General features: G+C 37.1%; 3 protein-coding genes across 8 annotated transcripts; 2 read left to right on the plus strand and 1 right to left on the minus strand.

Annotated features, from left to right (window-relative positions):
• Positions 1-1,230: 1,230 nt before the first annotated feature.
• Positions 1,231-4,119, plus strand: LOC124306519 (coiled-coil domain-containing protein 25). 6 transcript variants are annotated; one of them, XM_046767359.1, is made up of 5 exons: positions 1,231-1,562; positions 1,734-1,781; positions 2,323-2,424; positions 3,289-3,671; positions 3,901-4,119. In XM_046767359.1, the coding sequence occupies exons 3-5, from the start codon at positions 2,353-2,355 to the stop codon at positions 3,980-3,982; spliced, it is 537 nt and encodes a 178-aa protein (XP_046623315.1). In that variant the 5' UTR covers positions 1,231-1,562; positions 1,734-1,781; positions 2,323-2,352; the 3' UTR covers positions 3,983-4,119. The 6 variants fall into 6 exon arrangements, with proteins under 6 accessions (XP_046623315.1, XP_046623314.1, XP_046623313.1 ...); XM_046767357.1 differs by having other exon boundaries at positions 1,233-1,562; positions 2,337-2,424; XM_046767354.1 differs by having other exon boundaries at positions 1,254-1,584; positions 2,337-2,428.
• Positions 3,834-11,575, minus strand: LOC124306518 (queuine tRNA-ribosyltransferase catalytic subunit). The gene is made up of 7 exons (XM_046767353.1): positions 11,396-11,575; positions 10,049-10,138; positions 9,773-9,926; positions 8,192-8,324; positions 7,497-7,658; positions 7,214-7,382; positions 3,834-5,571 (listed from the first exon to the last, which is right to left on the minus strand). Exons 1-7 carry the CDS (start codon positions 11,534-11,536, stop codon positions 5,224-5,226), a joined length of 1,197 nt encoding a protein of 398 aa, XP_046623309.1. The 5' UTR covers positions 11,537-11,575; the 3' UTR covers positions 3,834-5,223.
• A 2,138-nt stretch (positions 11,576-13,713) lies between these two features.
• LOC124304979 (DNA polymerase alpha catalytic subunit) lies at positions 13,714-43,163 on the plus strand. Its single transcript, XM_046763849.1, has 22 exons — positions 13,714-14,018; positions 16,766-16,966; positions 17,116-17,425; positions 20,102-20,450; positions 23,000-23,392; positions 27,101-27,469; positions 29,310-29,520; positions 29,687-29,955; positions 30,890-31,006; positions 31,714-31,897; positions 32,142-32,279; positions 32,349-32,530; positions 32,829-33,069; positions 33,201-33,340; positions 33,439-33,644; positions 33,751-34,012; positions 34,460-34,634; positions 34,704-34,864; positions 37,318-37,566; positions 38,763-38,838; positions 40,530-40,672; positions 42,810-43,163. Exons 1-22 carry the CDS (start codon positions 14,003-14,005, stop codon positions 42,864-42,866), a joined length of 4,449 nt encoding a protein of 1,482 aa, XP_046619805.1. The 5' UTR covers positions 13,714-14,002; the 3' UTR covers positions 42,867-43,163.
• Positions 43,164-72,089: the final 28,926 nt, after the last annotated feature.

Consider the following 72,089-nt stretch of genomic DNA (forward strand, 5'->3'; position numbering starts at 1 on the left):
TTGTGTACTGCCGCAATATTATTAAAAATATTTATTTGTAGGCACTTCTTTTTTTCTTAGCATCACGGAAGATTGCTAAATATCGGTCCCATATTACCGGATTATTTTGTAATTTCTCGATAATTAATTGGTATATATCATGCATATTTTACGTTAATTGTATGTAAATATTTGAGGCAAATTTTCAAAGCATCTATTTTAATTGGTCGTGCGGTGGTTTGATTCGTGGTGCAATGGAGAAGCTTGGAGATTGCAAGGTTCTGGGGTCTTATTACAATTATTCACCTTTAACATTTCCCACCATCCAAGCATTTTGATTGGTTGATTAAACTTTGTAAACCAATCAAAATACTTGGGTGGTGGGAATTGTGAAAAATGAAAAACCATAATAAGCCCCTTGTACTGTTCCCACTCCCACTACTGTCTACACAAATCGATTGCGAACGCTCACATGGTATACGTATTTCCAAGCTTCCGCACTGCCGCACTGCACTATCACTGCACCAAGTCAATTGTGAATGATACTTTACTGTCCATAAATAGTATAGTTCTAAGATTGGCCACATGGTTAGCGATATGCAAGGATCCCGGGCACTGATATACCAGAGAATATCTTGAAAGTTCGCAGTCGGTCATCGCCGACTCGGCACCACTCAAGTTCTTCGTCTGTTTCTCGCAGGCTGGCCATCCCATCTTTAATTTTAAGCTGTGAAAGGCCGTAAAACGATTGCATCGACGACGACGACCGGTATGCTTTGACAGGGAATGCCCCATAAATAAAACGAAAACAATCGTCGTCGTCGTCGATGCAATCATTTTACGGCCTTTCAGAGTAAAATTAAAGATGTTATGACCAGCTTGCGAGAAACAGAGGAAGAACTTGAGTGGTTCCGAGTCGGCGGTGACAGATTGCGAACTTTCAAGATATTATCTCGGTATGTAGGTGTATAGTTTTGCAATGTTTCGTCAACCAATCAGAAAGCTTAGATGGTGGGAAATGTGAAATTGCATATTCGAATCCGCATGTAGGTATACGCCGTTGACTGAGGATATGCCTATATCCTCAATCACGTGTACGCCGTACACCAGCACACAAATTTATTGCAAGCCGGATTAGAGATCGGCTATATCGGTAGGAGGTGTTTGCACGTCATATACCTACAAATAAAAACTATGTCCTTAGTGAACAGAGTCAGGAGTACGGAACTCAAGTCCGTGCCAGACTACATCTATTACAATATTTATTCAACTACTAGTAAATATAAAAGTGTATTGTGTGACAGATTATCATTAACGTCGTTAAGCGAGAGTCTTTCACTCGCGCTCTTTGTGAGAAAGAAAAGGCACGGCTATACTGCGAACAGTGCATGCGCGAGCATGTAGCTATTCCATTCTGCGGACTTGGCCATTTTCATGCAATAAAATGAACCAACTTTTACATGCGGTGTTCGGTCTTCTTTCGTCGTATACCTATCTCTACTTGAGTGGTTGCAATGCAACAGTAACCAAGGAGTGAACTGTCATGAAAACATACATGAAAAAGTAACGACCGCTGTAAAATGGTATTTTATTTCATGAGTGACGGTAAGATTATTTACCATCTCATCATTTTAATAAACTAAGTAAAATTATTAAATATATATGTACGGAAAAATACTATGCATTATTAACTTATTCCTTCGTAGATTTTAAGGTTAGGTTAAGTTCGATTATTAACTGTTATATTATTTTAGTGGTTCAGCCTCCCGTAACGCTTTTTATGGGTCTCGACAAGTATGAAAGTAAGATACCTTTTAACCTATTCTTTGTTTTAATCAATTTATTTTTTTTATATACTTTACTACCAACATGTTTTGGTAGTTTACCAATCACTAGGATTACCTTAAAATTGAAGTAATGTGTAAACGCTTTGAAGCATTCATATTTAATTTCCTGTCAACGCATTCGTCAGCAAAGATTTGAGAAATTATCGTTGGATAATATTTTCCACCATTTTTTTTTTCTAAATCACGAACTATCTCTGTTTGATAGAACTTTTTTTACTTAGTAATATCCAGCTGTCAGATATGATGTTCAGCACGGTTCAAAAACTTTGTTAATCATATAGTAAAATTCAATGAAATTATCACAAAACTTATTTGAAACCCAACACTAGTGGGTAAAATTTTTGTCCAATTTGTATTTGGTGATCCAAATTTTTGAATGGGTCTTGACCCGTAACATTCCCAATTTGGTTGACTTTTTTTTAATACTATTTAACACACCAAAAGTTTCCATCTGCTGGAACTTGATTCCAAGATGATTATTCTATGCATATTCAAGATCTCTGTTTTTAGATGAAGATCTCATAAAATGGGGTTGGCCGGAAGATGTCTGGTTCCATGTCGACAAATTCTCATCAGCTCATGTTTACTTGAGGTTAAAGCAAGTATGTTTTCGCTATATGAGCAAATGAAAACTGCTGAAAACAATGACATTCTTGTTCATATAGAACTGGACTATGATCATTTTTCTTCTATTTGCGACACTAACAATAAGGTTTCCTCAACAGTCTTCAGATTTTGAAAGCTGTCTTGGTTGAATTCAAGAATTAACATTCGCAAATTAACAGTAAAATTCTTTTTTTTAAGGCGGTACATATGAGTAAATGACTGAAAATCTGGGTGGATTCTGGGAATACTTATCTACAACCAATTATTCAATTTGATGTAGGTTTGTTTTATTTAAAAGTGTGTGAATCGAGTTTCATTAGGACTTTTGTTTTTAGAATCAATTATTCAGAAGCATAATTCTTATTATATTACCAATAACGTCAACCATTTCACTTGGTGACATGATTTCTGTACTTCAAATTTGAAGATAGTATTTTTCCTTTTACTCTTCAGCATGATCTGATTTTTTTTTAAATGTAGTGACTGCTTGATGTTGAAAATCGATATTTTGCTCGAAGTTTAGAGATATTTTATTTATTTGAGAAATTACAATGTACAATCTCATTACGATAAGCTATCTAAGAATATTACGAAATGGCTAAGCCGTTTGTGATATCGCAAGCACTCGTGTTATCAAGCGAAATGGTTGGGATTGCCATCAATAACATTGCTTTTTGTTAATCGATGGTGGTGAAAAGAAAAAATATGTAAATAAATCTTGATTTACACACTTTCGAATAAAATCAGCTCTTGCTAAATTAAATAATTGGATGTCAATAAATAAATTCTTCAAATTCATCCACTTTTTCAATTGACTATTTATAAATACCCCTCAATGTCGTTATATACTTGGCAGGGTCAAACAATAGATGATATTCCTGGGACTGTTCTGGAGGATGCAGCTCAATTGGTAAAAGCTAACAGTATAGAGGGTAATAAAATGAACGACATCGATGTTGTTTACACAATGTGGTCAAACCTGAAGAAAACGCAAGGAATGGAGGTTGGTCAAGTTGGTTTCCATAAAGAGAAGGAAGTGCGTAAAATGCGAGTTGCGAAACGCTTAAATACAGTCGTTAACCGATTGAACAAAACAAAGAGAGAAGAACATCCGAATTTCATGGCAGAGAGGGAAAACAGGGACCGAAGTGAACGTGATGATAAAAAGAAACTTCTCAGGGAACAGAAGGAGAACGAAAAAGCAGAAGAAAAGAGAAGGCAGGAAGAAGCAGAAATGAGGTAACAAATGAGCATTTCAAAAAACCTAATTAAAATCCTAAATGCCATTTGGCAATCATATGCTCTAAAATTTAATTTAGTTTATCAGTCAAGTGAAATTTCACTTTTATTATCATAACTACCTTGCATACAGAGTTAATTATTTCACGATTCAATGTACAATTCATTCATTCGTCGATTTACTTTTTTGCACTGCTGAAGTTTTTTTTTTTTTGCATCTGGTTTCCAGAAGCTACAATTCGCTGTTCAGCCCAAACAACATGACAACGAATACCGAGAACACTGGCTATGATTCGGACGACTTTATGTGATGCATTTATTCTCAATGCTAACTAATATTACAAAATTGATTTATTGGTCGACTATGTCAACATTTACCCATCTTTTATTCAGCCTGCTGTATTACTTTACAACATGCAATATTTAAAAAAAAAAAAAAAAAAACTCATTAGTTGTCTGGCCATGTTTCGTACCTTACCATTTATCGTATTATAATGCTAGTTTTGTAGCTTCAAGTAGATATGTTAGCACAGCAGAATTCAGCATCAATCCAGATCTTTTCTGTGCAAGAAATTTCTCATAAAATGTAACTGATGAAACATAGTTTTATGATGAAGTTCACGCAAGCTGTGATTCACTGAAACACTGACTTGTAATCAATATTAAACATTCTTATTTCCATCTTTTTTTACTACCAATAGATATATTTTCACAACGGACCAACTTGCCTATGGATGAATGCTGTCAATCGCGCGTTTCCATAGTATAACTACAGAGTTTAAATTGAATTATTTTATAATCAAATTAGCAACAATGATAGCATATATATTTTTTTTCGGCAGAATGAAAGTTTAAATATTAGTTTCTCCATACAGAAGTGTACCTGAAATATAGGATTGTTGCGATAGGATTTTTCATGTGACTTTTCCCATTTAAATACGTAATTTATGAAAATATACCTATTCGTTTATTTACCGAATTTTTCACCATAACGGTGAGTACGGTAATTCTTATATGAATATAAGAAAATAATTGTATTGATAATCCAATTACTTTGAAAACTGATATTAGCTTTTATAGGTTGGAGCCAGAGTAAAATCAGGGCTTTTTGTATCTTGTTCGAAATGTTATACTAAAGACGACTTTTTAAGTTCAACGAAAACAAATATTATGTATTATATTAATATTATTATGTATACAAAATTGAATCCAGTCCAGCTGTTGAGTTACATGGAATGAGGCACCTCTAGTTATTAGACTTGAGCTAAAAATCCTGTAGGTTGGGTAGATTTTTAGTTCAGTAAAAACGCATGTTAAGCTTTTGCTTCAGTAAAATAAAAAATAAAAAAAAGCTGTTTCAATAACATGGGTTAGTGAACAGAAAAAGAAAAAATGTCACTAATTACAAAGTGTAATTACAAATTCAAGCTGCAGGAAAAGTATGCAGTGAGTTCAGAATTCAGATGACTGTTTTCAACCAATGAAACGACAAGAAAGCCAAACCTTGTCTATTTAGTTTTAATTAAATTTATTTTCTAGTGTATTGAAGTAATCATTTCGATAATTTAATATCAACAGCTTCCAGCGCCTCTGTTATCCACGTTGGATATTCTCCATCCGGGTATAACTCTAACATAAATTTTCGAACAAACTGGGGAAATGTCTGCTCTTTGATACTGTCCCTGATATCTCTCATCAGCCTCAATTGGAAGTTGATGTTATGCACGCTCAGCAAGTGACAAGCCACGGTTTCCTGTGTCACTATTTGGTGTAAATAGGCACGAGTATAGTTCTTACAGGTTGAACAATCACAGGAATCGTCTATTGGTGCCGTGTCGTATTTGTACTGCTTTTGTCTCAAATTTAACTGACCTGTCCGTATCAGCGCACAGCCAAATCTCTGTAATGTTGTAATAGATGCACTGTTAATACTTAATATTAAGGCTTTGCGATGAATCGATTAATTATAGACGCTGATGAATTGGCTCTTTCACTTAATCGATTTTCGATTAGGCGATTTATGAATGATTTTATTTTTTATTTTATTATATTCACAAACAGGTAATAATAATAATAACCTTTATTTATTACAATTTTATTTCTAAACAAGGAAGAAAGGAGAATAGTAAAGCAGGTTGACAGTCGCAATAGAAACATCTGCATTGGCATGAAGGATAAGGGAAACTCCCGAAAATTTTGTCCAGGTGTAGCCGGACCCGAGTTCAAATCACCAACCAGCAACTCAGCGCCTGAATGGCGACCCGTCTTAAATTTTTGCAAGTTGCCATTCAGAGCCTTATTGGCAGGCCGGAGACTTGAACCCATGTCTTCCCACTCCGTAGACTCTGGTGCTAGCACCTAAGCTACTACGGTCAGTGGTACATAGTGTTTCGCTGAAATGATAGATGCAGCAATTCAAAGGGAACCCACAGGATGTAACAAGATAACGTGCACGTGGGCCCGATACTAAAAACTAACGTATGATCTAATTCACTTATAGATGAAATTGATGTTCGTGACCGTGTAGATAGTCTACAGAGTCAATTTAGTTGGGTGACAGCCAGGGATAAAATGATGCAATTATAACAATCAGCTATGTTTTTTCAAAATGAAGTTCCGGCAGGACCCCACCTACCACCATCAGGTTTCTTTAATGTAAAATCAATCACAATTTTTACATGAGAATTTTTAGTGTTTAGAAATTTACTAATGTACATAAATGCCACTGTTTATTGTTTAACCTTATTATTGAAACTAATGTGAAAAACTGAATTGTTCAAATCTTACATATATCGACATTCCTAAACGTTTGCGATGTTTGTTGCATGATATTCGAGAAGGAAGTGACTACCCACCTACCTATACCGATAGGACTGTTATCTTAATATTTATTTCAACAACTATGTTTGAACAGTAAGAAACCTGATGATGGTAGGTGGGGTCCTGCCGAAACGTCGTTTTGAAAAAAACATAACTGATTGCTATAATTGCATCATTTCATCTCTGACCGTCACCTAACTAAATTGAATCTGTAGAATTCACTGATACTAAGTCACTCGATATTGCTAGTGTGGAGAAAGAAAAACGTTAGACCAACATGTATTTCTATTCATTCTTGTGGGCTCAAGTTTTAATTTATCTTTAATAACGTTATGGCTGCACCTTAACATTTCCAGCAAATTCAGACGTTGGTTGAAAGTCGTGATAGCGGTGGAAACATGGTTTTTTTCATTGATCGCTTTGCTAATTGTTCTATTGATTAATTTTCCAAAGAATGGACTGATCAAGAATTTTGTTTCACTGTTCTTTCAATTAATCAAATAACTGGTCTCTTCCACTAGTATTTTTACGATTAATCCATTGATCTGTTCTTTCAATTAATTGTTTTTCGGATGGAACAATAGATGGAAGTCTACGATTAATCGCACAGCCCTACTTCATAAAAAAAAAAGATGTTTTTGTGATTTTATTCCACAACCTTTCATGAAAATAACGTCTGCGGTAAAAATTCACCTAATTTGAAACATAAAAATTTCAATTACCGCTGTTCTGGTTGGAAAGACACAGTCGAACATATCCACTCCCAAAGCGCAGCATACGACTAAATCAACAGCAAATCCAACCCCCATTAAATACCTTGGTTTATCGACCGGTAGAACATTGGTTGACAAATGTACCATTCTCCAAAAATCATTCTTGCTTTCTCCACCACTGAAAATAACCATCAAATCAGACAAATGGTTACACATCACAACTACTAAACATCGCATATCTTATTTAGTAGTGTTGATAATTATCGACAATAAGCAATATATCCAAAATCACCTCAAACCTCCTATGGCAAAACCATTGACTTGCCGCTGTGTCAACAATTTAGCACTCTCTGTTCTGAGCTGTGGATCCAGTCCGCCTTGAACAATAGGAAAAATATTTTGCTCATCAGATTTTTGATGAGCCAAAAGGCACCTGTCTACCCATCTTGTGGTTCTAATGAGTGCAGAGAGAAAAAAGAATTTTATTATTCAGTGGCAGTATTGAAAGTCGATTGCATTATGGTGGAATAATTTTTATTCCCAACTCAACTGTGATGGGCACTTTATTGACCTAAAAATTGAGACAAAAGTAGAATTTGACATACTTTTTTCCCGCATCTGCGGAAGAAAAGTTCTTATTACCCACATTTGTAGAAACAAAGTTTTTATTTTCCGCTCATTTGCGGGAAAAAAGTAGCACTTTTGTTTAATGGGGACCACTTTTTAAGTGAATAAAGTGGCCACAGTTATCGAGAATAAAATCCTCTATGCAACACCGGAATAAAACCGATTATTTCCTTGGGTGATTATTGTCTGCGCTTTGCTCAGGCAGGACACCCAGCCTCAGGAATAATCTTTGACTTTATTCCCTTATCACCTAATGTTACTATCTCTCAAACAGATTCTAGTCCAGCATCTGCAACTGTTCTTTCTCCAATTATCGTGGACAGCAGGAAACAATAGTTTTTTTTTGCTCAATTGAATTACCTATGCATTGCCTCTTCAACTCGAGGCCCGGTTACTTTTGCATGGACCACATCATCCAGCTGCATTATGATATCTGCACCAATTGTGTTTTGTATCTCAATTGAGTGTTCCGGTGTCAACACACATTCAGATCCTGAAAACAACTTACACAACAAAGAATTAAGGAATATCGCACCAATTCTAAATACTAGAAAATGTGGAGTACTTGATTCACAGAAAATAATTTCTTTCAGCTCTAGGCAATATACTGTCTAAGCAAATGTTCCGAATGAGCGATGATATATTTGTAGCTAATAGAATTTTTTTTCTTTTCATTAATTTATTAGATCGTGTGTGAAAATTGAAAATTGTTCAGGTTAACAACTCACTCTTTGCAAGGAATTTGAAAAGGTGATTTATAGTAACAAAAATGAGAAGTTCTTCATCGCGAACTTCATTGAGTTTTATTATATTTTTAATCAGTGATAATAGTACACTTGGCCAAGTGGATTTCACTCTAAAATGTTAAACCAATTTCAAATTAAATTTGCAATGTACATCTGCATATGACACTTTGTCAGAAAAACCAGGAAAAAGTAAAAACATGTTAATAATCAGAGGATTAACTCCGCATTTACTACTTATATGTGAACGTTTCTGTTAACTTCAGTATATTACCGAATTCAGAGAGTAAAATTTGAGAAAGTTTCAAAAGTGGAAGCGAGCAAGCATACTGCAAGAACGTAACATTTAAGAATTCAATACTAATATTTGTTTTAGTGCTTATTATTAGCTTGTGAAATTTTAAAGAATATTATTCTCATTTTATTCTGATCCAATAAATGCTACGTCATTTTTTCATGCAAATTAGTTGCATAATAATAACAATAATAATTATCATTCCAGTCTTGCCATGCCCTTTCGGATATGTATTCATAAATGAATAGCTTTTGTGGGGTGTAGTAAGGATGGACTAGTGACAATCATTATGCGTCCGCAGCTGTCTTAAGATGTTTAATAGGAACACCTGCATTCGCACAGGGGTCAAAGAAAACTGCAGAAAACCTCACCTGGGTATAGCCAGACCGAGTTCAAACCTCAGCTTACCGATTTGGCACCTGAACGACGCGACATATGTCACATTTTTTGTGAGCTGCCGCTCAGATCCTCCTCGACATGCCAGGGATTTGAACTCAGGTCCGCCAGTTTCACAGTCTCGCATGCTACGCTACTACGGTTGGTTCTACATTGGCTACTACATTGGCGTAAACAGGAATGATAATAACAAATGCACAAATTTTGATTATTTCTAGAATATTTTCATGCTGGGATTAATATTTGGCAGAAATAGCTGTTTTAAATTTAAGAAAAAGCTACAGCTGTGGCTGATCGGACATTTTTTGGTGGAGATAGCCTTTAGCAAAATTTTTCAGAACTTTACTGTTACCTTAAGAATCTTCCAATTTCTCCTGATTATGTCGTATTTTAGAGCTTGACACAACATTGATAATCTAAAAATTTAACTACTGGACAATTGATTGGTGTGATAATTGATCAACTTAAATCGGCAAGAGATTTTAGCGATGATTAGGTATATATTACCGTCATAGGGAGAACGGAACGTTACACCCTCTTCAGTGATATGTGCGAGTTGAAGTAAAGAGACCATTTGAAATCCACCTGAATCAGTGAGAAGAGCTCTTTTCCAATTCATAAATTGGTGCAAGCCACCTGCCATTTGCAAAATAGTTGTACCCTTAAACATTTAAATATGTAATTAACAGGTGACCAGAATTAATGGAATCATAAATCACGAAATTATCATTTCAAATCATGTAGAAATGATTTAAGAAAATTCTTGTACAAAGTTCAACTGACTGGTCTTGTTCCGAGGTGATACGTATTTCCGAGAATTATTTGACAGTCCAATTTTTCCAACTGCTGAGGCAGCAGCCCCTTCAGGGTTCCCTGTAAAAAAGATTGCTAAAAATATTGTAAACTATGCATTTATATTTCAAGGGCACAATCTTATTTTCTACATGTTTCGTAGGTTCGTTACGCCCGATCAAATTAGCTAATGATGGAATGTTACTTCTAAACATTTGAGGAACTGAAATGTCCTTTTAGTTTGCGATATGCTGATTAGTAATAATGATACAAACAAGAAACGTTAAACATTTTGTGTTACATATGCAATCATGATATTATTAATGTAGCTATGACATCCAAAATGCTTCAATAGTTTGAGATCGGTTGGCAAAAAATCAAAACTTTTTATTAGATTTATTATGAAATGCTCGTACACTACGTGTTTATCAAATTATATTAAATGGAAACTATAGAGATATTGTCAAAAATACAAAAATAGTAAATACCAGAATTATGCATAAAAGCTTAAATATCCATGCCTCGTTTCAAATCTCTTCATAATAGTTAAAAAACGTAGAACAACTATTTAATTTTATACTACATTGCCAGATTTTTACTATAAAGCCTCTGAAACAAATTTACTTCTTCTCAGTAATTAATTCAATATTGGCATTTGTTGATCATAGGGTGTGTTCGTGTTATCTACATTTTTTATACTTTTTATGTATGTCATTTTATTGACATATTTCGCATTTATACTCGTCAGGCAAAGTCGCATGGACGTATATTGCTTGGAAAGAATGGGTTACCAACACGAAGCATGGTTTTTACATAGCATACTGCGGCCTATTACACGAGTTTTTAATAACGAATTTTCTAGACTTTTTATATTTTCGTGTGAAGATACTATCACTGTATATTTCAAAAGTGTAGAAAGTGTAGCTAACACGACAAGTCAATAATCAATATCGATGCTTTCAATGTAAAATCAATGCAAAAAGTGTCACAGTAAATCGGAGAAAGTGTTCTCAATAACATGCAACATCGTGAAGTGAAATCGAACAAATACACTAGATTTTTAACGACTTTGAAGCAGTTTGAAATGAAGCATCCAGATCTGAGCTTTCATTTATATTAATTCCAGTATTTTTTCTTTGTGTATTTTTAACGAGGGATCTCTACAGCCTGCTAATATAATAATTTCACGAATACACAACGTACGATCATCCCGTAATATAGTTCTTCAAGATACGAACCTCCTTAACCAAATCTGTCAGAATTGTGTATCTGTCAAAAACTAGCTAACCTAACTACTTGCATTGTACCAGTACATGGCGTGACTTTTGTAGCCTCTACCTGAGTGCCAACCGGCATAAATACCGGAGTGTCAACATCGTGATGCGGTAGAATCATTAATCCAGTTCGAGCTTTCGAAGTTGAACATGTTTCTGCAATTTTAAAAGTCAAAGGGACTCGGCATGGCTGTTTGCGATCCATGGCGTAATACTGTGCACAGGAGGTTCGTAAAGTTAGCAACCGAAGTCAAGATAATCAACTGAAAGTAGTTTAGATCGTTTGCGCGTGCCTTGAATATGAGGAATATCACTCGCTCTCGTTTGGGCGGTCATTCGTTTTTGGGAAAAATTTAAGTAAAGTTAGGATATTGAATTTCAGCACCCGGATTTTGAAAATGATATCATGCGAAAGACTAATAGAATTTCAGATACATTGTGGTGCCAATCGTTTGCGCGTCGTTTGCGCAACCAGCAGCACGAAATAATTTAGCAGAAAATATGAAAAATGACCAGTAAAAGAATTATTTTCTCTAATATACCCGGAAATGAACACGGGTAACTAACAAAATAATGAAGTAGATATAAATATTGCGAGAGGTATTGCACTAGGTCTTGAATTAATTCAAGCAATATGTTTATTCTCACTTTCAGACGCTACCGATTTAGCAGTTTTTTGCTCTTCGGTTATACATCCGGATTTTTCCTTCAGAATTGCTGACATTTTTCACACAGTTAATTAAAATTTGATTTTTCATTGGGCTCGCTAGATGATGCTTATGATGCTTAGGATGTTTTACGCATCCTCTCGATGCATTGTTGGGAAGAACCGAAGAATCGTATTGTTATGATGCTTTCTGAATTTCTCTGGTAAGCTGAGCAATGATTGGCTGTTGCAAGTTTCTCTTACGCGGCAGCACTGGCAGCACTGCTGGCTTATCCTGTACAAAGTCCCTAGATTAGACAGGTCAAGACACGTGTGTTCCAGTTTTTCTCACTATAACGTGGGCAAAAATGTTCTATGCGCGTTCGCCCAAAAAATATCAAATTTACATTACCGCATTAACCAGTTTTGACCAATCTTGCTCAATTTTTTGAGGTTCAGCATTAACGAGTTGCGCCCTTCGTGTCCTGACGTTCACGAAATAAATAGAAGCACGTATATATTTTGAGGTTAATCATTGTGACAGGACAGGAATCAGAAACACACCGGGTGCTTTCCATTTAGAGCACAGTGTGACACAGTGTACAAATTTCTATTGTAAGCGGCCAATCCGGGCAAAGGAATAGACCAGAAATGTTTACACCGTGTCATATTGTGCTCTAAATGGAAACCATCCATTGTCATACGAAACCTTTGGCGCATTCTCACTAATTATTTTGACCATGCGTGTCTTGACCTGTCTAATCTAGGGACCTTGATCCTGTACATATAGGCCGTGTTCGAAAATTGACTGACAGTACTGTCGGCAATCTTTTATCTCTTTTGCCCTTCCAAGTTCGTGAATAGCTCTGGTTCTGTCCTAGGGAATTTTCAGTACTGTCAGTCAATTTACGAACACGGCCATAGGGTGCTATTTCGGCCGCGTTCGAAAATTGACTGACAGTACTGTCAGCCATCTTTCACCTATTTTGCGCTGCCGAGTTCATGAACAGCTCTGTCTCTATCCTAGGGAATTTTTAGTACTGGCAGTCAATTTACGAACACGGCCTTCATGAGCAGTAAAAAGCAGCAGTGGTTTAGTAACTTAGTAGTTTTCACTAGCATCAGTCTGGTAATTTTACGCAGCAGCAGCGCTGCTCATGAAATAGGTCGACTGTTCTTGTGATCTTGTGGCTTGTCGCTCGAAAAACTAAACTGCGAGCAGCAGAAACTTGCGCCGGAAGTGGTAGGGGAAAACTGCTGCTGCTGCCGCTTTTTACTGCTCATGAAATAGCACCCATATACGTTGGGTACTTTCCATTTACTGACTCAAGTCGACTTGTGTCGCTATTTCTGGTGTATTCCTTTGCCCAGATTGGCCGGTTACACCAGAAATAGCGACACAAGTCGATTTGAGTCAGTAAATGGAAGGCACCCATACATGTTCTAACCAGAGAGAAACCTTTCTAAGGTCCTCCGTCAACGACTAGAATTCTCTAGCTAAATTTGTTTTAGTAATAACGACTAAACCATTGACTATCAGACATGGGAATACATCATCAAACATCAACAAACGACCAACACAGAATTAAAAAGAAATCAATTTATTTGGGTGTCAATGACGGCCTAAGTATAGGTATAATATTGACCTGTTTTCTACCTGCTTCTCTTATTAGTTTTAACTTGACCCGTCAGGAGGCAGATCTTTCTTTTTCCATCTTAACAGTGTAATGAGTGTTGGTAGTATTCTTACCATCTTTTCTAGTGGTTGGCACCTTGCGGCAATTTTCCCGCTAATTTTACTGTAGTAGGTTGTGAAATTTTGTTTACATGTCGGTGCAGTTGCTCGGCTCTTAGCAGCTACGTGTTTTATAAATCATATTTTCTGCTTCCCTCCTGATCTGTGGTGTAGATTATGATTTTATGATCTTCTTATTCGCTCCATAGAACGCAGAGTGTTCCGTTGTGGAGTGTTAGTGTTAGCTTTATGACGTTTGGATTGTTCGTTTGTTTCGCTCTTACATCAGCATGGATGAACCTGCATGTAAGTCTTTCTAATTTAACGTGCATTTTTCAATGTCAAGTCGTATTCCCTCGACAAATAATCCATTTTAAAATTATTGGCTTGACGAAGATCTATAGATATCCTAAAACCTTATTATTGTCAATCTGGATATCGTCACATATCCATTGCATTCTTTGTCACGATTAATGTCACCGGTGTCACCTGTTATAACTCGCCCCATACTAGCTTAGAGACCACTGCGATACCATCGGATTATGTGAGATTGAAACTTGTAACGTCAATGTGACCATGCGATTTTGATAATTGCTATTTCGCAATTTGAGAATGGTCTGAAATCCGGTAAACTGTAATGGAGCATCAATTCACTCATGTTTTGCCCATTCAAGTCCTTCAAAGATATACCGAAGCTATAGAATGGTAATTTTTCTTTCGACATTATTTGGTTATCCAAATGTTACAAATTTCGGTCTCATATGCAAGTTATGGTCAGCTTTTGTGAAGATCTGCAGTTTGATAACTGTGGAAATACGTAACCTTATATACATAGTAAAGGGGATGCATTACTGATCCTACAAACTTTTTCTAAAAATACAATATTTTGACCACTAATAAATTTCTAACGAAATGAGTTTTTACCATGCTGTTTGAATCGACTGTATTCCGTATCTTGTATCTACCAATTATTAGTCCTACTAATATCGAGATTTTTTTTTCATAACCTGCATTATACAACTGCTCTACTAAATACAAATTTCAAAATTATTATAATAGCATAAGGGCACGAGGTCGAAGTTAGTCATGTTATCGTGATGAAACATTGAGACAAAAGTTAATATTTTACTATTTCAAAATAACTTCTGAAGGAATTAAGTTTCCAAAATATGAAAAAGTTTTGCTTCAATGCGGCTTATGAATTCCTGGGAAATGCTCAGGTTATGAAATAATAGTTTTTCTTTAAAATGCTTCGTTAAGTTAGGAATTTAATCCCATGATGAAAAAGTACAGAACAATTGATTTGTCATCACAGACCAAGTATCGGGTAATATGATTTTAAAAAAACTATTGGCCATAGAACGACAAAAGAAACTCCAATTCATTAAAATGTAATCCACTTTCGCTGGTTTACAAATTGTTGAACCAATTATTTCACAAACAAATACTCAAGCTGTGTTACTCCAAGTTGCAACTCGAAACACCACCTTGGATTAATTATTTTCAAGGTTTCTGTGACACTTTAAATTTTACTTAAAGGAATGCCGGACACATGTAATGTATTTGCATTGCTGAAGAACGTTAGCAATTATTTTCGTTTTTTTCAGTAGGGTAGATGCGCCGATAGTTGGTCATCTTTGCATACCGTAATTTTCAACACACAATTTATGTATTGGGGGCACAAATTAATTCGGTCCGTTCTCAAAAGATGGATCTATAAACGTGGCTCTAAAAACATTCAATTTTTAAGTAGTAACAGCTGATTGCCCTGGTTTTAGACAAATTGGACACCTGCCGATAACATCCAGTTTGTATTGTTGTGAGTTTCATATAAAACGTTTTTTGTTACGCTGTTGAAAATGTCAGTTTTTTTGATAACTAAACACCATTTGCGGGAAGTTTTAATTTTTTGTTTTAATTGGAAAAAAAGTTCAGCTAAAGCTCATCGTATGCTTGTGAAAGTTTACGGTGATAATGCTCCAACTGACAAGTCACGTAGAGAATGGTTTCGGCGCTTCAAAAGTGGTGATTTCAGAGTTGAAGATAGACCTCGCTCGGGACAGCTAAAAAAATTCGTAGACGATGAATTACAGGCATTACTCAATGAAGATCCGAGTCAAACGCAAAACGAGACTATAATTACTTCGTTTGAACCGTGCATTACGAGAAAAACGACCGGAATATAAGGAAAGACATGATAAAGTTTTTTGCATGACAACGCTCGGCCTCATGTCGCAAAAGTTGTCAAAAAATATTTAGAAACGATCAAATGGGATTTCTTACCGCACGCGCCACATTCTCCGGACATTACTCCTTCTGACTACGGGCTGTTTCGACGGATGCAACACGATTTGGCAGGTCACCGCTTCACTTGTTTCGAAGAAATCGAAAATTGGCTTCAAAATTGGGATTGCCTCAAAAGACGAGAAGTTTTTCTTACACGGGATTCGGAAATTGCCTGAGAGGTGGGGAAAAGTTGTAAGCAGTGATGGACAATATTTTGATTAATTTGTTAATTCATTATCTTTTGAAATAAATGCATTTTTTGAGCAAAAAGAACGGACCAAAATAATTTGTACCCCCAATATAACTATACAATATGAATTTAAATAATGATGAATGGAATGATCAGGCGGTTTTCTTCAAGTTCAAGGCTTTCGATGTGCAATCAAACAAGTTTTTTTTTTCCACCCGAACTACTGCGTATGACACAACCTGCTACGCAATGTTCTTCTCCCACCCTTAATGCTTAATGTATTATTTTTTGCAGTACAGATTGTTGTACAAAATATAAGTCACATCTATCTTAGCAAAGATTACAAATCACAAAAGCATACAAATTTTGTTTAAATTAAGCATAGTATCGATATTATTTCGGACTAAATTTGTAAGTGGCTGACAACTGGAGGTGGCTGGCTTACCTGTGTATCTGTCTTATGATATCCGTGAAAACAAACTCTGAAAATAACAAAATATACGTAATTCATACAAAATTTGAAAGAGTAAAAGCGAACAAATAATCATAATGAACCTTTATTTTGAAAACTTTTCAGCTCTACAGACAGGACGATCAAGGCGTCAGAAGATTGATAAAAAGGGGCGCTATTCTGCTTTGGAGAAGCTGAAACAGTTGAAAGGGAGCAAGAACAAGTATCACGTTGACGAGCTGGCCAACGTGTACGAAGAAGTCGATGAGAGCGAGTACAGTAAAAAGGTTCAAGAACGTCAAATCGATGATTGGATTGTTGATGATGGTGAATGGCACTTTCAAAAATTACGGTTTCAATATTTTCTTGGCAATGATCAAAAACTTTGCAAATTTTTAGTCAATAAACAATGTTTTTCTTTGCAACTATGTTGTTGGTTTTTGTAGTGAAAAACTGATTTTATTCGTGAAATTCAGATGGTAATGGATATGTCGAGGATGGTAGAGAGATATTTGATGATGATTTGGACAGTGAGAGTATTCAGCAAGCGTCACAGACGAAGGAATCTGGACCTCGGAAAAAGAAGAGTAATTCAAACAAAGGGAAAGGAAATATTAGGAACATGCTCGTAGGAATGCCCTCTAAGAAAGAGACCCAAGTGAAGCTGGATGATGATGATATATTGAACGACCTTATGGCAGAGTTGAAAAGTGGTAAACAAGATGTGCAGCCAAAGAAAACTCGTGAACCAAATAAATTTTTAGTCAGGCCTCACACCAAGTTACGGTGAGTTCAATTAAAGCAAATTCTTTCAATCTATTCAATTTCTGAGTATCGGTACGTAATTCATCCGATGATATTCATTAACATGTAATCGCGCTTTTATCTTGCATGTCCGATTTCATCGAGAGGTAAATCGCTTTTGAAATTGTGTACGCTTCATTTCCTTACTCTAAAGTTTCCACGCATCTCCTTCTAATGTCTCGCCCAACAATAACTTCAAGCTCATTCCAAAATTTTTCAAATCTCTTCAACAGTTGTAAAGTCCTTGAATATCTACAGAAATGTCCAAAAATTCTTCAAAATCTTTCTACAATATCTCCCATCATTTCATGCGTTTCATAATACCAACTCTCTCAAATTACCAGCGCATTCTGGTCTTTTTTATGGCAAAACACCGTTCAAAGACAATGGTAGAAGTATGGTCATGTGAGAAGCTAACTTGACTGTGTATAAGAAATGAATATGTAGAAGCAACACAAAAAACTGCCTTCTTTCTGGAGAACTCCATTTAAAAATTCTTTGTCGGAATGATTTAATTACAGAGTAAGTCTGGATATTTACTGCTCCGACTTTAAGAGACAGGGTGGCGACAGGCCGGGAAAACCGGAGATAGGTAATTATAATGGGCCATAGAGAAAAATATATTTTTTTTCTATTAATCTTTTTCAAACTTTAGTTATGCTTTGTAAATTCAGTTAAGCTAACTGATGGAAATGGTATTGTTCAAGTTCCAATTATTTGTGTGAAACGAAGCAATAATACGTATTTTTTAGATCCAAATTTATATAATCAAGGTGCACAACTTTTGGAGCTTTTGGTCATAAAAACTGCCCAACATTATCTAAGTTTCATGGGAAAACGTGAGGGAATTTTCTTCACGCAAAATTGTCGCTACCCTGACAGGGTATTTCAGTATGGACGAATTTTTTTTTTTTTTGCTTGTTTTTAGGTATTATGCAGAAATTACTAAATATTTTGATGTCAGCCTTATTTTTAGTTATTTAGTAATATTTGAGAATATTCTGTGAATCTTAGGAAGTAAATATAGTGAAAATTATACGCACTACAATACTTATAGCACAGATTGCTGGTCAGTTTAACACACAAATTTACTTAACTTTATTCGTTAATCATATAGAGATATTTGTACTAAAGATACATATCTTGCTCAAAGTTAAACTATCAGTTCGTGAGGTGTTATGAACGCCAGATTGATGAATGCAGTTTCGAGAAAAATGCGATATAAGTTTTTATATCGTTTCGATGAGGTTTAAACTAAACACTACCTAATGTAAACAAAATTGTTGACACTTACTGGTCAATCTATCAGCCCAGATCATAATTACATATGAGTTTTCGAACAGTCCCTGTTTTTATCGAGGCAGTAGCTTCTATACTGCACGAAGCATTCTTAAAATTGCTACATCATTACCACTTTTGCGAATTTCACCAAAACATTTTACATACATATATATTAGGGTGTCCCATTTCTACGGGTTTGACGCATTTTCTTAACGCATACCCTTCAAATATTGTTCAAATAATTCAAAAACAATGACCTAATTTTTTCAGATTTTCATCTTAACTGTAACCTGTGCCGACAACAGGACGGATTTACCCATTTAAAATAAACGCGTTTATACAAATACATGCAATTTTGGGGAATTGCGTGGTGTGATGATGTGAATTGTTGGTCAGACTTATAGCACTAATGACTATTAAAACCTCGCAGTTGCCGATTTTTTTTGAATCCTATTACTTTTGTAATAAAATATATACCTACTCAGAATGTGTCCGAAACACGTGTATTAAAATATTCCCTCATTTATTATATAATAATATATATACAATAATTTCCCATTTAAAAACGGGGAAATCCACTCTGTTGTTGGCACGGGTTAGAGATTATATAAAGATCTGAAAAAATTGGGTAATTTTTTTTGAATTATTTGAAAAAGATTTGGCGGGTATGTGTTGAAAAACACCCTAAATATAAGACATCATAATATACATACCATTATTTATGGGTGTTCCAAGAGAATTTTTATTCAGAGAGTTTGAAATAATTAGAAGAATCTTCGATAGTCTTGGAAGTTTCGGGGGTGCTTTATCTTATAACCTTAAATATTCTAAAACTCTACTTTTGTCTAGAAATGCATTAGATTTTCCTCAGTTACCCATTGGATAAAAGTTCTAATTGTTTCCGACTACCCTGTAACGCCATTTATTCACGTTGACGATATTTATTAAAGACAACGCTGTTAGCACAAGGAATTTGAAGATGATCATAAAATTATGCCACTAAACATGAATTTCTTGATTCAGAGTTGAACGACGTAACAAGTTTACTTTTTTTCGTTCAAAAACAAATTGGCTCAAACGGATTTTTTTGTACATTATATTTTTCTTCAATTGGATTTGAATTTGATGCGAATATAGAGTTGATAAGCTGAACGATTTAGGTTTCAGTAACTTACTGGAACTGGCAAAATGTCAGGGTCAACTAGGTCTTAGGTCCTGGAAATTTTGGAAATGTAATGGAATTTTTTTCCCAAAATTTGGTGGCCACCCTGATTAAACATCAGCCAAATTGCAGTTAATATGAACTCTCAGTTTTTTTTTGAGTGAACTCAAATGTATAGAAGTGAACGGTTTAAAAAATTTTTTATGTTAAATTAGGACAAATGAAAAAATAACGGTGCCACCCAAGTTGCAGAAGCCATTGCTTAATGTGGGATCCGCCAGTCAGCAAATAGATGATAACAGTGAAGACGAACAGCTGTTTGATATAGCTACCAGAAGTGAGAAGAGCATGAAAAAGGAAACGGATCTTAAAACTACATCACAGTTCTGCCCATCATCCGTCAGTATAAGTCAAGCGATTGATGATGACAGTGATATCGAAACGCAAAATTATAGTTGTAAAAGTTCAGAAGCTCCTTTTCGAACTCTGGAAAAGGCAAAACCTAGTCACACAAATCACATAGTCGATAGCATGGAAGAGGACATCAACCATTATACTGATGATGTAAGCCCAATCAATTTTACCTCTCAACCATGTTTCAGACGACTGAGATATATATTATTATATATATATATATAAGGTTGAAGTTAGTAACGTTAGTAATTCTTAAGGGGCCATTCTAGAAAGGAAAATATATGCCAATTTTTGGATTTTGTTTTTATTGACATTTTTTTAATGATAAAATGATTCAAAATTCTGTCAAGGAGTTTTTATCATACTACCATAAAATGTAAAAAATATAATTTTTTTGTAGTGATTGATAACAAAGTGTCGGCTGTACAATATTTCTTCGCTGAGGTCGTTTTTTTTTTATAAGGGTGTTCAGGCGGGTCAGTATCGCCAGCAATTCTTGAGCTAAAACAAAAAACCAAATCTTCTCCGATTATGCATGAAAACAGCAAGAGAACTTATGTAGTATCTTTTTGAAATATTGATTTTTGCGAAAATGGCGCATTATTAAACAAAAGTTCAAGATTTTAGGAAAAAAGTTTGTAACAAAAGAACTACGCAATATATCGACAATATCCTATGTACTTCTCCAGAGAATCTAGTTTTGAATGTACAGTTGAATTTTGAAGTCGATTGATAAAGATTTATTCAGCTTATGAATTTACCCAGTTTGAAAAACATGGTTTCGAGAGAAACGCCTTTATAGTTTTATCTTCGGTTTTGATACTAATTTTGTATTAGATGAAGTTTCAATTTTTCATACCCTTATTTGGTGATTTCTGGGGTATATGAGAGGCCTTCTGCCGCATTCGCAGCTTTCTCACGGACTGATTGCTACAGCCTTGAGCTTGATTCTATTGAAGCGCTCACCGTTACGTTGTTTCACTCAATTACTCATAACTTTTTCAATTTTTGGAAATTCGACATCTCTTTTGGGCCAAAATATTCTTGAAAAGTGTAATAATGTGGAGAAAAGAAAAAAAAAACCGATTTCTTGCAAATTCTAGAGTGGCCTATTCCCTTAATGGGATATATATGAGTAGATGGTTGGAGAATGGGTAAATTTTAGATATTTACAGCTCGAAAACCGATTATTTAATTCACTTGACGTTTGTTCTATTCAAAAATATGCTGATCGAGCTTTAATTTGTAATTTGTTTTTAACAGAATCAATCAAGAGGAAGCATCGTTATTAATAATAACCTCACCATTTTTGCTCAGTGACATGTTTTATAGTACGCGAGATATCATGTGTGTGAATTTGGTTCAGCACTTTTTTAAAGTAATAGTTATGAAAGTTATGTTAAATTGTGCCATCGCCGTTTTCCAAAAAATTGAAATGGTTTCCAAAAAATGTCTCCTAAGTCGGCGTCTATCCGGAAAATCGTAAAAATCGAAAACCTGATAAGCCCAGCAAAAATTGTGTTGGGTTGTGCTAGATTTGTGCTAACTTGTACCATACCAGAGATCGTACGCACAGAGAATATCTGGAAAATTGGGAACACTCAGGGAATTTCTTACAGCAGGGAAAAGTCATTCAAAAGTCACGGAATATCAAAAATAAAACTGGAATGTTGAGTCGGAATGTTTTTTCAGTTCTTTCAAAGTTTTTGGCTGTACAGAATACAAAACAAGTTGGTACAAGTTCGGTACAAACCAACTCAATGGAAGAAATTTCAAAATCTTGGAAGTGCTTGCTGGTTGTCTGTTTTTTTCAAAGTTGGCACAAGCTTGGCACAAAACCTATTACAATTTGTTTTTGACGTATGTATTTTTTTCCGTGATAAACGGACGTTCTCAAAAAACGTAGTACGGCACAAGTTGGCACTAATTTAGCACAACCTAGCACATCTTTTTTTCTTCAGATACCTCAAGAGTGCTGGGCTTATCAAATTTCCAATTTCTGTGAATTTTAGGAAAACCGTGGACTTAGAAGATGCGAGTACAACTCAGCTATTATTTTCAAAAAGTGCCGGGCCAACTTCACACACATCTCAAAAAGGGTTGAATCGATTTACTTCAAATTTAGAGACCGTTTTCTTGGACAGTTCAACCTCCTTGCGCCAATTCGAATTTTCTTTTGCCGGTAGAAAATGGCCACAGTTTGAAGTTGAAATACGATTTCTCGTCCAAAATTAATGACTTTATTGTTTAATCAGCAACAAAATTTAATAATTCACAAAAGTGTGGGATCGTGGCAAAAAGAATAAACTATCGAAGAATACTATCTCGAATTTTAAAGTAAATCAATCAAGCCACTTTTCAGATGTTGAGGGTAGCACAAAATATGTCAACAAGTGAGATGGTTGAGGATTTCGTCAGTAATAATGTTTTCTATTATTGGTTTCAATTAGAAAAAAATATGTTAATGAAGCTTGTTACACATACTTTTCAGTAAAACAAATCCGAATAGACCCTCCAATTACCAATAACATGTTCATGTCTAACTTTCCAGAATCTTAAATTATATGTGCTAATTCAGACGCGTAATTAAAATAGAATCCTGATGATGGTACTATTGCTCTTTTTTATCAAAACATACGTAATTTGGGTACTTCACTGTCTTTAATTACGATGAAATAAGGAATTCATCTTTTATTTAGTTATCAAGTTTCGACTTTGAAGATTCAAATCAAGCATTTACGGACACGTCGAAGACAACCAAAGCCTTGCAGCCAGAATTAAAGGGAAAAACCGTAAAGCCATCAGTTACGAACGAGGATATGCTGAGTGATTTATGGGATGATGATTTTGGAGAACAAATAACGGAGATGGAAATATCGGTTGATAATTCAAACCTTCCTTTACACGTCAATGAAACAGGTGAAAAAATATTTAGATTCTACTGGTGGGATGCCTTCGAAGATCCTTACAAACAACCTGGCGTGGTCTACTTGTTTGGCAAAGTTTATATTGAGACAGCTAAGGCCTATGTTTCCTGTTGCATTGTGGTCAAGAATATTGACAGGAAGATCTACCTCCTACCGAGAGAACATGTGAGTATTTCTACCTCATCCAGTTTTAACAATTAAGTGGGGCCAATACACTTGAGACTATCCTTATGAAACAATAATGTTGAACCTTGATAATCCAAACATCTGTCATCCGAATCACGATCGCTTTACTTCACGTTCACCAAACCCTCTATAATTCGAACTTCAACTTGCTGGTTTTTTATCGTTTTATTTTTTTTTTTATTACGCCCGCGTTTTTGATGTTTTATTACGTAGTATGTATCTATTTGAAAAACGGCGCGAATTTTTTAATTTATATGCATGTCGAAAGACTGCGCGCAATTAAAATGTTGCAAACAAAGTGTTCGATCAAACATGTTCAAGCTTGATTGCCCTGTCAGCGTATTAGTGGCCTCGCATATTCATTCTTATCAGTAGTTTTTAGTAAACTCCAAAAAAAATTTAGCTGAATAGATAGTCCGTATTATAACAAATATGTGTATGACATATTTTTTGAATATTTCTTGAGCGCTGAACATCGTGTCACCTAACATTAGTGTTCGATTATCTGAACTAGGCCCAGTCCCAATTGGTTTGAACAATCGCGGTTCTACTGTATTATTTCCATCAGATTAACCTCACAACACCTTTGGGTCATTTCTTCATTGTTTTCAAAAATGCGAATTAGGATAAAATGATGATATCGGACATCCAATATTATTCGGTATTCAGTGACATTAAATTTGGAAATTAGAGGTCATGCATTTGCATAAGTTTCTGAGTGCAATATAACAGCAGTTTATACCAACGTCGACATACGTTCGCAGTCACATTAGTTCATGTGTATAAAAGGTCAGACCAATAACTTACGGCAATGATTCACGTCGAAAACTGCGATTCCTAAAATATTAGTACCTTTAAATCGTATTTTCTTCCATAATTTTCAACATGAAGAGCTGCTAATTTTTTCACGTGTTACAGAAACTAACCCAAACCATTAATCGGATTGGATTGTCAATATTATCATTTTATCATAATTCAGTAGTAATCTTTGATGAAAATAATACTCTAACAAAATTCAGTGAACATACAATATTATTAACCTTTAGAGGACGGAGATTTGGGATTCTTGGTCTCCTTCAGAAAATGCATAAACAAGGTATCTAATATGTTAAAACTATCATGATTAAAATGTCGATTATGCGTCGCCCGAATATACGGGTGTTCCCGTCCTCTAAAGGTTAATTCATAAGGCCTAGTCTCAGGGATATCAACCTCCTCAGACCTCCCTTAAACTAGAGTGGCAAATATTTTTTGAGACTGTATGTGCATGGTGTAGGTGAATTCAGGTCGGTAATAACGATCCCATGGCCATCCCTGGTGAAAAAATCTCAGTCATTTTTCTGTAAATCTCTGCAAATTAACTCTACGAATTTTTCTACGAATTAAAATTTCGTGATCTGCAGAGGAAATTCGAAGTCTTTCCTCTGTAAATCTCTTCACCGTAAGCAGTCCGGAAGCACATAATTTCTGCATGTTTCTGAAAATATCTAATGAACTGTGCAAATCTCTGAAAATTTTTCTGAGAATCTCTGCAAATTAATTCCGCCATTTTTCTGTAAATGCGGACACTTGTAAGAGAAGAATCAGACTTTATTTCTGATAATCGAAAATTTATCCGCCATCTCCGGCACAAATGTTTTGCTTAGAAATCTGGCAAAATTTTTCTGATAAATGCGGGATTTCTTTGCAATTCTCATACTCACGGAACACAGACATACACCGCACACAACAATATCACGCAATAATAATGCACGTAAAAATTCAACTTAGTACAATACATTATACACATCTATTATATAACTCAAACGTAGAAATACATAACGGAATTTTTTTGGTAAATCTAAGTATTTGAAATATTACACTACCCAGGAGAAAGTACATCATGGTCAAGACTGAATAGCCAATTTAAAAATAGTTTTTCTGTAAGACTGCATTTGGAAGATGGATTTGATTTTTGAAAGTTGAAATTGTTATGGGATAGAATGAGTAGACTTCGATGAGTGGCTACTCAAACCTACTCAATGCCCAGCCAAGGTGTTGGAAGGCTATTTTAGGGTTTGTACACGTCGATTATGCACTTACGTGCCACTACTTCCAATGCAGGGAATGACAGAAAAAGGAAGAGATCAGTTTTAATGAAGACACACGATTTAAATGGTATAGTTAGTTTATTGTTAATGATGAAATTATTGAATTATGACAGTGGTCAATGTAAAGTAGTCGGCTTGGGTAAAGGGTTTGGATTGGGATGGGAAGATATAATTAGAAGTGACTCGCACGAAAGCTAGGATGGGAGCAATGAGTTTAGAGAATGTTTTAGACTCGCTAGTTGGGGTATAGAGATGAACCTGTTGACCCAGTGAAGATAAGACGAGGATGCAGGGTGAAAAGTGACTAAGACTGTGGGAATGGAATATGAGGACTGGAGAATGTAACAAAATTATAGGGAATGGATAGTTTTTGTCAGTTAAAATTTTTTGTATTCTTCATTAATTTGAATATGAAAAATTGGAATATTTTAATTCAAGAAATGTTCTCTGCAAAACGTTGAAAAAGATTGCGTCGCTTCACCTGTAAGCAGAGGTATTTCTGAATGTATCTGTGTAATGAGAAATGCAGAGTATTCCCTGAACAACTCTGCCGCAGGTAATTTTTGTGCACTTTTCTGAAACTACGTTATTCTCGTAAAATTTACCAGCCGCTATTTTCAGTCTTTTCAAATATTCACAGATTCTCACAGAATTTTACAGATTTTCTTTAGATTTCTTCAGTTCTTTTTTACGATTTTACTTTCTGAAAAACTTGACTTTTCTCTTTCTTCTCGTTTTGAGTTTTTCAGAGAAACAATAGAGAAATGACAAAGTTTATTTTCACCAGGGATCCTATTCTGTAAATCTAGGCTCGTTATAGAAAAGTTCTCAAGTGTTCGATGGAATCATTAAAATAATTTTTTGTGCTTGCAAAACCATGAAAAAAAAAATCGAATTTTCACAGAACACTGTTTTTCTGTCATTGAAGATATATAAAAGAAAAAATGGACTTCATTTTCCGAAAATTAGACTTTTCTATACAAAAAATATGTTAGTACATTTTTTTTCAACAGCTAGAAGTGTCAAAAATTTGAAGACTAATATTCAATGAGAAGGCATGTTAAAATCAATGTGTTTCTGATAAACGATCAGGTTCAAAGGCATAAACATCGAAAGATTCATATCTTATCTTAGTACCCATAATCACATAACAAAGTTAGCCGAATGGGCCATACAATATATTTGATTTCGCTGATACTGGAGTTTTTTTTTTTAATTTACTTTCAACAACATGAGAAAAAATAGATATAAAGCAAAAAAATTCCTTCAGTCGGGAAAGTTTAACACGTTCGCTGCCGATGAAAATGTAAACACCATCCCCTGAAGTTGATCTTTAGTTTCAGTGTAATAATTTGACACACTATTCGAGTCATCGGCATCTGGTGGAAAGCTGTTGTGACTCAATAGTTTAGTCATTGGCAGTGAACGTGTTGATATCCTAGCCATAATTTTAAAATCTTCGTTTTTCCATCTTTGCTGCTTCTCTTCTCTTCTCGGTATATAATATTTGACTGTTTAATTCGAGATGAAATATTCTAATCATTAATATAAAAGCATTAAAGCGGAGAACAATGAAAAATCTCATGTTTCTTCTTAGGTAAAACCTACAGACACTGCCGAGGAATCGGAAACAAAAGCGATTTCGATGATGGACGTTTATAAAGAATTTAACGAATACGCAAACAAGAATGGCATCAAGAGTTTCCGCTCTTGTACAGTTACAAAGAGTTATGCATTTGAGAAAAAGGGTGTACCTAAAACATCGGAATACTTGGAAGTTAAATACCCAGCCAAAGATCCCGCTATTGCTTCCAATTATAGTGGACCTACGATTGAACAAGTGTTCGGAACATCTGTCAATGCTCTGGAGCTACTGCTGATTGAGCGAAAAATTAAAGGTCCTTGCTGGTTGGATGTCAAATGCCCATTGCCTACCAATAGTCCAGTCAGCTGGTGTAAAGTGGAGGTAAATTAAGGTGTTTTGTTTTTTTTGTGCATATACTTGAAGTGATTGGAAATAATATTTGCATCGTACACACGGAGATAGTGATTTAGACATAGCTAATGTTTCGGCTAAGTCGATTACGTTGGCAATGCAGAATCAGGATTACGGCGCTACCACCGACCAGTAGCGAAACCAGTTCAATCTTTGTAAAGATAACAGAACCCAATAATACAAACTTCTAATTTTTATAAATCGTTTTCAAACTTTAGCTATACTTCGTAAATTCAGTTAAGCCAACTTTCAGAAATGGTATTGTTGAATTTCTAATTATTTATGTGAAACGAAGCAGTAATATGTATTTTTTAGATCATAATTTATGTATTCAATGAACACAACTTTTGGAGCTTTTGGTCATAAAAGTTGCATAACATTACCTAAGCTTCGTGGGAAAAGGTCGGGAAATTCTTAATTTTTTTTACAAGAAAAGTCATGGAAAAGTCGACAAATTTTATTTGAGCAAAATTGTCGCCACCCTAACTGGTTTTGGCCGATGGTCACCGAATTTGAGGTCTGGCCAGAATCTCGTTCCTTACTATCTTATGAACAGTGCTATAATTTTGGGTCCCAAATAGTTCTTGACTGCCCGGAATTCGCGATCGAAAGAATTACCCTTAGGATCTACTCGATTTACTTAAAAATTTTACTGAATATAGTTCAAGTTGTGAAAAAAGAGTGGTACACAATTATCAGCTGGAGGTTTTTTTTTGTTCACTGGCAATAAATTGTTATAAATTTATTGTTACCAAATTTTTTTTTCAATAATTTATTGTCAGCAATCAAAAAAATACTTCCAGCTAAAAATTATACCACAGTGCCTAAGTAATAGGAATCTATTTGAAAAATTGAACCCGTTTCTTGAAAAAGCCTGGAACAAAAAATATTTATTTACCAATTCTCTAATCCATACAAATACTTTCTCGATGAATCAAAAAACAGCTCTTCTGATGAGAGAGTACAAAAAGTATCATTGAACTAACCAGAAATAGAAAAAAAAAATCTGAAAAAAGTACGGAAAGTTTTTAAAACTTGAATAAACAACAAACAACTCTACCTGTGACGGTTCCAAACCTGGTTGCAAAAAGAGAAAGATTTCATTTCGAAGCACTAACTGCGTTTTTTTGTAGGCTTCTCGTATGTCTCTAATATATGATGAACGAGAATGGAATGAATTACGTTGCATTTCAGAATATCTTAATTTGATGTAGAAAAAGTGAACATAATGATCGTGCATACATGTATAAGTACGGAAAAAGCATTAATTTTCGAATGATCGATAAAACCGCAACGTTGAAGTTTTTCCGGAGTTGAAGATCTCAACTTTTAGGGTGTGGCAAAAAATTTTCTGTACTTATATGTGTACCCACAAGTTTTCCATGCCCGGCCATATCGATTTTCAAAACTTGCATATTGCTTCACCCTATTGGCAGGAACGCAGTATAATAGGTGTGGACCACGTGCTCCGAAATTGGATAAATACATTTTCCGAAATACATAAATTTTTAATCACTTTACTGTCATTAAATGTTCACTTCGAATATTTGTAGTCACTTTTTTCCCTTTTTCTGACCGAGGAGACTGCTATGAGTCATGTAATTTCGATAGTTGATTTCTTTTGAAGCTCACATCGTTTACAATAAAACCATACAAATGTCTGATCAATGAATAAATGTTTTGATTTTGATATTGTGAATTTACAATCACATTGGGCCCTTGTGATTTCAACTGTCATCTTCGAACTAAACCAAAGAGCCGAATTGTGCATTTCCTATTATACGAAGTAGCCAATATCTCTCTTTCACAGGTCAATTGTTTGAAGGCGGAAAACATATCGGTATCAATAAGCAAATATAGCACTCCACCACCTCCATTGATTGTGGCAACACTTAATGTGCGAATATCCTTTAATACAAAATCGCAGCAGAACGAAATTGCCATGATAGGAGTTCTTCTGCATAATAAATATCATATTGACCAGCCATCACCGAAGCCCCCGTTTGTACAGCATTTTTGTTGTAAGTCTCCTGCTCTCTTCTGTTAACGTTCTTTTTTTTTTTTTGATATTCGCATAAGTTTTTGTCATTGTGAATATAGTGAAACTTAAATATTTCTCAAACATTCTTGTTCGAAAATTACTGCTCAAATATTCTAATGAGAAAATTTGTTTGTTCCAAATCGAAGTGATTACTAGACCAGAAGATGCGGGCTGGGTAATGTATTCGAAAGATTCTCTAATCAGAAGAACCCAAACGGAATTAATTCACTGCGACAAAGAGCGAAACTTGCTTGAAGAACTATTGAATAGACTGCAAAAAGCAGATCCAGACTTGTTAGTCGGATGTGACTGCGGATTTCAGTTTGATGTTCTCATGCACAGAATGTTCAACTTGAGAATACCAAACTGGAGCAGAGTTGGAAGGTTGAAGCGCACTCTACCTCCTATGTACAAGGTAAAGAAATTTACATCCGCTACGAGATCTCTACTAGAAATATTCACTTTCTGTATGTAATTGGATGTTTTCTATTCGAATTTGATATTAATAAAATGAATTGTTCTGCAGTTTGATATAATCTCAAGATGGCACACGGACTGTCGAAGTTGTGTAATATTTATTGAAATCCTGGAATTTCAAGATTCCTTTGCCCCTGTAAAATCTGTTGCAATCGCGTAAAATCTTTTGAAATTCTCAAATTGTAAGAAATCCTTCGAATCGCGTGAAATCAGTTGAAATCTCGCAAAATCTTTTCAAATATACCTTTGAAATCTTAGAATAGAGGAAATCTCTGAATCCCCCATAAAGTCTTTAAAAGTCCTTTGAAATATTATAAAAACCTGTGAAATCTCTGGAAGATTATGAAATCTTGTGAAATCTTTTAAATTATGGGAAATCTCACAGACCTAAAGTCCAGTGTACACACAAACTGATGAGTGACGAACCCCTTGCCTTGCACCTTTTTTCTGTCTCAATCGGAAGTTAGAACAGTGATCCCGGACTTTTGGACAGTACTACAATTGTTCGTTATACAGAGAGTCGAAGAGTCGCATAAAAGTGGCAAAGTCACTATGCCACACATCTTAGAGTTATTTGGAAATTCACACCATGCTAAAACAGAATCAAAAACGTTAATCTAATATAAAAATACCTCTGCTGATTTCAATGTCTTGAAAATTGATGATTTCTGCCTTCACCGATCACTTTGCATTAGAATTTGATGTAATACAGAGACGGTAATGTAGACAAACTAAAATCACCGCGTAGTCGCCAATTTTTAGGGAATCCAAATTGTGAGACACGATTTTATATATTTTATAGAAAAAACTTAGTAACGATAAAAACAAATTATAAACTTGAAAGCAACACAACGCGAATTTCTTTTTTACAGGGCAAAGTTTTGATAGGGCAAGTACTGAGTGGTCGGTTGCTTTGCGACATCCAGACGTCAGCGAAAGAATTAAACCTTAAAGTCAGGAGTTATGATTTGCAGTCACTTTGTACAAATGTAAGTAATTTTATCTTGTTTCATATCGTGGCTAAAATGGGATTAAGAAACAATTACATACAACTAAAAAAATTTGGGGTCAAAACAACAATCAAAAAAGGATACAGTAACAGCTTAGTTACAGAATAACTTGTAACAACAAAGCTGGACTCTTGTCTTTTATGTTAAACCTGCACCACAATACATTCACTTGTCACTCTAGCTGAAATTGTTTAACACTTACTCATATTTCAGCACAGTAAGGACTTTTGTCCGGTGATCACTACCTATATCTTGAAGTAATTATCTAAGTGTATGCAGACAAAATAAATGAATCCTGCAATGTCTAATGAATTGATCAAACTAGTTCGTAACTTTTGCGCTAACTTTTTTACAAAAATGCTTTTTTTCCTTAGTCATTCATTATACGTTATGTTGAGCAAGGTTCCATACATTTGTGATGCTAAGAATGTAGCAGACTTTAGAATTATAACTGTCAGTTGAAATACTTTTGCCTTTTTCGTGAATATTAGCCACTCTTTGATGTTCAAATCACATTTTCGCTAAAATTAGGTATCGTTATAGTGTAATATTTCTGGGTTAGCAGATGCGTTACTTCTGATGATGGTGTGAGAATATCGTTAATTTTTGGGTAATAAAAACGAATTGTAATTGTGCCATATTTTATCTAAGAACATTCATTGAAGAAAACCTTTTTTTACATGCAGGTCTTGAAGGGGAAAGAAAAAGATTGCAGAGAAATTAAGCCAGAGGATACCGCAAAGTATTATGCTAATATTGATAAACTAGTGGAACTGGTGAGACTTACAATGCTTGACGCATCACGCATTATCATGATAATGTTCGAACTCAACGTCATGCCTCTAGCACTACAGATCACTTGCATTGCTGGTATGGAAATCGAGAAATACTTCTTACCTTTAATGAACTTACATAGATTTAATACTTGTGAACATCTCGACATTCAATGATGTGCCGCCAAAAATTTGATGATTCTGTTTTTTGTGAAATGGTGCACAACATTTCGATGTCACAAAAACTGGACGGAATATTCTTGTGTTGAAGTAAATTGAATCGAGAAGTGTGCTTCTTGAGACTTAATAATCAACTCGCATATATCATGACGTTTATGCAGGAAATATTCTTTCGAGAACTCTGACCGCTGGCCGAGCCGAGAGAAACGAGTATCTTTTGCTACACGCTTTTAATGATAAAGGCTATATTACACCTGATAAACGAAACACTAAGGCAGATAAGAACAACATTGAAAAGGGTAAGTAATCATGCACTTGTAGTAAAATATTCTGTCAGACATGTATGAAATTTGTATTCTTATCTTCAGATGAAAGTAATTCTCGTAAAAAGAAAGCAGCCTATGCAGGTGGTTTGGTTTTGGAACCTAAAAAAGGATTTTACGACACTTTGATTTTACTCATGGACTTCAATTCTTTGTATCCAAGTATCATACAAGAGTATAATATATGCTTTACCACCGTTCCTGGAGCTGCCTACAGCGACAGTACAGTAAGTATTGTTACGCAGCTTAACTTGAAAGTTGAAATACAAGGAAGAGATCAAATCTCAGGAAGATAGATTGAACAATTATATGAAAAGGCCAATAGGTAATGTTATCAAAAGCCCTTAAAAGGGTTGTTTTACCATCTAAAAATAAAATTAGCCAAGTATAAAACAATAAGCATCGAGTATCTTGGTCCACCTAACATTCCTGTAGAATTTGATCAAAATGTTCTTTGTTAGTTGACCAAGTTTTTGCTAACACGGTGATGTTCTTCTTTATAATGTTTATTTATTCTGGATATAGGAACTTTGTATTCCTGAAACATGTTTGGAGCCAGGAGTCATTCCAACAGAAATCCGTAAACTAGTCGAGAGCCGTGTCCAAGTTAAGAATCTTATGAAGGCATCCAATATTTCTCCCGAATTGCGAATGCAGTACAACATTAGGCAGTTGGCCCTTAAACTGACTGCCAATTCTATGTATGGATGTTTAGGAGCGACACATTGCCGATTTTACGCCAAGGGATTGGCAGCATTGGTCACAGGTACATACATACAAATGCATTGTGATATAACGCATTACATTTAAAAACAAGTATCACAATACTGGTTAAAAAAAACAAACTAAATGCGCGCATATATATAGATACATATTGTCGTGATTTGTTGATTTCAGCAAAAGGGCGAGAAATCTTAATTAATACAAAAGATTTAGTGGAGAGATTGAACTATCAAGTTATCTATGGTGACACTGATTCGATTATGATCAATACAAATGTTCTAGATTATGAACAAGTGTTTGCAATTGGTAAACAAGTGAGTTGACAAAAATATAAAGGTTTCTTTACCTTATTTGGTATATCTCTGAGTGTGAAGTTGCATAATAATGAACTTGCCCTAAATCGTTTTCCCAGATCAAACAGGAAGTGAACAAGCTTTACAAAAAAGTAGAATTGGACATTGATGGTGTGTTCAAGTATCTCTTGCTTTTGCAAAAGAAAAAATACGCTGCAGTTACAATGACTAAACTACCCAATGGTCAGATAGAAACGACGCAGGAACACAAGGGTTTAGATATAGTCAGGAGAGATTGGTGCCAATTAGCCTGTGAAGTAGGAAGGTTTGTTTTCTTTTAGAATATGTAGTCATGTCTCACAATCAGTGCTACTTTTCCGTGAGGGAATAGTTGTCTTGTTACAGCTAAAAATCTATAAGACGTTATTTAGGAATGTACTGGACCAATTGCTGTGTGAACAGCCATTTGATGCAAGGTTAGAAAATATATTTGAAATCTTGCGGGTTGTTTCAAAATCGCTGAAGGAAGGTAATGTTCCACTTTCGTCGCTTGTTATAACAAAACAGTTATCAAAGAATCCAAGTGATTATCCAGACAAAAAACAAGCTCATGTCAATGTTGCTTTACGCTTAAATGAGAAAGGCGGACGTATGTGGAAGGCTGGCGATACAGTACCGTACATTATTTGCGAGGTGATTAATTATCAGCTGCATAATATCTGTGTTAAGGGGATCAGAAAGGTTTGAACGGGTGTCGGGTAAAAATAGAATAAAATTTGAATTGCATTTTTAAATAAATGAATAGATTTGCATCAATTTGTTCGTTCAGATGTTTTTAAATAAATTTCTGATTATGCAAATCACTGATTATCTTTGAAAAAATGTAAAAATTAAGGATGATATTGATGGTACAAGATGATCATGCATTTCCCGTACCGTTTCATTCTTGTCATGATTCCAGATGAATGAATTGAAGTATTTTAATTGGCCTTGCGCTAAAATGTTTGTGAACGATTGTACAAATAGAATATGTGAGTAACAAAAAATTTAACTTCTTTGGAAGCTTCAAACCTTTTTGCTCACCTTGATACTTCGCATAAATGAGAGATATTTTTTTCACATTTATCTATTTCCCAAAAGGACGGTACAGATAAATCTGCAACTGAAAGAGCGTACCATGTTGACGAGTTGAAGAACAGCGAGACTTTGAAAATAGATGTCAACTACTATTTACTTAGCCAGTTATTCCCAGTCATAATGCGGATTTGCGACCCCATTGATGGCATTGACGACGTTTTGCTGTCAGAGCATTTAGGTTTGTTTTATGTGTAATGATGGAGCACTTTTTTACATAACATTACATGAATAAAGATCATTTTCACAGGTTTGGAGGGGATCTATAAACCAAAGCAGCACTTTGAGCATGAGGAGGCATTACCATTGCTGGATGATGACAAATTCAAATATTGTGACCACTTGAAATTCACATGCCAAAATGAAATGTGTCGAACAGAAATAACTATGGATGGGGCTTTTACAAATACTGTAATGTCTGCTTATTCGTAGATGAATTCTTAAAGATATGTGGAGTGTACAGTTAGCCTAAAAATATGTTGAAACAAAAATTTATGACTAAAAAAAAAGATTACACAAAGCGTAAATTCTCATCCATTACTTAAGGGGGTCCTCTAGTTTCTCGGGTCGAAAAAATCGATTTTTTTTTTTTTTCATAAATCACATCTACAACATGTGTAGAAAATGTGTGCCAAAGGATTTTTCGATATTCGAAGTGGTTCACAAGTTACAGCCCTGGAACGGAGCAGGAGCGCGCGCCGGGCTGCTCCGAAAGCCGAGCGGCGCTGACCATTGTATTGATATCCCTAAATCTAACTGCTACCTGAACCTTTTGTGAATTAGGCCCGAGTAAAGGGGAGCCGAGACCATTGACAGACGCTTTCGAATATTGACTAAGACGCCGTGAAGTTTTAGTTCAGTTTTGCTGTGGCAGTTGCGAAGCGTACTATATTTTCTCTTGCGAGTCGCACGTAGCTGATTTTTTGAAAATAATTTTCAAAATGTTCATGAAAGGAAGTAGAGACGCCCCGGCTCGTTACGATGGACCTAAAAAGCGAAAATTCGCAGGCAACCGACACACTTTTGAACAAGACAAGTCGTTTACATCGGCGTCAGCGACGAAACTTCGTCAAAAGAAAAATTTTGAAGTGAGCGTTGAACAGACTGTTTTGTATTGTATTTTGAATTTTGTGAGTGTATTTTCAACCATTTCTTCGGCTGTTATTTGTAAAGAGTGCAAAAGTACGGTGACTTTCCATCAACGTGATATACGAGGATTGGGCTTTAAAATTTCTATGGCGTGCAAGTGTGAGAAAGAAAAGAAATAGATTCATGCCCAAAAATCTGGACTTTTGCTCCGAAGCACCTCCATTCTGGGCCAAAAGTGGTTGAAATCGCCACGTTTCTCGCTGTCATCATCTTCAACGAAGGATTCGAACCTATCCTGAAGACCTTGGAAACCATGGGAGTGAAAATCGGCCCACAAGCTAAAGGATATGTTGAACAGCGTGATAGCTCTCGGATCGACCGTTCAGAAAGGCGCACGAGCGATGTTGTAAAACAGGCCCGAATCGCGAAAAGAGAAGACAGAGCAGCTCTGCGTGACTTCGAAGAAAAAGAGGAAGGCCTATTGTATGGTCCAGGCATAGCAGATTGACGGTGAGATGGAATTTTTAGTATAAATCACATGCGCGAACTTTCAAACGCGTTTTTCTCGAAACACCATTTTTCGAAACGGTAACCACGATATTTCAGAAACTATTGCACCGATCTTGTTCAAATTTATACAGCATCTTTAATATGTTATAAGCCAGCGATTGAACTAGAATTATCATGATTGCTTCGATAGTTTTTTTCGTACGAGCGAAAAACTTAAGAAAAAATGAGTAAAAAATAGAATGTAATTTTCAAAAGTGTATAAAAATGTCAATTTTTGTAATTTAAAATTCACTCTAGTTCAATCGCTAGTCTTGAATATGAAGATTAAAATGCCGTTTGGTTTTTTGATTTCAGATAAGCAGAACAGCCGCAATCTTGGTTACCGTCAAGCACCTCTTCTACTTGATGTCTTCCTGTCGGCCACCATAGCTGCTATTCTATTATATATTTTGACTTTAAAAAATTTGTAAAGCTCATTTAAATGTTGATAAAGATTATGCAAAAACAATGAGATTGATTATTTCGATGCTTTGCCCGTAAAAAATTGTTGAAAAAGCCATAAAAAAACAGCCGAGAAACTAGAGGACCCCCTTAAATATGATAAAGAGTTCCTGTCATTTCGAAAAAATGTTCAAACACTGAATTTCACCCATAATTACACATTGTTATTAATAACGTCAGGAAAATCACATTATTTTACTAATTCGTTTTACGGAAAAATCCACATCGTTCTTCCGATTTTAATAACCGATACTTACTTTATCCATAAATGAATACGTTACTAATCGTCTAAAACACATTTTTTCTCAAACTCGCAGGTAGATGAAAAAAAAAAGATGAAGTATACAATCTTTATGACTTGTAGATAATAAACTAGTGATTTAGCAATAAACACATTATTGTTACTAAAAATATAACCCACACGATCCATGAAGAATTCATTCACGAATGAAATGTGCTATTCCTAATCAAAATCGAATGAACAACTTGGATTTTTTGGTGAATAATTATAGAATAACGTTCCTCCGAAACTGTGAACATAATTGAGTATTTCTATTTAAAATTCAGTGTTTGAAGAACGTTTTTTGTGTCACGGACTTTTTCAGTTATATCTGTGTAATTATAGTTAACTTCAGTGCTACTTTGTAAATCTTCGTTTTATCACACTTTTGTTCAATGATTTCTCAACCCGACTGTACGTTTCATATATCTTTAACTGAACTCTCGAAGCTGTTATTACAATAAGAATATTTACCTTGTTTCAGCCCACTGGTTTGACGCCAGTGCTATCAAAATGCTCGAACACAGATTGCTCCATGGCTCCGTGGCAGTACTTACCAACCATTCAAAATCGGCTTCAACTAGCCATCCGGGCTGCAATCGACAAGTATTACGAAGGCTGGATGGAGTGTGAGGATCCGGCATGTTTTAACAAGACTCGAAGAGTTCCTCAACAGATCTTTGGGATACACCCAGTCTGTGACTTTTGTCAAAAGTGTGTCATGTACAGAATTGTGAGTTGACTGATGATGTGTAGCTAGAAAATCCGCGTGCATCTTAACTTAGAGAATTTTAGTGATTTTAGTCATAAAGAGCCGATTTTCCGCGGCATATTTGATATAAAAAAGGTAGTGTAAGGTTCGTGGAGTCGTTTTAAAACTAGTCAAACCCTGAACTTCCAGCTACGATTTAGCTTCGGCACTTTTATTTTGCAAATATTTTTTTTTAATAACCAAGCATTCGAAGTATGGTATACATATAACCGTACTGAAGATTTTATAAATCCGGAAAATATCCTTGAGTTTCACTTGTTTGTTGCTGAATTGTTCCTTTTGATTTTATTTGCTCTTGTCTATTCGTTGATTGTAAGTTAATTTCTAAAAATACAAAGATGCTCGATGTCGTCCAGCAGATTCAGCTTGTTTCGGAGTGATTAGAGTCGCTTGGGCTTAAAAATTTTCGGCTATGCCACGTGATTATTTCTTCGAACCTCAAATTAGCATCAAAATTGCGTTGCCAATTCTAATAAAATACTATCAACTAAATAAAACTGATGCTCCGAGAAACAATACCCTGCACATTGATGCGTCTTTATTTAATTGAAACACTTTAGACTGAACATAACTTAATTTACCACAAAATTGGCAAAACTTTCGTTGCAGCCTTACAAAATTTTTTCAACTTTGATTCACAGGCCAAAATTATTAGAAATATATATGCTGGATTGCCCAGTATCGAGTCTTGGGAAAGTCCGTGAATTTCATGCGTGATGTAGTAACAGTAGGACATCCTGGTCACTGTTAAAGACCTGTTCCTTGAAGATTCAAGTGTTTCACAAAATTTTTAACGTAAACTGAGTAGTCGAAAAGAATTTAGCGAAAATTTTGCATTTTTTTTTGTCACCCAGCAAAAAAAAAATCGTCAAATGTGATTTTATAGGCTTTCCTGTCCAAGTAAATCGAATATTTCAATCTCAGCTTTCTCAAATACTTCGAAGTACGCAGAAAGCCGTTACTTTCGCCAATATTTTACGCCATTGGCACCAAAATTTACTAATTTCCGTTGTTGTCGATCTTAATTCTGTATGATGTCCTAGTTTTGGATAAACAGCAACTTAGATTATCTTCCTGTAAAGTTGAAACTATCACACAGAGCTTTTCATAATTCACGCATGAAACTATATTCAGATTTATACTCTTTCTTTTTTCAGTACACTGAAACCCAATTGTACAACCAGATCAGTTATTACCACCATATACTAGACATCAACAAACCAACATACAAACGTAAGAACAAATTGAATTATTATTTATTTTTGAGGAACACATTTTTTATTCCACATTACCCTGATCAGAAGACTATATCTACATGTATAAGTACATGACGTCTAAAAAAGTGCGTGAATTTTGGGGGAATACTTTTATTCCTAACTCTAAATTCCCCTAAAATTCACGCACTTTTGTGTCTCATCGTATATGTCGGCAACCAATTATTCAATTCGATTGAGTTTTATTTTGTTCAAAAGCATATGAAGCGAGCATTATGTACATTTTAAACGTTTTTGCTTATTAGAAGTAATTGATAGGAAGTATTGTTGACAATAACATTAACCACTTTATTTCGAAGGAGACTATATTCTTAGATACTTTGTACTAATTTTTACGATCTGTTTTTTTTACCCCACAAAATGGAGTTCGTTTGAGGTAGAAATTCGTTTTTACGTATGAAATTCACGACTTTTTCATTCAATTGACAAAAAGACTTGAGATGATTGAAAAAAATGGGGTTGTTTAAAAAAAGATAGACTATCGAAGAATACTCTCTTCAAATTAGAAATAAATCCATTGAGTCGATTTTGAAATATCGAGTACATCGCAAAACATTTCATTGAGCAAAATGGTTGACATTATTGGCAATAACACTGCTTCCGATTGATGTTAATAAAAATAGTTTGTGAATAAAATTTGATTTACTTTTGGATAAAGCAAGTGTATCGTATTGAATAATTATCTGCTGATGTATAAATTCCGAAAATTCACTCACTTTTTAATCGTTTAGTCGAGAGTTGAAAATTCATTAATGCTGGTCACATATTCTACTTGGCCTACAGCAGACGTTTATTTTTTGCGTAAAAAAGATAATCAAGTTTCAGCCAAATCAAAAATGTCATCTTTCAAAGTCTTGCCAAGTTACTATGTAATTTCATGTGCATGAACACATTTTCTCCTATGAAGTTATTGTAATGATGAACAAAAACACCATATGGAATCAACATACAATCATCAGACCGCATATGAAAACCATCTAATACCATTCATTATCATCCTTTTACACTACTTTCCTATATTCAAATTGTATATCCTTATACAACCCTGAACTGAGAACGTCTTCGATTTTTTAAGCATTCTTGGCGTTACTACGAACAAACTATTGCGTGGAATTTTTTACATACGGAAGGATTCGAAAAAAATAAATTTCGAAAACGAGAAAGTTATTACTTTTTTTTTTTCAAAATCCACTCATCTGAGATTTATCCTTGTGAAAAAAGTTATATTGAAAAAAATCAGCAAGTCTTCATTGTTAGTGGTTCGTGGTATGAAATTTGTGGCAGCCGACCCCGTTGAATAGATCACTTACCTATTGCAGAATAATAACACAGCAACTGTGTGCTTACATTTACTACACAGGCTAGCTTTGCAACTACACCACATTCCACAAACTTTCCTGTCAGCACTTATTTCACTTTCTATTCTTTGAAATTCTTCTTTTAAATTAGATGTTTGCTGGCAATGTGCAATCATACGGCAATTTTTCTTCACATCTGCACGTTTGTTGCAGTTTAATATGTGACCAGCATTCAAGAGTTTTTCACCCTCCACAAAGTTTCCAAAAATCTTTTCTTGAATCTTCTTTGTAGGATTCTTGATAGTTAGTGAACTGCACAAAAAAATGATTACGAAATATTTCCTTTTTTTAGATTTAGGATCGCAGCTTTCCACTGATGTAAGGAATGCGTACAACATACTTAGGGAATTCGTGGAAAAGCAATTACGAAGCAGTGCTTATTCGATTGTTAATCTGACGCAGCTGTTCTCATATCTTGATTCCAACTGGACGAAGGTAAAAGTGTTGCACGATCAAAATAGTTTATCATTTATTTGTGGTTATGACGATTATTTGGAAAAAATTGATTACACCACATTTGATTTTAGTGTAAATGTTATGTCTGCTCATGAGTATGCAAGCCTCATGTGAATCATAAATTCTTTCCAACCAATTATTGCAAAACCTCATTGTTTATCGTGTAGCTTGCATATGCTAGTTTTTTCTCTTCAATAAATACTTCTTGGATGCTTTGCCAAAAACGTTCAAATTAGTTTGTCATTTCTTTTTTTCTCCAAATTGTATTTCACTTTCAACTTTAAATTTTTTTCCCGATTTGCCATACAAATGAGTAATTATATGTATAAATACAATTTCAATACTATCAGCCTGTGATACTGAACTCTATATTTTTCTCTTCACACTTTTGATATGATATACTTTGATATGATTTTGATAGACACTTCGAAAATATTTCATTCAGCAGCACTTACTGTATGAAATCCTGGAATATTTTGACAATAATGTAAAGATGTTTTAGATGTTTGCATTAAAATGATAATATCTGGGCCATTATTACTTACGAGCAGTACAAAGCTTGTGAATGAGTTGAGCCACGCTTGAAACCGAATTACGATATTTCCCTAGTCAATCTTATAATTCAGAGTAAGGTTCGAACTACTGATTAATCATAATTTTTTTATCTTCAATATTGAATGTGTTATAAAAATTTCGTCATGATTGAACCAAAAACAGTTATGAACCCTAACATTTTTAATTATGCATTATGCAATAGTTGATTCAAAATTAACTTTGAAGTTTTGAAGGGTATGAGTTTCATTCATTCCAGCTATATCCTACTATATCTGTGTAATTAGAGCTGGAATATGAAATTACCATGAAGATAGATAAATGTTTTTTACACTATTTAACTTTTACGAATACGTGCTACAGCCAAAAAACTATTGATGAAATATTAATAATATGCATTAAATATAAGCTTTTTTGATTTTATTGATAATTTTAAAATTAACAATATGCGACAGCTTCATTTTATAAACATCAAAAAATCAGTTTACTTTTCATTGGTAACAATAAAAATACGATATAAGTTTTACAACTAGTGTAAATCGCATTGTTGCTTCCGTATTTTTCTTCACTTGTTATTGAAGAAATTTCCTGGTGTATTATGGTGGTAGTTCAGATTTTGATTTTCAAAATGAGGTAACTTTTTCTTGTATTTCCACAGAATCAAATTATATCTGTAATATGGATAAAAATTGTTTTATATTTACTTTTAGGATAGCAGAATCATCAACCAGGGGAACGATATTCATTAAAACTGTGTACTCGTACTACTTCAGTTGCCCAAGCTAGGTGTTATAATAGCTGTGAAAAATAATAAATCGGACAGTCGCAAAGGGGAAAAAAGAATGTTTCAAATGCGTTTTTCTGTTTGTATAAGAGTGATTTAGTAATTCTTTCAACTGAAATATTGAATAAAGAAACCGATGTTTATCGAAAACTGGCCGAAGAAGAATAGAGCCAAGTAACCTAATATAAAAATCTAGCTCGATCTTTTTTTCAACCTGTCTTAGTTTACCATTGAATATTGTTGGTTCTGTCCTTGTTTCACACTGAGCAGTACTGTACACCCCTTGATCCAGGTGTGTTCTTACATACAATTTTCCGTTTATTTAGAATGTAGAAATGTGGTGAAATAATGAATGATATTTTACAATATGTTATACGGCTGGCTGTGACTCATAAATTTCTATCGAATCCAGTATGTAGTTTGAAGCAAGATGATTGTGATGAGGAAAAGTTTCTGCAAAGCTTTTTGTGTCATAATTTTGCAGTCCTATTGCCGAATTTTACAGGTAACTCAACGGCCAGAGCATAATAGCAAATCTATGAATATCATAAATTTGTGATATTATAACTTGATTTGAATTCCAAATTTTGTCTTAGCTAATTGTATCTCAGAAAGTTTGACAATGAGACACCTACGAGAAAAAATTGAGATGTTGACTATTCTTATAATTATAACACTGAACTGGTGAATTTGTACATGTGAAAACAAAATGAATATCTTTTAAATAATAAACGCTAACTTTTTATGAGAAATATACATTTTTAATACAACCCTTCACAGCAGAAGGGAATGGCTGGACCACGATTTTACATAGAGGTCTCTCAACTCCGACGATGAGGTTGATTCTCTTGACCAAGTCAAATTCTGTTGTTCAATTCGAGGCCGCTAGAGGTGCTGCATTCGAGGGATAACACCAGTCAACAGGAATTTTGAGTTTGGGTTCTAAACGTCAAATTTTCATTTCTTCCACGTAACTAATAAAAGAAAAAATAGATTTATTAGATAAAGTTTGCGTTTGTAGAAACTAGAACGATATTTCGGATTTTCAGAAAAATTACCTATTTTCTCAAACATTTATTGTAAATAACAATCAAACAAACTTCAGTTCCACATTTAAATAACTTTTATTAAAAAATAATAATTAATCACAGATTAATAAAATGAAAATATATTTTGAGATTGCATATTTAAATAAGGAAATGATTCTATAGATTAAATAATAACCAAAATATTCAGGTAGTATTTATAAAGTTTGCTTTTGTCTTTTTTACTTTGATAAATAAGTCTTGAAGTTTTTGTTTGATAGATATGACCAAAAACTTCAAAAACAAACTCGAAGAAAAAAATAATTTTTGTTGACCTGTGATTAATTATTATTTTTGAATAAAAGTGATCCTATCAAACTTATCAGACAAAGTCATACCTATAAAACCAAAACTTCAAGACTTATCTATCAACGTTAACCCATAAATGGTACATGTCTTCTTGGGAATGACGTATGTGTCATACGGTGACATTTTGACCCCAGCATAAAAAAATGAATAGTACTTTGAGTTTTCGAAATTTCTTTTTTAAAAAATTCCGGAACATATTTCTAACCTTTATAAAAGAAGCCCTAACTTTGAACATATTGGATTTTTAGGATTTTCACATGAAAAAAAATGCAGAAATAAATGAACATGTAAAAGATTTATTTTTCATTCAAATACGCGACATTTTTTTAATTTACAATATTTTTAAGAAAAAATTTACAGCGTTATTTCTGTTAGTTCACTTCACGGTAGTCTTGGTCCCGCAAGGCTGTTTTTCAAAAAATATATTGATTTTGAAGAGTGAATGGTGACTTTTTTGAGGAAAAAAATGATATTGGGTAAAATTGGAAGTCTATCAAATTTTCGATGAAATGAATAACAAAATATATTTTTTATTGATGACAAACCATTGTATTATGAAAGTATGATATGAAAATATAAATACAGATCAGAAGAATCATTTTCACTTTCATTCAGTATTCTGTGCAAATCGCACATCGGCCGCAGGTGCGAAGGGCACTTTTGATTCCCGATCAGATTATCGTTGACAAAGGCCGCATCTCACTCGAATAGGAAAATACGGCCTTTTTTCACCAACAAAAGGTTTCTGTACATTTAATAATACCGCAATAACACTTCGGATATCATGGAAAACATTGCGATTTTCTAAGCGAGCTCGCAAATGCGGAGTTACTAAATGAAGAACTAATCTACTCAGGCAATTGTTACGTCCGGCGTATTGCTTCGGCGTACATTTTCCGAAATCACAATCTAACTAGGACTCTCAACGGGTGAAGTGTTTTTCAAAATTCTCTTTCAACGCTGTAACGAAAGCTACTGCCATAGATAACATTAAAATATCGTATAGCCTAAATTGGTGAGTTCCACCCCTCCTTGCAAAGTCACGTATAGACAAACAACGATCCCTAGTATAAGGTTCCACTTTGTTTCTTTTAACTGATATTAAGAACTGAGATGAGAGACTGCTGAATTAGCATCAGCAGCGCCCAGCCTGGAAATATCTCTATTTTTAAGTAAAAATTATCATCAATAATTAGGATAAATCGCTAACTTTGGAACTACCAAATTAAAATAGATTATTTTTTAAGATGTATGGATGAATGCGTGAGAATTATACTACGATACTTTTTGTCAACTTCTTAAACGTGTAAGCGACGAGATTGAGAATCATCGGAACATCGTTGAAGCACTCGAGTCGCACTCAGAGTAACGCTGACCATGTGGATTTGGGCACCGGGAGGTCGCCCTTACACCTCATTGGCTAATTACTGTTCTAACTTACTGCAACTGCAGCTCTTTGGACCCTCAGGCCCAGGAAGCCTTGTCTTTTGTCTGTCAAGTCGCGAAGTGCATGGACGTCAACCCGTTCATACGCATTAGCCCTATAGAGCAAGAGTAGCGTTGGAAAATCTTCATTGTGACTGGCCAAAGTCTCGCGTTAATTCATTAGCACCGAGCAGTCAGTTTATTCTCTTAATTGCTAGTGACTCTCTATCTTCTACGTTTTAATCTTTACTGTTCTTTACTAAATCTCATTATTTCACGAATAGACATTTTTATGATATTCCATTTTCCTTAATTAAATCAAGTTCTATAATAATGACTACTATATCAATTCAACTAAACTGTTTTCTAACTATATAATTATCTATTCAGTAAAACGATCGAGTGATCATTCGAACTCTTTGGACATTAAACTAACTAAATTCTAAATTCACAAAGACTGAGTGCCTGATGTTCATCATCGTTCGTATTCATCAACCCTTCTGATCTCGCGGTGAGGCTCTGCCACAGAATTCCACGGATACCGACCTACACGACCCGACGCGACGGCTCTTAATCTCGCCAATCTTCGCATCTAAAGATAATTTAATTCGATTAGTCTTCAACATCATTCCAAATTTTGCAGAACGTCTTATGTAACAAAAACGAGTGACAAGCTTCACTAGCCACTGTCCAACCTTCAATATTGATTTCTAAGAATATCAACATCAATCTTCTCATAGATTTCCACAGCAAAATTAAGCAAGATAGAATTGGCGCCTAGCTGTAGACAACAACTTTGCGTATTCAGAGAGACACTCTCCTGTCTTCAGCTCGACGCCCAAACTATATTTTTCCAAGTTTAAGATCAGAGCTAGATAGCGCATCTGATCAGCTGATCCGTAGCGTAGAATCGTATTGTTAATATAAGTTACATTTAATCTAAAAAGAGAGATACCATATAATAGCAACCGACCACTGGTAGAAACAATAGTCGTTCAGCATAGATGTTTCTAATAGCATAATGTTTAGTTATATGTTATCCAAATATTATTAAAATAACACAACATTTTTAAAGAAGCGTAAACGATCAAATTCAACTAGTTCTACACTATTAGCTTCTCGGTATTTGAATATGAATTCGTCCGTCGACGTTATCTACGTTTAAATTCAGACACTTTATGACTATACCTTCTTTGGTTTTTCTTTTATATCATTCATTCATTTCATAATTAATCGTTTGAAGAATATACGTTATCTTTTACCAATCAAAATCATATTCAACCACTTGTTTTGAACGATAACCTATCTCACTTCATTATAAATTAGCCTCAACCATTTAAACAAGTCTCACAGACCTGTATAGGACTAGGCAACAACGTATCCACATTGCCGGCTTATCGAGAGATAAGTCTTTCTCAGTTTTAATTTTTATTCATTGTCGTTACGTGGAAGCGTCTTTGATTATTTATAATCATCAACTACCACCCGCTCAGCACACGACCACCCCCACGTAACACAATCTACCGTTCTTACATGCATTTACAGTGATTATTACCGAGAAAAAAATATTTGTATGCACAAAATATTACGTACAATTCAGAAAAACAAAATTCACGTTAAAATTTCGGAAAAAAATTTTCTCCAATTTCATTCAAATCACTGTAAATGACAGGCAGACGACAAAGTGACCCCACGCTCACCTTGAACCGCTCTAATTCGCATCTGAAGCACGACTGGCGTACAAAAGCAACTCACAAGGAAACGTTTTCAGGTGTCCCCCTCCGATTTCGATCAAACTCTGGTATGTTATAAAGGGTCAAAATCGATGACATCCGTATTTTTTTTTATCGGCCCAAACTCATTTTAAAGGGGTGAAACACCCCTCCAAAGTTGACCACCTCCCAAGATGATTTTTCTGTTTTGCATACAAGGAGGAGATTTTGATAACTAATAATGATAGTAATAAATACCTTGTCAAAAGTGATTAAAAACACACTTTTAATATTCTCAAGAACTCTTTATTTTAGGGGTTAACTTGTATATACAAAGTTCATTTTTTACATTAGAAACAAGATGTTCATCAGAGCTCAATGAATCCAACAGCACTGTGAAGAGCATGCAAGAATACAGAATACGTGCTTTCGATTTTTTCCCAAAAACTGAATTCTTATCGACTTTTTTCCTAATATTGCGGATTATGGTGCCGCTGACCTGGCATGTCCTATACATATTTCGTGACGTCAGAAGCGGGGAAATCGCCCGCACAAATCCTGATAAAACAGGGGTATGAATCTGACTGGGAAAATTTTTAAAAGATAGCTTGAATAAAATTATACGTCTGTATCTCAGTCACTACTATCGCAGATCATTGATAACGTCTAATAAAAATAATGATGAACTCAATAAAATCACGTCGCGTCAAACATGGCCGATCGGGCTAGCGACTTGTTGAATATTCACCGTTTGTACGATATCAGAATTTCTTTCACTTTTGCCAGGGAGATACCGACGTACAAAAACACACACGTAATCCGGAAAAACCTATAGCACCAGTCAGTTTTCTGTAAATATGTCACGATTTGTGCGGGCGATTTTCAGGTGACAGGAGCCCGTTCTGATGCACGAGAAGTCTGTAATTTAGTTCAACGTTGAACCCCCAGAAGCGCTGTAGTCGACCGAAGCGGTACCAGATGGTAAAACGACATGGTAATACGCACACACCCTATGTTTCTGCTAAAGCAACAATCTGCAGTGCCAACGAGAGCATAGGCTTTTAGGTGGATACGAAAAAATGTACAACTCACTCAGAATAACCGCTAGATTTTGAAACTCGTGCATATCATAAGGCATCGTTTGGAAATTGTAACATCAGTTCACAATCGCGGTAACTATTCGTAATCGCACGTAGCCCGACTGTACGTGAACGAGGCATTCCATGCGAAACCGACCAACCCGTGACCCCGACCAATTTCGATTCTATCGAAAATTTTACACTTTCTTGTACCTGCCAAAAGCAGTCTTTCTGAAATATTTTAGATGTTTGTCTCAATCCATCCAAACACCTTAAATTTATCAAAATTTCGCACAATTTTTTTTTAAATGCTCATGGCTTTTCCAAAACCCGATATTAAAATAACATACTGTTTCTTTTCTTGTTTTGAGTCGTAGTTCCGCAAAAAAAATTATTCTTTTTCATTTTATTGAAGGGTTTTGGGGCATTCTACATCGAGTACGCACCACTTAAATCTGCCTTTTTTCATCGATTTGATAGAAAATCATTAACAAAAAAGAAAATACCTATCCCTTAATTCCTGTTCGTCGAAAAGGCAGATATAAATGGAGAATAATTGACATAGAATGCCCCATATACGCTCCGGATATCCTCATCTAATAGTAGCATCGATGTCCGCAAAATTGTCATACTTACAGATTATTGACCGAAAGATTAGATGCGGCAGTAAAATAAATACCGAAATTGCAGGAAACACGCAAGTATAGGCGTGAGGGTTTAGGGATGAGATAAAAAATTGTGCTCTTGAACAGACCATTATTTATTTATTTACAGCAAATTTGGGGGGGAGGGGGGGGGGGGGTGGGCCGGTTGATAATCGTCCGAGCCTGTTCTAAAGATTACCCTAATACATACGCGAAATTGTTTCTGAACCGGATGTGTTTAACAATACTAGAAATACATCCCGCAAAAAATCTATGTCATTGTACATACATACAATTACTGCACACAACGGTTCTAGATTCGTGGCAAATATTTTACAGGGCCGATCCTAGTTAAAATTCTGATGAAGATTTGCTTGCCAATTTTTTCTGTTTTTAATTCTCAACAAATAAGGATTTCATACTTTATTTGCTTCGTTTCATTTGTCAATTACGCCTGGTTCTGAATGATGCTACCAAAATTTTTTTTTACATCAGACGAACTACCTGAAAGTTACTCATTAGGTGGAAATCGTTATAAAACTACATACCGTGACTTCTCGTAGATGGTATACGCTACGGATAAGCTAGCGAGTTTTGGGTTGGTTTCTGCATCGTATACAGCCTACGAAAAGTCGGGGTATGTGTTACTGCTGTACATCAAAGTCCGGCACAATCTTATAATATTTCACAGAAATTTGGAACTCTCGAAGGAATCAACTTCTTCGGATTCCAAGTACTATTCCTCACACGCCACTGTCCCCACTATCCGCGCGGCCGTCACTTCTGCGTTTCCTCGCGTACCGTCCACATCCATTTTTCGCGGTGAACGAAGCAAACGCGAGTGTTTTGGTAATTCGCCGTGTCACAAGTTCTAATCACGTGCAAATTTTCACGCGGCCAGTGTGTATACATATATTTGTTACAAACAAAAATAATCTTGTGAGTGCAACAATGGATAAGTTACGTCCCACGGCTGAACCGAAAAAAGGTTAAATTTGACGCGCCGACGAACGAATCGTTTGTTGCAATGGTAAGTGTTTTATACTGCAAATTTCTGTTATGCAATTATAGATATCATTTACAAGAATCCTGCCAAATCTGCACTTGCTATGCAGGGTGATTCGTAATTCACAGCAAATACTTGACAGGGCGAATCCTTGTCAAAATTGGAGTCGAAAGTTCCTATGAAATTTTTCGGAAAAACGCCTTTTTTCATTCAAAGAAAAGGAAATTTAATTTTTTCGGATTTCTGTTTCGATCAACCTTTTAATTTCTTGGGTCATCGACAGAATTGATATCGAAATTCCCCGGTTAATTTGTAAATAATTTTGTACGAAAATTTTTTTCTCACAGCTGTCTCGCAGGGGTCACTGGGAGTGTAAATTCAAAATGGCGACCAAATCATGCTTATGCGTATATTCGAAAAATGGTTTTTTAGGTTAAAATGGTTTTTCTTGAATAACTCGGCTGGTTTTGATTTCACAGAAAAATCGTAGAAACAAAAGTTGTATAAATTTTGATTCCCTACAAGTTTAGTTCTTACAGTTTTTCTTCTAGGATCGAGATTTTTGGAATTAAACCTGAAAAAAGCGACAAATTCGAAATATTTCCATTATCTCGTTTATTTTCAACTTAATGGCATAAATTAATGGTAACAAACTTGTTGAGAATCAAATTCTGAACAACTTCGGTGCCTACCTTTTTTTCCAAAAATCGATATTTTAGGAATTCAACCCGAAAAGGAAGGATTCTCCGTCAACTCAGCCACTTTTTTTTCAACCATCTCAGATCTGCCCCATAATTGGTTACATCAAAGTACTACTATAAGGTACTCTGCGTGAATTTTTTCAGATTTTTCAATTCATTATTTGAGAAATTGCCGTTTTTTTTCAAATGAATATACACTACCGTTCATAAGTATGAAAAAACTCGCCCCAGAGTGTTCTCACTGTACCCATGATGCTCATTGTATTTCTACGAAAATGTATACCGTTGAGGAGTGGTGAGGGACTTCCAGCATTTTCATAGTACAGAAAAAAAATGTAGAAAACAAATCGTCTTGTTTACGTTTGCTTCGAAAGAGTGGCGTTCGAAAGATCGTCGTTTTGTTGACATTTCTTTCGATCGTCGTTCTGTTATACATTTTTCAAAATATTGAGTAACCAAATTGTATACGTGTTTCAAATTTTCTTTTCTCTGTTCTCTTCATATATAATCATTTTGATTTTTTGTTAGGAGTGTACAGAACATAAGAATTGCTGAATGCTTCGTTGCGAATACCACAATTTTATCGGAGCCTAGATTCGAATGCTCGGAGAGTTCAATTATTATAATCGTACGGTAATTTTCTTTTCCGATAATTGGAGAAATTTACACGTGTTGACATATACCCCAAGTACGATGCAAATATGCGAGAAATTTCAAATCTTAAGGAAAATAAATATTACGACTGTTATTATTTCATCATGTAAACCATAAAAAGTCAGTTGGGACGAAATTTAGGTTCTTGAGTCAGAAATATCATTCTGACAAAATGTGACCGCGTATTTTCCAAAACAATGAAAGCTTTTTCGAAGTGATATGTGAGCATAAAAAGTCAAAACCTATTTCTACGATTTTTTTTTCCGGAAGCACCGAATCATTCAATTTTGTTGCAAAACGAGCGCGCAGCAAACTTGAAGAATCAATATCTCATCTCCGGTTCTACTTGACGTAGAAAAATTATTCACAGCACATTCGCGAGCGGAGAGGATAAGCTTTCGTAGAAAACTTTGGTTTATCCGGAAACATTGAACATTGTAATTGTTATTAACAAACGAATTGTTTAATGGTACCATTTTTTGGCGAGGCTTCTACCATATTATACATTCTGTAAAAAATCTTCCCGATTACAAATAATCCGTCGGGTTTGACGAGGAATTTCCCATTCATATTCATTCCAAATGACCATACATTAGATATCTGCTATCGGTAGTAAAATATTGAACACGGTGAAATTTAGAGTGATTCGTAAAAAATGAATATCTTAATTTCAAAAGAATTATCTCAACTTTTCGGATTATTCAAGATGATCAAAATTTTTAATCGCACTATTCCATTTCGTCAGATTCGACCATTCACTTTTAACATTTTTGGGTATAGTGAGATGGCCCCGACACATGGCTGTAAGAGAACAGAATACCCATGTATTTGTATGTGTCCTTATAAGATAAGGAGGGGAGGGCACGAATTCTCTGCCAAAGTATATTTTTATCGACAAGTACTAATCATCTTATGGATTCTGCATTGAAAAAGCGAAACAACCAAATGAACACGCTTATATTTTACAGGATAATCTGTCGTAACCGTTGGACGGACGCAATGTCACATGCCGCGAGGATATCTTCATGGAGTGGTGAACTATGTTCAAATTACATTACTTCGCAATGGATGTTAGAAACTCCCATCAACCGGGAGAAGGAACTGTTTCGCACAACCCGCAGCTTCATAGTTACCTCGAATCTCAGATACTATTTCCTTGCATTTAATATTTCAGAGGGTATAAAAATAACCCTCAACGTCGATGTCAACAATTGTTTCATACATCCATAGTCACATGAATAAAGTGTTCCAATATTATATATAATCATTTTTTGAAACCCTTTTCACTAGTAAAATAGCTTCGAACATAAAATTATTTCATTATTGTCAGTAGAGTTGTGTGTAACAAGCGATGTACAATTTCAGAATGATTCCGATACAGTAATACCCCGAAGTTACGCTATGGGTCGTTCCGGCATTGACGGCGTAAGTCGAAAAAAACGTAAGTCGGGGTGTACGTTTTATACAACTGTATAATGTACATAAATATATATATGTATAAATACTCACCAGAGATAGTCATGTATGCACCTCATAGAAAACCTCTGAAGAAGAATGAGAAATACTCTTTATTTTGGAAATAGAAAATGTTCGAGACAGTCGTCTGCCGACACAAAGATTTTTTTTTCTCGCGCACAGTCACTATCCGTAGACTGAACGAATAATCGAATACAATGTAATGCACGGACGGAAAATAAACATGACCATTCAAGTTTGCCGACAAGGAGAAGCGGAGTTGGGCGGGGGGGGGGGGGGGCGACCGATGGCGTAACTTCATAAAACGAGACCACAACGATTCGTACCCGTTTTCTTTCAATCGTATTTTTCGAACATATTTCCAAATATTTACAAATGGTGAATGGTGATATTTATGAAATCATTTTGAAAATACTTTGTGCTGTGTAAAATTAATGTTGCGCGATATGTTTTAATGTATACGGGACATTCTTTTACAACCAAACACCTTTGTGACCGACACATTTTTGATTCAGCTGAAATTTTTTTTGACGAGTTCTATACCGAAAAAATAGGGATACGTATTCGAGGATTTTTTATTTCACATATTTCGTAAAATAGAGGGGATCGAAAATTTGATAATTTGGTGTTTTTTGGCTTGGAAGACTCGCTTTCAAAAATTCATAACGCCGGTTCTATTTGAGCTAGAAAGTTCGTTTTTTTCATCTCAAAGCTAATGAAATGAATTTCATTACAACAATTCTTTCATTAACGATTATTCCGAAGTTTATACTGTTATAAACAATTAATATGTTTCGATCGATTTTTAAAAATTGCCTCAACCTCGTAGCGAGTTCTTAGCACAACCATCGTATTCTACGTCAAATTTTTTATCCATAACGTATTTTGAATTGATGGAGAATACGATGGTCGTGCTGACAACTCGCTACGAGGTGAAGGCAATTGCTAAAAATCGGTTTAAACATATTAATTATTTATAACAATATAAATTTCGGTTAATCGTAAATGAAACAATTGTTGCATTAAAATTCATTTTATTAGCTTTGGGTTGAAAAAACGAACTTTTCAGCTCAAACAGAACCGGCGTTATGAATTTTTGAAAATGAGTTCTCCGTGCCAGAAAACACCAAATTATCAAATTTTCGATCCCCTCTATGTTACGAAATATGTAAAATAAAAAAATCCTCGAATACGTATCCCTATTTTTTCGATATAGGACCCGTGAAAAAATTTTAAGCTACATCAAAATTGTGTCGGTCGATTTTTATCCAATCTCTCCGATTCGTCAAAGAATGTCCCATATTCAAGGGTGTTTCACGGAACAATAAATTGAATTTGCTATATTCACCGTAAAACCATCAAAATAATCAGTTCGGTCGTGATGCAATCGCTACACACATGACGTCATCATTTGCATGCAAAATTCGGGTCAATCCTGTTGGTATGGTTACCGACTCAGATTCAGGCCTCTTACCGACCGCGTTTTGTCTAATATTGTGTTGCGCTACTCCCCGGTGGAGAGTACCACCTTCGAATGGTTTGGAACCGAGGAAACTTACGCAGAGGGCGCTTCGATCGATTACAACTTTTAGATCCAGGTCAGCGGCACCTTATGTCTAGTATTTAGCCATGAATCATTGAATAACATTGTTCGAGGCTCACATTCATTCTGGCATCGCTCTCTTATCATTTTACTGTTTTATAATTTTTTTTCAAGAAACGTAAATATTTTTCATTTCAAGCAGACTATCAACTACTCGAAAATTCGATGTGTGTCATGTGTAAACAAGTCATATCTCTACTTGAATTAATTCTATGGCACAGATATTTTTTTTATCGATTACGCGTATCTTTCGGATATTTTCAATATGAAAAGTCGTCAGACCGTTCAGTGCTTGTTAATACGTTAATAACAGAACTTCGAGCAGTTATTGAATTTCTTCTCACGTTTACAATGAAAGTGAATCCAATAAACGTTATCAAACTTCTGTGGGCATCATTTGAAGTAATGAATATACCCGAGTCCCGTTAACAAATGATGAACGTGAAATAGTATCGAACTTCGAAAACATTTTATTACAAAGCGTGACAGAATATAATAGTGTGGAAATGATTGAGGAAAATTCTCTTGACTTTGAAGAGCCCTACAAAAATCTTGAAACGTTCGCAGTGGAAGATGCAGATTTTCAAGTGGCTTCCGAAGGACCTGAGGACAGCTGTTCCGAAGATGACGAACCTTTAAGTTTCGATTATAAAAGAAGAGCTGTTGAATATTGGAGAAGTGCAAAGACGAAAAAAAATCGCTCAATTGATACGGTTCGTCATAGATATAAAAAAGTCAAATCAGTACGACAATTGCGTCGTTGGGCACACCAAATCAACCAGGGAGGGACATACATGGAAAAATTGGCTCGCATATCAGAGTATACATTGCAGAATATGAAAAATGCCATTGACGCAGGTTTAAATGTTCATGATACGGATCTGCGAAGATGGGCTTTACAGGCCCAAGGACTTATCAGTCATAAGGATTTTCGATTTAAAGCTTCGCCAACGTAATTACTTCACTTGAAGAAGATCCATCGCATTACTAGCAGAAAAATCAATAAATTCGTCCCGCGAAAATCAGTGGAAAATAGTGAATATTTACACAGGTGTGTGAAGAATTTTTGCAAAGAGTTGAAACTTATATTTCCGAATATGGATATGGACAAAATATATATAATTCTGATCAGAGTGGTTTCCAAATAGAGATTCATTCTGGACGAACGTTAACGGAAGAAGGAACTAAACAAGTGTCGTGCATAGTACAATTAGTAACTTCAACAACGCACAGTTATACTATACAGCCTACAATTTCAGCGGACGGAAAATTATTATCTCCTTTATTTATTGTTTTAAAAGAACCATCCGGAACGTTCGGACCTACAGTTAAACAACATTTATTCAGACCGCCAAATGTTTTCATCACAGCTTCCAAATCAGGAAAACTTACTTCAGGTATAATAATTCTTGTTTCGCGCTGCATATATTCAAACGGTATTAATCACAATGATTCATTACAGAGAATTTCAAGATGCGGTTAGAAGAAGTGTTTATCCCAAAAGTGGGACCGAAGAGTCTACTTCTAATTGATTCTTGGAGTGGGCATTGTTCTAGAGTTGTGCAAGAGACAACACCCCCAGACAAAAAGTTGACGACTTTATTAATACCGAAAGGAACCACTGGAAAAATTCAACCTCTCTATGTTTTCGGCTTCCGTATATGGAAAAATTATATTCGTCATTTTTCAGACACCGTAGTTCTTCTTGATTATGATTTAAATTTACATTTAAGGAATAATATCATAAAATTACAGTCTTTAGTTCACAACCAACTGTCATCTCCGCGATATCATAATTTGTTTCGTTATGCGTGGCATAAAAGCAGGTTCATTGCAAAGAAACCTGATGAATTTGATAACCCCGTCGATTTCGCATTTGGACAGTCATCTCATCCGAATTGTGAAATCGAAGGTTGCACGAATGTCGCAGTAATCAGATGTTCTTGGTGTAAAAAATCACTTTGCCTACAGCATTTTTTTGATCAATATCATTATTGTACCGACTATCATCCATAAAGCGATTTATAGATAAACTTGGAACTTGTTTTTGTTTAAAGGGTGTGGCCACGGTAGAGGAAGTAGAATCATGTGCATATTCAACAATTTTGTATTATATAAAAACGTAATTTATTTACAAAACTATTTACAGGTGTATTTAGTGTATGAATCAAAGTAACAAAAAAAAATTTCTTTATTCATTTTTTCAATGCAAAATGGCTAATAATCACTACTTGTTTTTTGTTAATCTTTTTCCCAGCCCTTACCCCTCAAATATTTGTGCCATAGAATTAATTCAATTAGAGATATGACTTGTTTACATATAACACACATCGAATTTTCGAGTAGTTGATAGTCTGCTTGAAATGAAAAATATTTACGTTTCTTGAAAAAAAATGATAAAACAGTAAAATGATAAGAGAGCGATGCCAGAATGAATGCGAGCCTCGAACAATGTTATTCAATGATTTATGGCTAAATACTAGACGTCATCCGCAATATTGGGGCAAAAGTCGATAAGAATTCAGTTTTTGGGAAAAAATCGAAAGCACGTATTTTGTATTCTTGCATGCTCTTCACAGTGCTGTTGGATTCATTGAGCTCTGATGAATATCTTGTTTCTAATGTAAAAAATGAATTTTGTATATAAAAGTTAACCCCTAAAATAAAGAGTTCTTGAGAATATTAAAAGTGTGTTTTTAATCACTTTTGACAAGGTATTTATTACTATCATTATTAGTTATCAAAATCTCCTCCTTGTATGCAAAACAGAAAAATCATCTTGGGAGGTGGTCAACTTTGGAGGGGTGTTTCACCCCTTTAAAATGCGTTTGGGCCGATAAAAAAAAATACGTATATCATCGATTTTGACCCTCTATAACATACCAGAGTTTGATCGAAATCGGAGGGGCACACCTGAAAACGTTTCCTTGTCAGAGTCGGAGGGCTGTGGTTCATAGCGATATGGGGGCTTATTACGGTTCTCGAGCGAGTTTACTCACTTCTCACATTTTCATCTCACGTGAGTTTAGTTACTCTATTACGGATCTCTCGAGTGAAAATGTGAAGTAACTAGGCACTTCCGGTATAGGGATCTCACATTTTTACGAAAGTTGACGCCATTTTGTCAGATAACCTATAAAAGTTGTTGTGAACGTCAGAAAGAATTGTTGAAGAAAATTAACGTGACAGAAGTACAATATATAAAATATATAATAAATAATATAAATATGTATAAATTATATGGAATGGGTCTGACGCATCGCGTAGTGTTTGTCGTATTCTGAGCATTCGATTTTCCCGATTTTGCATAATCACGATCACTAAATTATTCATTGTATAAGTTCCCACGTATCAATAACTTTTACTCTTTAACCAACAAATATGGATAGTCCAGGAGCCGACCGCACCATATCTTCCCTCATCGAACATATGATTGAAACTAGTACCAATCGATAGGGGAGGTCGAGTACTTTAAAAAAAAACCGGGGTGCCAACCCCCACCCTGTCCGGGGGGCGGCAGCCACCCCTAAGTGTAGTCGTAAGTAAAGTCGTTTGACTTTTGGGGGTGGCTGCCACCCTTCCGGAAAGGGTGGGGGGTGGCACCCCAGTTTTTTCAGGTTCCAGGAGGTTCAACCTTTAATTTAAAAAAAAAAATCGTATGTTCGATGAGAGAAGTTAAGGACCAAAAAAGCCTACACTTAGGGGTGGTTGCCGCTTTTCCGGACAGGGTGTGGAGTGGCACCCCGATTTTTTCAGGCTCGGGGAGGGTAATCTTCAATTTAAAAAAAAAAATAGTATGTTCGATGAGGGAAGTTGAGGACCAAAAAAGCGTACACTTAGGGGTGGCAGCCGCCCTCCTAGACAGGGTTGGTGGTGGCACTCCGGTTTTTTTTCAAGTATTCGACCTCCCCTACCGATTGGTACTAGTTTCAATCATATATTCGATGAAGGAAGTAAGGCTGCCTTTGAAATTGAGGCCAAAAAGTCGAACGACTTTAGGGGGTGGCTGCCGCCCTTCCGGACATGGTGGGGGGTGGCACCCCGGGTTTTTCAGGTTCAGGGAGGTTCAACCTTCAATTTAAAAACAAAAAAATCGTATGTTCGATGAGGGAAATTAAGGACCAAAAAAGCCTACACTTAGGGTGGCTGCCCCCCCCCTCCCCCCCCCGGACAGGGTGGGGGTTGGCACCCCGGTTTTTTCTTCAAGTACTCGACCTCCCCTATCGATTGGTACTAGTTTCAATCATATGTTCGATGAGGGAAGATATGGTGCGGTCGGCTCCCCGACCATGCGCAGAACGATTCTCGCACCGAATTTCGTGTCGAGTTTATTCACTCGGATAATCTCGTCTTTTCACCTCGTGAGATTCACCGTAATAGAGTGAGCCGCTCACTTTCGTCATTTCACTCGATTCGAGAACCGTAATAAGCCCCAAGAATAGAGTACGCGAGTCAGCCGATACGACCAGCACGCAATAGAAAGAGAGAGGGCAACTAGGGAGTCTGGTTGTCTTTGTCTAGTCACGCATGCGCAGGCGAGTCTCGGCCGCACTCAATACGAAACATATAAAAAAATAATGTAATCAGTAGTATGACTATGAATAGTAGTATTAGTATAATTTAAATAAACTAATATACAATATAAGTGAAATCGATTTATGGCTGTGGTTACACAAGGGATCTTGTTACAAAGAATGTTTACCATCATCTAATATCGTGTTTGGTAATAGTTGCAGAGTTTCCGAGACAACTCTATCCATAATATTTGAAGAAAATGTTAAATGTCGATTTTGACGTAAAAATTTTTTCAGCACTAATACAAATAAAGTTTACGACATCAGATGCAAAATGCAAGCCTCCACGATGTTTTAGTTTAGTTAATTTGGAATTGCTGCTGTTATCAGTATTCTCTTCTATCACATTTAATGAAAATACTATAGAACGGCTAATATGTTTGACTACTTCATCGATATATTCTATGGAACACCAACCTCCTTTTTTGGTATAATCATGTTCAAATAGAGTACGAACAGGTTATGTTTGTGTCAACAACCTTCAGCACGCCAGCGCATGCGTGATGAAACAAAGACAACCAGACTCCCTAGTTGCTCTCTCTCCTTCTATCGCGTGCTGGTTTTCACTTGTGTGCGCTCCTGTGGCTCACGTACTCTATTCTTATGTCTTTATGCTGTGGTTTGAACCCTCAATTAAAGGCAGATGGTGAGGCAAGTCCCAATTCCAGCGGGACCAGTTTAAACGTTGACTGAAGATATTGTTACAAAGGGTGAAATCACCCATTTTACCCCCCTTTGTAATGATCTAGTAGTCATCATGTAAAAGCTCTCACATGTTATCAGTTGAATACGGTTGCTGAGCCAACCAATGTTATTGTAAAAACAAAACTTTAAACCGAAAACACGTACTCTGCCATTAAAGCTTTTCCTCGACATTTTATTTGCGCTTTTAATTGATATCTAGTAAAGCTCACGAACCTACATTTTCCCGCAACATCCTAAAACGTTACATTGGTGTCAGAAGCGCGATTTTGTTGAGCTTTTCTCGAGATTCAATTCAGTGCGCGATCTAATTATGAGCACTAATCATTCGACATGCCCTCGCCGAAGGGAAAGTTGCGGAGATGATCCCTCTTTGAAGGAAAATCCGCAAGTCCCCGAACAAATCCTACAGCTCCAACAGCCCATGTTTCTTTACCTTTGGCGATCCCTGTCACTCAGATTGATCTGCTGAAAATCATCAGCCAACAACATGAAGCCGCCGAGCGTCACCAACTTATCCAACTTTAGACGCAACAGCAACAACGAAATCGAGAATTAAGGTAGCAGCGTGGATAGCAGCGAATGACCCTAGAGGCATTTTCGCGCTCAGAAAATAGGATGCAAGAACTCTTACAGACCACGCTGACGTTTCTACAAACCAAAAGGAGGGATGAATCTGAAGGAAGCCCACGAATTCCACAGCCCTCTCCTGTCCCCACTCCCAGATCCATTCGAGACTCGAATCCTGTTACTAATTCAAGGTCTGTACATTTTCCTAAAGATGCAGAAAGATCTCCTGTATCCAGACCAAGGATACGAGAGGAAGTCATCTTTTGTGTGCCTCCTCCTCGCCCAGTTGCACATTGCGACCATATTGAAAATGCGATGCGGGATGCCCCACAAAATAATTTAAATGAGTCTTTCCTGAGCCTCCCCGAAGGCAACCTTGAAGTTTGTCCGAATCCTGTTAGAGTTCCTTTCTTCTCGGAAACTAGACCCCTAGCTTCGATTAAACCCCCTAAATTTGACGGACAAATTTCCTGGACGGATTTTGAAAATCAATTTGAATCAGCTGCTTTCCATAATAGTTGGAATTCACCGTTAAAAGCAAGAAATCTTGCAATGAGCCTACGAGGTCCAGCGGTTACTGTCTTATCAACCTTATCTCCGTCTAAAAGGTTAGATTACGACAAATTGAGTTCTGCTCTGAGACTTAGATATGGTAGTGATCATCTTAAGAAAAGATGTGGCGCCTCGGCCCGGCCTTACCACACCAGCGCCAGGAGGCGACACCATCCAGGCACCAACTCGACGGCGCAAGCAGCAACTGGTGCCCCGCGCAGACTTCACGGACACATCACTCCCGGGCTAGCCTCGTACCTACCAGCATCGCTTGGCTGATGCCCTTTATTAATAACAAAATCTATAATAATCTAAAACTCATCCGTGTGCATCGCCACAGCTATGGCGTGCACACACTTGTAAATATTGTAAAATACATAACTCAATTAACTACAATTCTGTGTACTAAGCCACTTCATTACCCTACTCTCGGAAAGCGTAGCGCGTGTCCGCGGCGTGTGACGACCTCGAGCATAGCGCGGTTTAGCAACATAAATTCCACAGTGGTGACCCCGTTTCAACAAAATTAAGTGCTAAAACGCTTCTCCAAGAGAAAATCAACAAAAAAAAAAAACCATTACGAGTGTCAGTGCCGTGCGCGTACCAGCCTACGTGGCATGTCAAGGCCAAACTCGCCTCTCACAACACCAGAGCACAACAGCAACGCACAGCACATCGACACACCGCACCCAGACAACGACGTCAACGAAGAAACACCCAAAGCCACGCCAACCTGGGATCATTCAGTCGACCTAAATGCGACACTTCGCAGTCTCCAGGACATCTCAGACGACGAGTTTGAATCGAACTGCGGCTCGGCATCGAAAAGCTTAAACGACTCCATCATCGACCTAGTGGCCAGGCGACAACGTGCCTTAGCATTACAAGAGGTAGCAAAAACGCTCGAGTACGAGCCTGAAAACAAATCAATCATGACAGGACCTACTCAAGTTGATGAGCCAAACGCGGCAGCTATAAGCAACATAAAACTGCCAGAACTCTGGACCGACACACCTCTCACCTGGTTCCATCACATTGAAGCAGACTTCAACATAAATCGGATAAAAAAAGACGAAACAAAGTACCTGCTCGTTGTGAGAGCACTTCGCCAAGCTGAACTACTCGAGGTAGCCGACATCATCAATAGCCCGCCAGAGGAAAGCAAATACGAAGCCATAAAAGCACGCATCATCCAACGTTTTTCGGATTCACCGGAGCGAAAACTCGAAAAGTTGCTAAACAACGTCCATCTCGACGGGAGGAAACCTTCACAACTCTACAGGCAGATATAAGATCTAGCTGGCAAGGATGCCTCTGAGAATCTCACCAAGGTCAAATGGTTTGGCTTGCTACCAGTCAACGTTGCAAACATCCTGAAGATACTCAACAAAGCCGCGACTGAAGAGCTCCTTGCCGCAGCCGACAAAATGCTAGAGACACCGATCCTGCCATCCGTCCAAGCAGTGAGCAACGCACCTGTGATCAATGCTACTGAAGTGCTTGCAGTGCAACCCAGATCCTCGGATATCTCTGAAGTAAAACAGCTCTTACTCGAATTAATTACAATTTCCAGGCAAACCTTGGAGTACGCAAAGAGCAGCACCGCCAGCCAGCCACAACATCAGCAAGGTGGAGGTCAACCGAGAGGACGATCAGCCTCAAGGAGCCGCTCTAACAACAACAACAACAACACCAATGGCCTACGCTACTACCACAACCGCTTTGGAGGAAAAGCAGAGAGATGTCTCCAGCCGTGCAACTACACAGGGCCGCTGGCCCGCCCAAAGCAGCAACCACAGCAGCAGCAGCCGCAAAATTTGAACCCGTAGAGCTGCTGCCCGGCCCAGCACCGAGCAGCAGCCCAGATGTCGCTCAAACATCACCAAGCTGCAGCACAACAACGGCGCAAACTTCACCAACAAAGCGCCTACGAGAAAACCGACTCCATGTCTACGACCGCTCAACAGGCGTACGCTTTCTGGTCGACAGCGGATCGGTAGTCTCCATCCTGCCACACACCATCAACGCAGGCAGCAAAAGCCAGGACCAGCCATCACTCGCAGCAGCAAACGGATCACCCATCCGCACATTTGGCCGCAGAGTTGCACAAATTGACCTGGGACTCCCACGTCAATATACCTGGTCTTTTGTTTTAGCAGATGTCAAAATACCTATCATAGGAGCCGACTTTCTCTCATATTTTGGTTTACTTCCAGGCCTCAAACGCCAACGCCTCATCGACGAGACAACGTTGTGCTCTACGCCTGGGCAGGTCAGGCAAACTCACGTGCACTCGATATCCGCACTCTCTCCCATCCAGGTCATCTCAGAGGGCCAACAGCAGGAGATTGAAGCCCTGGTTTCAAGCTACTTCAACCGATTCCTCGCCATCGAAGGGCAAATCACTGGGCCAACAGCACACATCGAGCACCACATCGTCACCGAAGGGCCGCCTGTGTTCTGCAGACCTCGCCAACTCCTAGGCGCCAAGCTCAAGGCCGCCAAAGCTGACTTCGCCATTCTTCAACAAATGGGCGCTATCAAAGACTCAGACAGCGAATGGGCAAGTCCGCTTCACATGATAGCATCGAAATCCGGCAAACTGCGCACATCAGGCGACTTTTGCAGTCTCAACGCACAAACAAAACCAGACAGGTTCCCTCTTCCTCGCATACAAGACCTGCTTCTTCAACTCTATGGCAAAAGAGTATACTCAACTATTGATTTGAAGAGAGCATACTTTAAAATTCCGATAGCAAAGCAGGACATCCCCAAGACGGCCGTAACCACGCCGTTTGGGCTCATCGAATTCTTGGGCATGCCACTAGGACTCAAGAACGCTTCTCAAACTTTTCAACGATACATGAAAAGCATCCTCGGACACTTGGACTTTGTCACCATCTACTTGGACGACCTTCTCATCTCATCGACAACCATGGAAGAACATCTAGAGCATCTACGCATCGTGTTCGACATCTTGCTCGAGAACAAGCTGCGCATCAACTGGGACAAATGCGCCTTCGGCAAAGAAGAAGTCAACTTCCTGGGTTTCACAGTCAACGCCCAAGGCTTCAGACCACCTCCAGAGAAGGTTGAGGCTATACTTCAGTACCCCAGACCAGCAACAGTGTGGGACCTCAAACGCTATCTGGGAGCGTTAAACTATTTCAGGTCACACATCCCACACGCCGCTGAAGCCCAAGCCTTACTCAACGAGCAACTCAAGGGCGCAAAGAAACGTGACAAACGGCCACTCGACTGGACTCCTGAACTCATAGAGGCATTTGAGTCATCGAGAAAAGCACTGGCAGACTCAACGTCATCAAGTTTTCTGCATCCAGACGCCAAAATTATTCTCTCAGCTGACGCATCATCAACAGCACTAGGTGGTTCGCTTGAACAACTCATCGAGGGTAAGCGCCAACCACTCGCCTTTTTCTCAAGAAAATTGTCAACAGCAGAGCAAAAGTACAGCCCGTACGACCGAGAACTTCTCGCTATTTTCGCGTCGCTCAAACATTTCCAGCACATTGTGGAAGGACGAGACTTCATCATACGCACGGATCACAAACCGCTCGTCAAAGCCTTCCAGCAAAGACCAGAAAAAGCTTCACCACGCCAACTTCATCAGCTCGACTACATTGGCCAGTTCTGCACAAACCTGGTGCACATACCAGGAGAAGAAAATGCAGTTGCGGATGCACTTTCACGCATCTGCTCAATCACAATGCCAACTCGCCTTGACGCCAAAACCATCAGCGAGGCACAAGCTGAGCCAGACGCTGAACTCCCGCTTGCAGAAGCTACATCACTCAAGCTCCAGCCGCTCCAGATCGAAGGTGTGAGCATCCTCTGCGACGTCTCTTCAGGCACAGTTCGCCCTTACTTGCCGCCTTCACTTAGAAAAACTGCATTCGAAGGCGTACATGGTCCATCGCATCCATCCGGCCGAGAAACATCAAGGCAGCTCAAAGAACGATTCATCTGGCCAGGAATAAAAAAAGACGCACTTCGCTGGGCTCGCGGGTGCATTCTCTGTCAACGTGCTAAAATCCACAAGCACACTCGCACGCAGCCAAACCACATTGAAGTCCCAGAAGCAAGGTTCAATCATGTTCACCTCGACCTCATCGTCATGCCACTGGTCAACGAGTTTAGGTATTGTCTAACAATAATCGACAGATTTTCCAGGTGGCCGCAAGCCATACCCATCAAAAACAAGCAGGCCGACACTGTTGCCGCAGCTTTCTACTCAGGCTGGATCGCACTCTTCGGGACTCCGCTCACCATCACCACAGACCAAGGTTTGGAGTTCGAGGCCGAGCTCTTCACCTCGCTCGCCAAACTCATTGGAGCAGAGAAGATCCGCACCACAGCGTACCACCCGCAGTCCAATGGCATGGTCGAACGCTGGCATCGCACACTCAAGGCCGCTCTCATGTGCCATAACACTGCCAAGTGGCCAGACGTCCTACCAACTGTTTTGCTTGGCTTACGAACAACATACAAGCCAGACATTAAGGCTTCACCATCAGAACTCCTACTGGGCACGACTGTGAGAGTGCCAGGAGGATTCTTTGTCACCGACGACATGCCAGTCAACCCAAGTTCATTCTTGGACAACTTGAGAAGCCACTTCAGAATCCTGCAGCCAAGACAAACGGCTCACCACATCAAGGCCAAAGTCTTCATGCATGGACATCTACGCATATGCACACATGTCTTCAAACGTGTGGCCCCGGTCAAGCCGCCGCTCACGCCACCATACACAGGCCCACACAAGGTTCTACGCAGACTTGATGACCAACGATACGTCATAGACGTCGACGGAAGACCATCAACCGTCTCAACAAGCCTGTTGGTACTAGGGTACGTCACCGACGAGCTTACACCTCAACAACCAGCGAAGGACGCCGCTCCTCAACCGAGGCCCACCGTCCAGTTCCAGCTCCCTGAGCCACCCGCTCAAGAGATTCCAGCACCAGCTCCAACTCAACAGTTGCCCTCTGACCAGGCAACTTCCAGAGGGGGAGTGGCTGTAGCGCCTCGGCCCGGCCTTACCACACCAGCGCCAGGAGGCAACACCATCCAGGCACCAACTCGACGGCGCAAGCAGCAACTGGTGCCCCGCGCAGACTTCACGGACACATCACTCCCGGGCTAGCCTCGTACCTACCAGCATCGCTTGGCTGATGCCCTTTATTAATAACAAAATCTATAATAATCTAAAACTTAACCGTGTGCATCGCCACAGCTATGGCGTGCACACACTTGTAAATATTGTGAAATACATAACTCAATTAACTACAATTCTGTGTACTAAGCCACTTCATTGCCCTACTCTCGGAAAGCGTAGCGCGTGTCCGCGGCGTGTGACGACCTCGAGCATAGCGCGGTTTAGCAACATAAATTCCACAAAGATATTTGACACAGTTGCAAAACAGCTGGTGACAGAAACGTGACGAAGACTTAGCCTCTCTCGGTCAAGACATAGACCGTTTAGCTAGAACAGCTATCCAGCTCGGGAAAGGCCAGGCCAACTGGCCAAAAGAACAATAAAAACTTGAGAAAAAAGAATAATCGCGGTTCTTCAAATAATGAAAATGTTAAACGCGAAACCGCTAACGAAAATAGAAAAGATCAGCCTATTTTAAATTGTTTCTTTTGTAGAAGAAAAAGGTATAGCGCAAATCATTGTTATGCATTAAAAAAAATTTATAGATAGTCCTCTCAAAGCCTGAATTCCAATACCCAAAACTGGCGTAATAGAGAGACGAATACTAGGGAAGAGAATCCTCATCGTCTTCTTCAGCCAAAACTGGTACAAAAAACTAATTTCTGTTTTATTAGAGTTTACAGATTGTTTTGCCAAAAATAGTGGCGATAAGGGCCGATGTACTTTAGGCAAACACAGGATTGACATCGGATAAAACCCCCCGATAAAACCGGCTCCCAGGAGACTCGCTCTCCACGCCCGGGAGGAGGTGAAGAAGTTTGTTGAAGACATGCTGACGAATGACGTAATCGAACCATCGTCTAGCACCTGGGCCCCACCAATCGTCCTTGTAAACAAGAAAGACGGATCCAAACGATTTTGGATTGATTACTGAATTATATAACTGTTGAGTATGTGTGTATACATTTGTATTTTGAATGAGAGATCAAGAGATGGCGCGCTGTGTGTTATTACTAGTGAACTGGATCTATGTTTTCTTCTCCGAGTTTCTGGAGACGGCGGTTGCCTCGATGGTAGTATAATGCTAGTCGTTAGAGCATTAATATGGCAGTTGTACAAATAGTCTTAATCATATATAATAAATACTTTATATTGTTTCACACATTAAAGAACTGACTAAGTAATTTATTCCACCATAATAAACCTAACATGGTAGCAGAAGTCCGTGGTTAAGCTCAGTGAGACGAGTGTGGAATGTCTGTTCGTTACGAAGTTCGAGAAGAGAAATTGCTGCATTAGAGAAGCCTCTAGAAGGAAGCGAGAACAAACTAAAACAAGATGGCTACGGTGAAACTTGACGATATCGTCATTCCAATTTTTGATGGACTGAATACTCGAACTGGAGAAAAAGACTGTGAAAATTTTTAGAATACAAAGGCTGTAAGAAAGTTATTGATGTTGAAAAAACTGCCACTGATAAAGATGAAATATGGAATCCACTGGAGCTGAAAGCTACAAATTATATCTATAGTGCTATTTCAAATAGACAATTAGAATATATGTATAAGTGATGAAGAATCAGCCTATAAAATTATGAAAAGGTTTGATCAGTTATATTTAAAGGAATCAACGGCTCTACAGATGGTATGTAGAACTAATCTCGAAAGTATAAAGTTGAAAAATTACGCGGGTGAGAATAGTTTCTTTGACGACTTTGAAAAGTCGGTTAATGCCTTGAAGGCCGCGGGAGCTACAGTGTCTGAAACGAAAAAACTGAACTATATGCTCAGAGCACTGCCAGCAACTTATAGCTATACAGGGTGTCCCTAAATTGCCTCCCACGGACTAGTCAGCATAATACCTCGTTAAAATCCAACCGAGAATTTCTTTTCCGGAAGCTCGTCCGACGCATAGTTTTTGAATTATAAGCGATGGCGCTAGGCCAATCAGAGTGCACCATTTCATCTAGATTTGCCGCCACGGAAATTGCTGTTTTTTTCGTCTGGGTGAATTATTATTATTCGCTTACGAATTAAATATCGGCACCTCCCCTCTCTCGCTGCTGTATCCCTTATTCTTGAGGATGCGCTTCTGTTTACACACACAAGTGTGCGCCCATGGATGTGCGGCCGGCAGCGTGTGCCGCGGCAACAATACCGAGGTCAGCGCCCGAGAAGGGGTACAGCAGCGAGAGAGGGGAGGTGCCGATATTTAATTCGTAAACAAATAATAATAATTCACCCAGACGAACAAAACAGCAATTTCCGTGGCGGCAAATCTAGATGAAATGGTGCACTCTGATTGGCCTAGCGCTATCGCTTATAATTCAAAAACTATGCGTCGGACGAGCTTCCGGAAAAAAAATTCTCGGTTGGATTTTAACAAGGTATCATGCTGGCTAGTCCGTGGGAGGCAATTTAGGGACACCCTGTATAGGAGATCTAATTGATATAATACTAGCAGCTGAGCGAACAGTAGAATATTTACAAAGCAAGATCAAAATGAAAGCCCTTGGAGAAAAAAATGCTGAAAGTGAAACAAACGTAGAAAAATCGAGTGCCTTCGCTGCGGTGAATAATAATAATAAAACGATGACCGCTGACTTAAGCAAGGTTAAGTGCTACTCATGCAACGAGTATGGACATTATGCAAGGTTCTGCGACAAAACAAATTCGACGTCCGGAGGACAAGGTAGAGGACAAATGCGAGGAAGATACGGAGGATCCTCTCGAGTAAACTACCAACGAGGAGGCCCCTCTCGAGGAGGTCGAGGGCACTATCATAAGGTGGTCTAGTGGAGTAAGTCTCCGGTAAAGCATCGCTAGATACCAGGTTCGATTCCTGGCTCCGTCGTTAATTTTTCAAATTCACCAGTTTGTCAAATTTACATATTTCAACAAAATTCTCTCGTAGATTAATGATTTGCACACCAGCATCTCATTTATTAGACGGCATTGCCGTCTTACGGGCTTCTCATCGGAAGCAAAGAATTCAAAAAGGGTAAACATAACATCTACACACTACAGTCTCCTTACATCGTGCATGCAGAGAAGAAATTCTTACTCACTATCAATAAGGAGGGAGAAGAGGTTATCGAGGTGGACCAGGCTTTCAGCAGAGCAGACAACAGAGGAATATAGTGGGAATTGATGGAAATCGATTATAAATAAAGTACGGTGGAACACATTTTATAAGCCAAAAGTAGATAAGATTTATTGTAAGAGCGAAAAATATACAGGAAGAAGAATTGTGTTTCGATTAGTCCAGTAGGGAGCGCAAGTGGTCGGTGTTAAAGTGTGTTGTCCTAAGGAAGAGCGGGAAAATTTGAATCATACTTTCCAGCACTGCCTTTACGATTTGAATTTTTTCATGATTCGAGTATTCTTACTCCCATGCCGCTCGTACAAGTGTCGTGTTTTATGCGAGGTAACGCCTTCGTTAGTGAATCTGTTAGCATTTCTTCCGTTCCAATGAATTTTATTGTTACGCTGCCCTTTTCGATAGTTTCTTTGATGAAGTGGTATCTTACGTCAATGTGCTTCGTTCGGGGCTTGTAAGCTGATGTGTGAGCTAGATCGATAGCTCCTTTGTTATCCATGTAGATGAGCGTGGGCTTCGTAATAGAAGCGGGATCCAATTCTTGTATTAATTTTCGTAGCTATAAAGCTCTTGAACAGCTACAGCGAGTGACATACTCTGCTTCGCAGGTTGAGAGTGCGACGGTGTGTTGTTTCTTTGAGCTGCATGATATTGGACCTCCTTGAAGAATGAGAACGTAGCCTGTGATAAATTTTCTGTCTCCTTCGTCGTTGGCCCAATCTGCGTTGCAATATCTAACGATTTCGTTGTTTCCTTCTTTATTGTATCCTAAGCCAAGTTCCTTTCTTCCTTGCAGGTATCGAAATACTCTTTTGACTGTTTGCCAGTGAATTTTCATTGCAATATTGTTGTAGGCGCTCAATGCGTGTATCGCATAACTAATATCCAGTCTTGTTATTTGACTTAAGTACAGTAAAGCACCAATGGCTTCTTGATATGTGTCCATATGGAATATTTTCCGTTTCTTTGTCTTGTTCCGTCGAAGTGTTATTCAGGATTTTGTTCGTGTCTATCGGGGTACTGACCGGTTTTGATTCTTGCATTCGGAATCTATTGAGGATATTTTCTAGGTAGGTTTTTTGGTTAATTTGTACCATACCCTTTTTTTGCTCGATATTGGTTCCCAGGCAATACTTTATTCGTCCTAGGTCCTTCATTTTGAATTTCTTTTTTGATCCTTCGATTATATATTTTTTTAATGTATCTTCGTTTGAGAAAATTAGTAGATCGTCTACATAGACTGCGATGATTATCATCTTGTCTTCTTGTTTCGAATAATAGACGCATTGGTCTGCCATTGATTTGTTGAGATTTAGACTTTTTAGTACGGAGTCCAATTTTTCGTTCCACAATCTGCTTCCTTGTTTCAATCCATAAATTGCTTTTTGTAGCTTACAGACCTGTTTTTCGTTTTCTACATATGGCTCTGGTTGCCGAATATAAATTTCTTCGTCCAGATCTCCGTGAAAAAAAGCGGTTTCAACGTCTAAATGATTAACTTCGAGGTTATTTCTCGCAGTAAGTGCTAAGCGGTAGTGTATAGTGCTGTATCTGACTACAGGCGAGTATGTTTCGTTGTAGTCTATTCCTTCGATTTGTGCAAAACCTCTTGCTACCAGTCTTGCCTTGAATTTTTCAGGTAATCCTTCACTGTTTTTCTTTATTTTCAACACCCATTTTGTGTCAATTGGTCTCTTTTCTTTGGGTAGATCCACCAAATTCCATGCTTGATTTTTATTCAATGAATTAATTTCCGAATCCATAGCTTTTTTCCAGTTTTCTTTATCGACCCCCGTCAAGGCTTCTTTCCAAGTAATCGGCTCTGATTCTTGAATGACTAGGTACGATATATAGTCATCGAATTTTCTCGGTACGGGTTTTCTCGTAGAATGTCTTGGCGTGTCTATTTCTCCCTCTCTTTTTGTATTTGGAGGTAAGTATTTTTCTGAACTTGCATCCACGAATTCGTCTGCGTCGTCGCTGAGTTCAGCGATTTCTGGATCGTCTTCATCTTGTTCGCTGTTTGTATCTGTTTCTTCATCCGCTGGTTGGTTTGTTTCTTCAACTTGTGTAACTTCATCGGTCAGTGGTAAGAAATAATTGTTTTCCCCTTTTTATTTTTTCTTTTCTTTTTTCGGCAGCGCTTGTCCTTTTTTATCCAGAAATACTACATCCCTGCTTTTTATAATTTTCCTTGTTGATTTTTCCATCAATCTATATCTCTCTGACTCTTCGCAGTGTCCCAAAAAAATACATTTTGTTGATTTTTTATCCCATTTTTTTCTTCGTTGATCAGGTATGTGCACCATCGCATCACATCCAAATATCCTTAAATTCCTGAGGTCGGGTTTCTTGTCTGACCATTTTTCTTCCGGTGTGGAATTTTCCAAAGCCTTCGTGGGTGATCTGTTTATTAAATAAAACGCAGTTGCTACTGTCTCGACCCAAAAATTCTTTGTTAAATTGGCGTCCGCCAACATACAACGCGTCTTATCCACAATCGTACGGTACATCCTTTCGGCGATTCCATTTTGCTCCGGTGAATACGGAATCGTTGTTTGATGTTTGATGCTTTGTTCGGACAGAAATTTTTCCAAGCTTTTGTTGACGTATTCCCTGCCGTTGTCTGTCCTCAAAATCTATATTTTCCTCTTGCACTGGTTCTCTTATATACACGTTTCGCAGTGATCTTTGCTCACAGCGCTTAAACCGTAGCCAGTTACCAAGCCGGTTTTCAAGGGTAGCATAGTTCTCCGATTGAGGTGGTCCAATCTTGGGTGCCATAATTCTCCAGAGTCCATGTCGTTTGGGATTTTCGTTTTTGACAAGAGAGCGGTTCCTTCGCATGTGTCTAGTTTGTACAGGCCGTTGATTTCTTTCGCTGTGCCTGCGAGACCCTTTTCGCTGTCGATGATGTTACACCCGTCGCCACTGAAATTTACTTGGTAACCAAGTTTTGTTAATTTGGTTATTGATATTAAATTTGCCGGGAGTCCATCTACATAAAGGACATTTTTTGCTATCACAGTTTCCATATTGTTGTTAACCAACAAATTTATTTTCACAATTCCTATTCCGGTTGCCATTAAGAAACCCTTATTTGCTTCATTTACTTTCTTTGGGGGTATTGTCTTGAAGTTGTCGAACCAGGACTTGTTCTGCGACATATGATCTGTCGCTCCAGAGTCTAAGTACCAGGTTCCGTTATCAGTCCTTGTGGATGAATATTTTGCTATAAACGCTTTATAATCACTTTTTTGTTCGAGCTTGAATTATTCTGCAGAGTATAATTTTTTCGTCTCGGTGCTCTACAGTACTTCGATATATGCCCTAGTTTGTTACAATTAAAGCATCGAGGCGGTTGCTCTTGACTTTGATTAGGCCTTTTTTGTTTGTTTAGAATTTATTGACAGAAAAAACTGAATCTGACTGGTTCCCTGTTTGTCCATCTATGCACACATCTTGTAATAGTTTTGTTTTTATTGCTTCGCCTGTTGCCGATGTGCCGGAGCTTTCTAATTCCATTATCATTGGGCGGTATTCCTCCGGTAATCCAGCTAGTAGGAGCGCGCCGATCCACTCCGGTCCAACGACGAATCCCAATCCGTCTAGCTTTTGTGCCGTTATGAAAATCTTGTTCACATATTCCTCCGTCGAAGAGCAGTTTTATAGCTGCTTAGTTATCAGTGCTGT

Source organism: Neodiprion virginianus, chromosome 5 (assembly GCF_021901495.1).
Source record: "Neodiprion virginianus isolate iyNeoVirg1 chromosome 5, iyNeoVirg1.1, whole genome shotgun sequence".
Lineage (NCBI taxonomy): Eukaryota > Metazoa > Arthropoda > Insecta > Hymenoptera > Diprionidae > Neodiprion > Neodiprion virginianus.

Excerpts from the sequence above, each read along its gene's own strand:
- LOC124306519 (XM_046767354.1), top strand. The coding sequence starts at position 1,560 with ATGGTATTTTATTTCATGAGTGACG. Across the intron at positions 1,585-1,733 it reads ATTTTATTTCATGAGTGACG|TGGTTCAGCCTCCCGTAACG; the intron begins GTAAGATTATTT and ends ATATTATTTTAG. Across the intron at positions 3,672-3,900 it reads CAGGAAGAAGCAGAAATGAG|AAGCTACAATTCGCTGTTCA; the intron begins GTAACAAATGAG and ends TCTGGTTTCCAG.
- LOC124306518 (XM_046767353.1), bottom strand. The coding sequence starts at position 11,536 with ATGGATCGCAAACAGCCATGCCGAGTCCCTTTGACTTTTAAAATTGCA. Across the intron at positions 10,139-11,395 it reads TTATGCCGGTTGGCACTCAG|GGAACCCTGAAGGGGCTGCT; the intron begins GTAGAGGCTACA and ends TCTTTTTTACAG. Across the intron at positions 7,659-8,191 it reads GTTGAAGAGGCAATGCATAG|AACCACAAGATGGGTAGACA; the intron begins GTAATTCAATTG and ends TGCACTCATTAG.
- LOC124304979 (XM_046763849.1), top strand. Across the intron at positions 27,470-29,309 it reads TCAGCTGGTGTAAAGTGGAG|GTCAATTGTTTGAAGGCGGA; the intron begins GTAAATTAAGGT and ends TCTCTTTCACAG. Across the intron at positions 34,013-34,459 it reads TACCGTACATTATTTGCGAG|GACGGTACAGATAAATCTGC; the intron begins GTGATTAATTAT and ends ATTTCCCAAAAG.